The 71889-nt window shown below is 42.9% G+C and overlaps 1 protein-coding gene and 1 long non-coding RNA gene across 3 annotated transcripts; one reads left to right on the forward strand and one right to left on the reverse strand.

Annotated features, from left to right (window-relative positions):
- Positions 1-28471: 28471 nt before the first annotated feature.
- LOC137455401 (uncharacterized) lies at positions 28472-30486 on the reverse strand. 2 transcript variants are annotated; one of them, XR_010990818.1, is made up of 2 exons: positions 30204-30486; positions 28472-30085 (listed from the first exon to the last, which is right to left on the reverse strand). It is a non-coding gene; the product is annotated as an uncharacterized lncRNA (long non-coding RNA). The 2 variants fall into 2 exon arrangements; XR_010990817.1 differs by having other exon boundaries at positions 28472-30091.
- A 1978-nt stretch (positions 30487-32464) lies between these two features.
- CXCL12 (C-X-C motif chemokine ligand 12) lies at positions 32465-49774 on the forward strand. The gene is made up of 5 exons (XM_068166162.1): positions 32465-32716; positions 36882-36999; positions 40187-40273; positions 43909-44006; positions 45760-49774. Exons 1-5 carry the CDS (start codon positions 32656-32658, stop codon positions 45789-45791), a joined length of 396 nt encoding a protein of 131 aa, XP_068022263.1. The 5' UTR covers positions 32465-32655; the 3' UTR covers positions 45792-49774.
- Positions 49775-71889: the final 22115 nt, after the last annotated feature.

Here is a 71889-nt window from a genome sequence, read left to right on the forward strand (position 1 = left end):
AAGGGTGTGTGGGAAGAACCAAGCAGGCTGTGTCTCTTTCACCTAATAAGATAATGCTAGGCAGTGCTGAGCTCTTCTACCAATGACACAGGCTGAAAATGAGCAACCAGCTTGATCCAGCATGCACATACATGTAACATTTGTATCCCATATCAGTCTCTCTTGAACTGAACATATGCTACAGAGGGGCTTTTGAATGTACACTCCACACCTGTGCGGTGTAACACCATCATCACTTTCCTCATTTGTGCAGGCTGTGAGTGAGCAAGTTGGCCCTGCTTTGTATCAAATGTAAGTGGCTGCTCCAGTACTCAGGAATCCCCACAGTCATCTGTATTGCTGGTAGGGAGCAGAAAGCAGGGCTTGTTGATAAGTTTCTGGTTCACCACTAACTTCTTACAAAGCTCTAGAAGGCTCAACCTAAGGCATTTCATTGAAACTAAGCCAAATTTGATCTCTGTGCCTTGAGCTGAGGGAGTGGCACTGCGTATCATTATTTCTCTTGGGCATCACTGATTTTCCTGTCTCCAGGGGAAAGAAGGTCCTTGGGCATGTTTCAGAACTGGGGCTGGGTGAAAATGAGCTGGCTGGAATTTTTCACAGAGCAGGATCTAAAACTTTTGTCTGAATTCTCCTTACATTTTTTCATGTGAGTCCTGGGGAATACCACCATTCCTAAATCAGAAAAAACACAAGCAGTAGCTTGCTAGTAACAGACAAAGATGAAGAGGTTTTGGTTTCAGATGAAAAGAGCTTGTAATTAGGTACTTACACTCACATTTCAGCTGAAAAAAAATGGAGCAACTCCAGCTTAGCAGTGATTCCTTTGAATCCTTTGATTCAGAGTCACAGTGAGTACTAGCAGGCCTGCTGAAATTTGTCACCAAATCTGTCTAAAGAGCTACTCTTGTGGCAGTCAACATAGAGTGCTATTCAGCATACCAGAACCATAGGATAAAAGCAGATGGATGGCAGAATGTTATCTTTCTCTTTGCTCCTTTTTAGAAGCAAAATGTTACTGGTTTGGCTCTGTTGTTAGTTTATCAGGCATTTGCTTTATACTTTCTTTTGAAATGCCCAGCTATGTGCAAAGGCAAGAGCACAGCTGCAGTGCTTTGGAGTGCATAGGTTTCGTGAAACCTATTTGCAGATGGTAAAGATGTAAGCAGTGATAGTGAAGTCTGTTCCCCTGACTCCTCCATGCTGAGGTGCTCACCAGCACAGGCACCATCTTATCACAAGCCTGGCAATGACCACCATTTACAGCCCACTAGGCTGCTGAATACTAAAGTCTTCTCTTAGAAAAATTATCCTTTCCATCCCCCCTCACCCACATTCCTAAACATGATCTTATTTTGATTCTTGTGGTCCCTTAAGCATCTGGATCTGGCTCATGACTCAGAAGGCTATTTTTCTGCCATGTCCTCTCCAATAGAGTTGTTTAGCACAATTTTAGCCATTTGTGGCTGTGAGCCCAATTGGAAACACATGTGCTGGTTATAGGCAGGTGGAGAGATTCTTTTGTTAAATAAGCTTCAAATTCCATTGTGTTCCCTGTAACCAGTGGTCCAGGCTCGTATCTCAGTAACACCAGGCAAACCCCATTAGTGAAGGAATAACCCTGGATTTGCATTGCTTATGAAACTCCTGAGTTTGTTTGGGTTTTTTGGGGGAGGGAGTTGTGTTTTTCCTAAGACAGTTTGCACGTGGCACTGATTTTTCTAAAAAACACAAGCCTTTTCAAGCCTGGAGGGGGTAAAGAGAAACTTTCTGGAGCTGGCAGGGCTGCACAGCCAAGACTGAGGTGCTAGCATCAAACAGGAAAAGCAAAAGGATCCTTTCCCACCAGCATGTTGTCCTCCTTCCCCCAACTAGCCCATTTCCCTTCTGTTCTACACCCAGGCACTAATTTGATTTCTGAATCAAGGGATTGCTGTTTTGCACTAGGCTGGGAGCTGCTGTTCACCCCCTGTGGGCCCCATGAGTAATTAGAGTAACACCTTGTGTAGTGAATTAAACAACAAATGTCTGTAGCTTCAGCCCACCCCAGATATAACTGAGGTTCATTATCACCTCAGGAGCCCTGACCATAAGTATTGAGGGGTCAGCCTTCTTGCAAAGGAGAGTCATTCTCAGAGAGAGTGTGTGTCTTCAGAGGATGGCACAGAAGGAAAAGGGAGTCTTTAAAGAAAGTTAAATACAAGGGGAGGCTTAGGTTTATTTGCTCCTCAGAAGGCTGGAGGAGCACATAAATGGGCCCCCTGCTATGCAGCTATCTTAGTTGTCTCTTTCTTGTGGACTGAAGATCTAAGTTGTAATTCCTCAGTCACATTTATTCTCTGGATTTCACTGTGAGTTTGACACCTTGAATTAATTTCCCAATTTGGCAGGCAGTGCCATAGTGAAAACCCCAAAGGTATAGGAACAAAACCTCAGAGGTGTTTACATTCTTCAGATGTGCTGATTTTAGCAGGCAGCAAGTACTTGATAGCCAAATCAGCAAATATATTTGCCCATTTCCTTCCTAGGTTTCTCTCAAGGGCTGGACCTTTAACAAATACGTATGCTCTCCAGCATGAAAACAACCATCTTCCCCATGCTCCACATTCTGTCCAAACTGTAAAGGCTACAGAACCAACCCACATCACTTTTCTAGTGTGTTGCATGCAATACAAGGACAAGTTTGCCTCAAAAATACTTTTCTATGCAAGATTTGGGTTGTAAAGAGATGAAAACTTCCCAGGTCAGGGTGGGGGGGAATGGTCTGCTTCCTGCAGAAATCTCCAATTATATTTGTTGAAACAGAATGTCTGAAAACTGAAGTATTTTAGCCAAAATATCCTAGCTAAAAGACAGAACACTTTGAAATGCTCTCATGGGAGTCATTTGCTTCATGTCCTATGCAATTCTGTAGTTGAGGTTAAGCATGCAAACATGTTTGTAACTGTAAGAAGAGAAGATACAGTATCACAGTATCACCAAGGTTGGAAGAGACCTCAAAGATCCTTCATCTAATGGGTCATCTAGCCCATCTCACTGCCCTAAGGCAAGATTAATTAATTGCATCTGTCCTCTTCCTCACATATATTTATCAATCTGTTTCTGCAAAGTTGTACAACAAAAGTTTTACAATTCTGCAGGCCATCCATTCCAGTAGTTTTTAATTATGGCTATTGGAAATTTTTGTGTAAGTTTTTTTGGTGTTTTGTTTGTTTGTTTGTTTGTTTGTTTTTATTATTATTTTGAAGATTTGTGGCCTACAGGCTTTTCTTCCAAAGGTTAAATAGTAGCCCTAAAATTATTCCTCCATGCAAGGGCCAGGGGGACTTGTTTGGTTTGGTTTGGTTTTTGGTTAGGGAGGCAGGGGGAGGTGTTATGTTTTGGGTTTTTTTACAGTCCTCTGATTATTATCACTGTTTTTAGAGAAATGTGGTGAAGCCCTGGAATGGGTTGTCCAGGGAGGTGGTTGAGGCCCCATCCCTGGAGGTGTTTAAGACCAGGCTGGATGAGGCTCTGGCCAGCCTGATCTAGTGTGAGTTGTCCCTGCCCGTGGCAGGGGGGTTGGAACTAGATGATCCTTGTGGTCCCTTCCAACCCTGACTGATTCTATGATTCTATGAAATCTCCCAAAATTTTCTGTATCTTTACTCCCCTGCCTGAAACTGCAATCCATACTCCAGTTAAGACCCTACCAGTATTGAACAGACTTGAAAGACGTTCTTGTGAAGTCTTTCATAGGGCACTTCTCTCTATTTCAAGTTGGCTTTTCTCACAGCAGGTTGGGAGTGTTGGCTGAGTTTCAGATTTTTATCCACTGCAATCCCCAGACCACTTTCTGCAGACCTGTAGTTTTCTTGGTCATTCACCATCTCTTCATTTTGGGGCAGCTGGTTGCTTATGCCTAAGCTTAATATTCGCCCTTTGTCAATATAGATTTGTTGAATTTTCTTTCTGATAATGGTTTCAATTGGTCAAGTTTTGGTGTTTTGATTGGTGTTTTGTTTTGTTTGGCTTTTTGTTTTGGTTTGGGTTTTTTAATGAAACAAACAACCCCATAAATATAACATCCAGCCTTTATTCCCTCTGCTTTGGTATCATATTCAGGGTTTATAAGGGTAATCCCTATTCTATTGCAAGAATCATTAACAGAAATGATGAGTAGTGCCAGAGTCAGAACAGATGCTTGAGTAATCCCTCCCAGTATATCTTTCTAGGGTGAGTCAAAGCAGTTGATAACTATTCTATGCATTTTTTAGTTTTGGGGGATCATTTTGGCATAGAGTCTTGAGAAGTTTCATTTAGACTGTGTTTCCCTCACTGTTTATGAAAATATCACATGGGATGGTATCATAAACCTTACTGAACTCAAGATATATGTAATCTATTACGTCTTGCTTCACTCTCAAGGCCTGAGAACAAGAGGAGAGAACATCACACATCACAAGAGATCTAGCCCAAAATAAGATCGTTCCATGGGGACAAAGGGAGTGTGAAGTACATGAAATATATCTCCCAGGAGGTCCCACAGGGCTTTATGAGAGAGCTGTTGTGGTTTCCAGCCAAATATTTTCCAGTTTTGAAATGTTAACACTTTTTAAAAGTGCATATGACTGAAAAGTTAGTTAGCACTCTCTGGTACTCTTGGTCCTTGGTGTCTGCTAAAGTGAAGCACATCCTGATGCAGAAGCCTACAACTGAGAGATCAGCTGCTTTGTGACGGGAAGTGACAGGTGTTTTTGGCTATGAAACTGCTAATGTGCATACACTCTGGTCATTTCTGGCTGTACCTGGGGCCCAATATTCTGATCTTGTGGTAGACTATCATGTTGAAAATTCTCTGTAAGTCACTCATATCCTTATTTGATGAATCCAAGTAATTCTCAAAGTACGTTGACCCATCATTGAAACAAAACCAGCATATGCTGTTGGGAGCCAATTCTGCCCAACCATCAGTTAGATGGATCTTCAGAAGTAACAGCAAATATTCCAGACATCAGATGTGCTTCTGTTATTCTTGTTCAATGTCAAGATTGTGTGGCATCTTTGGGACAGCCTCAGTCCCTTGGTCCTGAGGAGGTACAAAATCTTAGAAAATTTAGTTTTCCATATTCAGGGCAATGATCCTCTCAGTTTGAATGCTGTGTTTCTAGTTTAAAAGAATAAGTAGTGAAGAACAAATTTAGATGGTACCTATCTGTGTTACAGCACATTATTTCCCATCTTCAATCTACTAGCCTTAAATAGAGGGGACACAGATACAAAGGCCAGAAAAGGAAGATTATCTTAGCTCCCCATGAAGTAATTTCTTGTCTCCTTTAGACAGGAGAAGCAATGGGTTAAAGGATAGGTAGGACTGATATGAGAGCTTTCATGCATGAAGTCCTGCATTTAGCTAGTGGCCTTTCAAAGTGGTTCCTTGTAATATATGGAGATGTAGAAATACAGTGCTCAAAGACAAAGTCTTTCTGTTTTGACTGTGTGGGGATAAAAGCAGTGGTTGGAAAGGGGTGGTATTGTCTGCATCTTCGAAAAATGGGCGAGTGTTCACTGCAAGCTGAAGCCTGGAATTTCTTATTTTTCAAATAAACCTGCAAGGGAAATGACTTGCATTGAGAGCACAAGTGAAGGGGATGCTTCCATGTGAGTTTATTTTGCTTAGTGGGTAAGATCAGAAGAGGCCTAAACAGGGCTCTTTATTTTCAGCAACACTGAGTATCTGCTTTGAAGTCAGATCCAAAGAAAGCATACTCCCTTCTCATCCTAATTAAAAAGCAATAAAGGCTATTTTAATTTTTTAAATATTGAAGGTAGGATATATGCCAAGAAATCCTTTTTCTTCACAGAGGGGTAGATGTCAAATATTGTGAGGCCATATCCTCATGTGGTGTCATCCAGCACCACTCCATTGAAGTCAGTTCAAGTACTTCTGAATTGTGCTGCCTAAGGTCCTGGCTCCTCGCCTGGCAGCGTCATTCAGAGTTGCAGCTCTGCAGAGGTCATGTACAAACATGATATTTAGAGATAATGGCCCAAACTCATTACAGCAGCTTTTACCCCCAAAATTATATGGTGATCTCCTTTTTCATATTGAAGGCTTCAGCAGCACAAGAGCAGAGTTCTGTGTAGACCAGGAATTACTTAGGTAAGAAGAAGGCAGGCAGGTCACTCTAACCTTTTTAGTGCCTGGCACAATAGTGAAAAGGAAGAAAGATTCCATCTCTGGCTAAAATAGAGCTGTTTGTGGAGGATTTGGGGGGGGGGGGGGGGGGGGGGGGAGAAAGAAATAAAAAAGGCAGCTTCCCACACTAGTATCTCAAATAAATTAGCTCCTGATTTCCTGATTTACAGGTATATTATTAGAGACTCGGTTAAAAACAATGGATCCAGTTTACTGCTGTGTTGAAGTCAATTGCTTCTTTCTGTTGTGGAGTGTATCTGGTCATATGTGGGTTGCTTTCTCTTCTTTATATAATAGTATGTACCGTATGTACCAGTAAGGGTATAAAGGAAGGATTTCCCTAAATACAGTGGAGAAGTCAATGGACATAAGAGAAGAGGGAAGGGAAAGAGTGATAGGAACAATTTACCCTATTGTCATTGAAGAGAAACTTTGCTTAGCTGTTTGTTTTTTTTTTCTTTTCTGTGACTTCATAATTAACCACAGATGGATATATAGGACAGGCTCTGAGCTAGGAATGGGTCTCAAAGCAAGTGAACCACTTTTCCACTCTTTCTTGCTTTGTATCTCCTGCCCTCTCCTTCTGGAGGAGTAATAGAGCTGCCCACAGTGGGAGTGATAAAGCTGTTAGCTCAGGGATAAGTCAGTAGGGTGGAACAGCACAGAGAAGCAGCCAGAACTCTTTGTTGTTCTTAAAGAGGTCTGTAAATGCTCCTCCCACTTATCACCATCTTTATCTGTGACGATCTCATTGGAATCAATGGAAGGGTACTGGGTTAAAGCCAGTATGGGAGGAGAGGCCAAACAAAAGGGTACTACCCCAGTTTTAAATTAGCTCCTAATAAGCAACAAGATCCAGTCTGAACCGTAATCTAAACTCTGACATGGATTTGAACGTATTCTAAGCCCCTACAGGATTTTCACCAGAGAAGTTGTATCATAATTGCCTGCTGTTTCAGGTGCTCTGAAGTCACTGAAGAATGAAATGCTGCAATAAATATACTTGATTTTGTATCACATGTTGAAAACTCAATGCATACTTAAAGCTTGCCAGGTTCTAGGATCTCAATCAAATTCTGCTCTTCTGGTTAGAGCCAGAAGCTATGCCAGCAAAATACAATGGTTTTCAATGACCTTTTCTGCCTGAGGCAGTAGGTTCAAGGAGTATAAAGGCAATAATACTCACAGAAAAATTCAGATCAAAAGGCACCTCTGGTGTTCATCTACTTTATCTGCTCAAAGACCCAACTTCAACATTAGGATCAGGTTGCTCAGAGTCTCATCCAGGGAAGTTGTGAAAATCTCAAGGAATGGATATTCCATGTCACCCCAGTTCTTTCAGCTATTGATCAGCCTAAAGTTTGTGAAGTTCACCCATCACTTGTCACATGAGGAAGTCTGTCAGATTGTTGTCTTCTTTGACTTGTTTTACCTTATGTTCTTCTGATAATACAATGTCGAGGAAACCTAAAAAAGACATCTATGTGATTTTTAAGCTACCAATGACATCTGCACTGATAGCATCACTATCTTGCATATCTCTATTCTGTCTGGATGGGGATGAACTCTGGTGTTGCCCTGAGATAAGCAAGGAGAGTATCAGATCCATAAACTGCATGGGAGACCAGGAAGTTCTTTGGTCCAGGCATTCCTCTTCCCCCCAGGCTACTTCTTTCTGGAGGAAGCCATTGATCTTTGGCAGACAGACACAGTTGGGCATTCAGTCAATCTATCAGTGACAGCCTACATAAAACAGTAGTAAACAGCCTCCAGCAATCTTGGGGAAGGGGGTTTTGGCTGGAGAAGCACAGATTCAGCATTCATTCAAGCTAACTTTTGAGGAATTTTTTTTATTACAGGAAATAACAATGATAATAATAATCTGGGGAATCTCTGTCACAAAAGAGCTTTTGGATAATCTCAAAACAAAGACATCCAGGCAGGAAGTCCCACATGGTTTTGTTCCTTTAACAAGATGTTACAGGTTCCAGAAATGTCTTTTTATTTTATTCTGAATGAAATTTATGGTGAACTACACAGTAGTAGACAAATACTATTCAACTTTGCATAAATTTGAATGAGCACTTCCAGAAGAGCCTGGATTTCAGAGAAGCCAGAAGATGATAGACAACAAAGGGATCTCTCTCACATCACCACTGGAAGGTGAGTCTAGCTTTTCTACTGTATATGTATTTTTAGCATATTTTCTCTTCTATTTTTATGTATTTGAAAGAGAGGATATTATTCCTCTGAGTAATACCAGCAAATTGCTCCTGACATCCATGCTGTTTTGTTAATTTCCTTCCTCTATCCCTTCATATCTGTCCTTCTGGCACCTTGGTGAATTTATCTGTCCTTCATGGTACCTGCATACAGTCGTTCAATATTTGTAAATAACTGCAGTATCTCCACACCTTCCCTACATCACTTTGTTAAGCTAAGCAGCTCCAACCTCAACAGAACACTACTACACGTCAACACTACAGATTTACGAAAGCCAGTCCTAAAGGACTAATACAATGAGTGGCTTTACTAGTTAAAATGTATTGCTTCTTCCACTTCTTAGTTGCTTTTATTGAAGTCCAGGTCCATCCTTCAGAGGGAAACATTAGTCAGGCACACTGAGCTGTTTGTGGGTATACATTGTCCTCTACTTCCACTACTTTGAACAAACTGCATGCGGAGAGACAGCCATGCATTTAGGGACCTGTGTCTAGTTCTGTGTTGATAGCATGAGGTTATGTTTTGTGCCTCCAGATGATATATAACATGGCTCTTACCCAAGGGAAGTGTTGTGGTACAGTGTCTTTAAACCACCTTTGTGCCTTCCCCAGCCTCAAGCTGCTCTGGAAGCTGCAGATAACCATGATACAGCTGAGGCTTGAGTTAAAGCAGCCTGGCTGAGCATGTCATCTAGACAAATGTAGATGAGAATTATAGACAGAATTTGCACACCAGAGTCACCATCACTGGAGGTGTTTAAGAGGAGACTGGATGAGGCACTTGGTGCCATGGTTTAGTTGACTAGATGGTATTGGGTGGTAGGTTGGACTTGATGATCTCAAAGGTCTTTTCCAACCTGGTTCATGCCATTCCATTCCATTCCATTCCATTCCATTCCATTCCATTCCATTCCATTCCATTCCATTCCATGCCACTCTATGCCAGTCATCCCCAACCTGAAGCCCTCTACAGCAGATCCTGGGAAGCAGTGGGTGCTCTGGGAATGCTCTTACCTCTAGGAACTTTGTTGGTCCAGTCATATTGCTATGATCCTCTGTAGACTGTAGAAGTTAGCACAAGGAAGAAAGATCTCACTCAGATTTATTTCTGGACTGAGTAGATACTGGAAAGCATCAATACAGAACCCACTGTATTGCAACCTGGCTAAATCTAGTATTATTGAACATGATCTGCCCTCTTCACCAATAGCACTTTTGCTGCCTTATTCCACTGAACTCTCCTCAGCTCTTTTACTTAGGAGAAAAGGCCATAAAAAAGGAGAGACAGAGTGGGCTAAGGACCCCAAAGGAATTATCAATGCACAGCACTCATCTCTAACATCATCAGACTCATCTGGGAGCTCTCTGCTGCAGGAGCAAAGAACTTTGGGGCTTAGTTTGGTTGTATAAGCAAAAACATAATAGAGTTGTGTGTCTGGCAGGACTTTCCGGCCTAGAAAGTGGCTGTATTCTTGTGAGTAGCTGACAGAACTGTAATGCAGCCCATATGGCATAAGATGAGGGAAGGTGTAAGAATTTGAGCATGCTATATGCACTCTACCAGCTTTTCTTTCAGCAGAAAGGAGCAGGGGACCAGCCTGATGAAAGCTGAGGTGTTCCTAGGGTTCCTGCAACCTAGCTCATTTAATTCATGATAGAGACATTGCTTGGTGAATTTTTGGGTAGAAGGACCCTCATAATTTTGCTGGTCTGTGGAATGGACTAGTCAGAGGAAAAAAAACTGTGGACAGTTTCAGATGGTGATGCTGTTAAACATTCATTTTATACCTTTGAAGTTTGTATCTAACTAATACAGTGACAATCTGGTCTGTGTATAGAGACACACATTTATGTACTGATCATCTCTGCTTATGTGCCTGATGACTCTTCCCTCAAAGTTCAGTCAATTGCCTGTGTTCTAACATCAGAAAGAAAATGGTTATCACGTTCTCATTGCGTGTTTGCAGGGGAGAAGTTGGTTACATTACACAGACCTATGGGATCAGACTCCTTGGAATATGAGATGTGTGTGGGTGAACTTGGTCAATGAGGCAGCCAAGAAGACAATTTAGTAGCCCACCCCTGAAGAACATAATGGGACTCTAGAGGATGGCACTGGGGAGGGGCATACAAACACTCAGAGAAGTTATTAACTTTTTTTTTTTTCCCTATATTGGCGCTAGAACTTTAAGGTTCATATCAATTATCCTTCAGCAACAAGTATTTTACTAAGGAAAACCAATTACATGCATAGTGGGAGCTCTCCCAGCTTTGAACTGAAGTAGCAAGGGTGTTGAAATTTTAATGACTTTGTTTTCATGCAGGGTTTCTCAGGTGTTGAGTTAAACAACTACTAATAAAGAACAAACAAAACCAGACACAAAATACAAATACATGCCAAAACCTAATCCTGTCCTAATTTCACCATGAGTCTAAAGTTCAACGTGTTCTGATATACCACCCCCAGTTCTGTCTGAAACACCCACGACATTTTTAAATGGAAAGAGGGCAACATTTTCAAAGGTAGTAGAATAGAGATACATTTTATCTAAGTAAGTAACAGTCAAACCCTTGCACAATCTGGTTGCCTTAATCTTCAATTGACATTGAGGGAGAAGGATAGGTCCAAGAGGCAACCTAAATCAGGTGAAATTGGATAGAGCATTGGCAACCTATAACAGCTGCCACCAGGCAGATGCAAGCAGCTCAGGAAAACATGCTTCTATTGGATGTTTCATTTTTAGACATCTACGTTTTTACTGGTTGAATCTCAGCCTAAGTGGGTTGTAGGTCTTTCATTTGCCAACAGTTAATTTACATTAGAGTTTTGACTCTGTTTTCAGCATAGTTTAGGAAATGTTAATGACCCACCTTACTTCAGTACCTCTCAGCTTATAGGTCTGTAGCAGTTGCAAAAGTATGCATTAGATCTTACAGTGTCTAGTGGAGTACTTCAGCACCTAGGCTGGTGCTCTCTGCTTGCATGATCTTTGAAGTTCTTAGCCAGAATTTTCCACTTTCATGATAGGTTCTTGGGTGTTGGATCACAGAAGTGCCAAGTGAAAGAGCAGATGTTTTAACAGGGTAATGCAGAAATAGCTTGTGGAAATCAGTACTGAATTCACACAGTTACATGGGATTCAGACAGAGCCTTTTCCATTTCCATTTCCTCTCTAATTCCAAATGATGATTCATATACATATGAGGCTAGGGCTGATGATGTTACTTGTCAAACAATTCTCCATACTCTCTCCAGCCACTGTGTGCTCCATGTCCTTATGCTTTGCCATACCCAAAGAATATGGGGCCATTAAATCTAACTATGCATCTCTGGGAAATAATCTATACCTTGAGGCTTTTGAAGAAGGGAAAATTCCACTGTTGCACCTGGTCAAATGGCTACACATGAAGGAAATGACCCCTTGACCCTTCTGGGAGCTCTAAACATAAAACTTGTTTAACCCTGTCTTACCTGAACAGCTATAAACAGTGTAACTGCTCACAAATCTCTGCAGCTCATTAAAAAAACAAGACAGTATTTGACTGACCTTCAGCAGCACGGGTTCTTCTGGGTGGCATGAGAAAGAGCTTCAGAAATTAAAACTGACTTAATCCTGAAAGTTCTATAGGGTTAAGAGCCTCCTAGTTTGTCTATGAGTGCAGACTTCAGTGATAGATTATTCAGGTCCATCCTGGAAGTCACTGGGTGAATGCAATGTAAACATTGCAAAACTAGCACTACTACAGCCATGCCGGTTGCCATGAAGACAGGGCTTTCTTATTACTTTATCCTATATGACAAAGCCTTATTCTCAGGATATTTTGCCTTTATGTGACTGAAGGCAGCAGACCAAATGATTATTCCATTCTGAATAATTTCAGCAATAGTTTATGGCAGGAGATTATTGTAAAGACTTTGTCTGAGGAAAGTATTGTCTCTGTCTGTTGAACAGTTTTTACAAGTATATATCAATAAAAGGTCAATGGGGGAGTTCAGATTTGTGTCACACCTTTCTCCAGGCCCCTGACAGTGCATGATGTGGGAGAGGGTCCATCCAAATACTTCTGTTATTACTTCCACGATGACTCCTTTGTACCACCTCTGAATTTGACCTCAGTTATCTGCAAAGTTAAGGATAAGAGTGCTATCATTCATAGCTTGGTGTACTTCATTACCTGGGGGACCCAGAGAAACAAAGAGTAAAAAGAAAAAATAAATTAAGAGAAGCATGCAAAAAGATTCCAGTCAGAGACAAGTTTGCAAACTGAAATGGTGCTTGGTTTTAGCCTAGATATATACTTATTTGCCTGTTTTACAGGCAAACTGTAGGGGCTGTAGATAGGTGATGAGAAAAGCACAAGAAGTTTATCTTACACTTCTATGTCAGTCTTTGAATTTGGCCTACAGGAGAAATAGGAAATTTGATCACTGATTACTAGAAAGAAAAAAAAAAAAATTAAAGAAAAAAAATCCAACATATTCTTCCACCCAACCAAAACATATACCTCAGAATAAACATGAGTGATGAGGTATGAAAGGGCAGCAGTCAGGAAAGAAGCTGTGAAGCTGTGTCAGCCCGTCACAACCCATTCGTAAGGCTGGGCACTCTCACATCAGGGTTACAGGTCTGCAGTTTCCCATGAGACACCCCACATTCTCAGGCTGCAGAGGAAGAGCCCGCTGCTCCAGCAGCGTCAGTCCTGCCTGCTAGACGATGGCACTGTCACTGTTTCTATTCTTTCTATTTCAGGGCACTCTTTATCTGCTGAGATGGCTTGTGCAGGCACAGGGGAACTTGAACCGAAGGCAAAACTTCCTTTCCAGGGGAGCCTTTTGTAGAATACATTTTAAAAGAAAGCAGCATCCATATTTACTGGACAGGGCTGTCCCCCTTCAACCTGCACTGACACTGGTTGCCATATCTGAGAGGAGCACTGGAGAACTGACGGGGAGAAAGTGGCTTTTATTGAATGTGGCAGTGCTTTCCACAGTAAGAGACGTACACTATTAGGCAGCAGAGATTAGGATTTGGTAACAGTGTTAAGAACCTATATTGTGCACAGCCCTCATTTGTACAACATTTCTAAGCCTAGTGTTGCAGAATTTCAAGGGTTTATGAGGTGCTTCCCCAGAATTAATTCCTCACTTGGTGGGAGGGAAGAAGTTTGAACTCTGTCTCCTGTTTGCTCTTATTCTACACCTCTTCCCTTTGATATGCAGTTTCAGTTTAGAGGTGAGAGAGTATCTTTCTCATGATAATAAAAAAATAGGCCAAAAAGAGAGAAAAAGAGAAATACAAAAACTGTAATTTTCTGCATAAGTAAGCCCAAAGCATCTCAGCTCTCATGCTCTCCTCTCTTAGTGAAAGGAAAATAAAGCAGGAGAAACCTCCTGGGAGTCATTATTGAGGCCTTTGGGTACTTAAAGAACGGCTGTAGGGAAGATGGGAACAACCTATTTAGCAAGGCCTGTTGTAATAGGACAAGGGGGGAGTGGCTTTAAAGTGAAAGAAAAAAAAAAAGTAGATTCAGACTACATATAAGGAAGAAATTTTTTAAGCTGAGAGTGGTGAGACATTGGCTCAGGTTGCCCAAAATGGTGGGAGATGCCCCATCTCTAGAAACTTTGCATGTCAGGTTGAACAGGGCTCTGAGCAACCTGATCTACTTAAAAATATCCCTGCCCATGATAGGAAAGTTGGATTAGATGACTGTTAAAAGTCCATTCTAACCTAAATCATTCTATGATTCTATGAGTATTACATCCCTCAAGCCCATGCCAGGTTTTGCTGTCATAAAAGCAAAATTTAAAAAGCAACCCCTCAGATTTTTCATGAGGAGACATTAGCTATAACAAATAGCAAGACTTTTTCACAGCTCCAGATCCAGTATCATCGTCTTTTGCTAACCAGGGATCTTTCTCAGCCTGGAACACAGACACAGCAGCTGGCTGGACTATCACTGTGAGTAAATACATTTGGAAATGACTGTCCTATCCCAATGCCTGACGCATACATCAAAGTGTGCTACAAGCACAGCTGGAGTTTGTCTCCCTGCCTACTGCCAGTAAAGCTCCAGATTCTTCCCCTAAGTCTCTTCATCTATATATTCTCAGCCCATCCTCCACCCTCCAAAAACATGCTAAATGGCTTATTATTAATGATCTTTTAGCTTAATAACCACTATTACCGAAAGCCTGAAAAGAGATCATTCCACAGGCCAATGGTCTGTCCACCAATTTTTCTCAGTGTCAGATGAGCATTCAAAGTATCTTTATTACTATTTCAGTTAAATTTAGTTCTCAGGCGAATAAGAGGCCCTGACTAGAGCTGAGGGATAGTGCTGGCAAGCAAAATGAGAAAGGACAAGGCATTTCAATCCCAAACTTCATATTTAGCAAGTGATATCACTATGGGCTGCTGGCTGTGTTAGGATTGGTCCAGCAGCCAGGCCTGGAGAGGAATAGGATAGGCAAGCATCGAGGGATTCTGTTCTGGACCAGGCATAGAAATTCTCAGGTCTCCTATAAAAAAATGTTAAAGTTACATTGCAGATGACTTCCTGTAATCATTGCGACACAATTTGTGTACCAGGCCCTGGAGAATCTTTTTATTCAACAAGCTTCCCTTGGTGGATTTCCAATAATACAGCTGGGAGGCAAACTAGGTCCGTCTCATTTGTAATGAGGATTATTCCAGTCTCTGTTAATTCTTGTTTCCTGTGTTAATGATTTCTTTCTGACAAAGTGCTCTGAGAATTTTTTCTTGCAGCATAGAGAGCTAAAAAAACCATCTCCCATTGCCTTGTATCTGATGCCCATTTTTGCTGAGCCACAGTGAAGATGGAAACAGAGGGGTTTTGTCATTCTGAATTTCCTGGACAGTGTGGGGTGTTTTTTTTTTGTTGTTGTTGTTTTGTTTTACTTTTCTCCATATGGTTCTTGGATACCTTTTACCCATTTGGAATTAAAGTCGCCTTGTTTCCTATACTACTGATCCTGCTGCTTGCAGCTGGAACTCTGCAACAAAAAGCACTTATGGAATTACATAGTGGAGCCAGGAATCTTTAACTGCCTCCAGAAGCATCTTCACCCACTCAGCAGCATTAGACAAATACTTGAACTATGGAAGCTGATGCAAACTATAGATTGATCTTAGATGCCCATACAGACATCCCTAACAATATTTTTTGACTGGATTCAAGCTAGTGAAAATGATTCTCTGTCCTCAGACAGCTCCTGCTTGCATCAGTCATGGAGAATTACGGTGCAGGCCAGCCCTGTAGTAGATCAGCATTTCTTAGGAAGTGAAAGGGGGAAGATCTATTTTGACACTTGTTAGTGACCAGATCTATTCTGGCCCAAATTAGGTTGTCTTACAACATGATCAGAGTCATTAAGAGATGTATTCATAAGATTTGTATCCTCTAACCATTGCTGGCACCTATGCAAAAGCACCAGGGCTTCCAGGTCAAGGCTGCCTTCAGAGCACTCTGTGAGTAAATAAAGAGATGTCAGTGCTGGATGTGCTGTAGTAACTATGCTGTGGGTTGCTCAGAAGCATTGTAAAGTTCATATTTCACAATCATTAGCCTCAGCAGTGCCCATCTGTTAAGCACTGGTAACAACTGAAGTACTTCAGAGCAGATGTTCTCCCTGAACATGTGCCCACAAAGGGTTTGCAGATTTCCTGAATCACAACTGTTTATCCCATATAACTCTGTCAATAATTGCCTAAGGTCAGCTCAGAATAAATGCACTATCTTCTGGATTTGCAGTGGTATGAGCAGTGCAGAATTGCACCCGATATGCAGTTCTCTCTACCCCAGTTTTCAAACACTGGTACAAATCAAGAGGGGGAGTCAGTGGAGTGTAAAACAGATGGAAGCAAGATCAAAATAAATCCTTCCACTTTTTCCTTGTAACACTTCAGATCACAGATGGGAGAGCTGGGATGCAGACAAAATATGACAGGAGGTTACTTGAACATCTGGAGTCCAAACAAATGATTCTTTATACAGAATAACATTTAACAAAGAACACCTAGGAAACGTGAAAACTGGACCCAGTTCTGGTCCCATGGAACTTGCTGCCAACACTCTTGTTCACATCAGCAGTCTTGCTCTGATGACATTACAAATGTCGTGTCTGAGTTACATCTGATGGCAAAGGGAATTGTAAAAGCTTTCCTTGAATCTTTCTGGTAGAACTGGCTTTGCCAAAAAAAGCTTTGCAAGGGTATTTCAGGCAAGACATGAATGTCCAGTATTTGGATTCTTTCTTCAAAACCAGAAATATCTATGAGGTGTCCGGCTCCTTATGAGAGCTGCTAAGAATCAGCCATTTATTCTGCTTTGTACCATTAAAAGTGTCCCATCTGATTTAGTTTTTGACATAGCTGTTGAAATGGCATGGTAATTTAAGGTAACACTGTTGTCCAAGCATTTGTCATTGAACCGCTTTCAGTGAGAAGAGATTATCTCACAACTATCCATGAAACGCATTTAGACGAGCAATTTTCATGTCTCTCAGTGCAACATCAAGCTGCTGTTCAGAGGTGGCATAAACTTGGCTTTGCACTAGAGCTGATGAAGAGCTGGTTTAGCAGTATAATGAAGGGGAATGCCACAGAATCAAGCCTGCTGATTCTGCAAGTGGCGCTGCTGTACTTATACAGATAAGGACATCTCCATGGGACCTCAAAACCAGCTTCTTTGGGAACCCGATCTTTTCAGCTTAAGTGGGAAAAGATAAAACTAGGTGGAGAACAGTAGTTCATATACATTTTTAGGAAAGGATGTGATAGTAAAGAAGGTCTCTAGATTGCAGAGGAGAAATTTGGAATTTTTGATAGATTATTAGAGTGGACAAACTCTGCATATCTTAGTGTGTGTTTATGGTTTACATAATGAAGGACAAATAGACAGCCCAGCCTCTACCCAGCTGCAAATCTGTGTGTGATTAAGGAAGGGAGATGTGCTCCCTTCACTACCATTAAGTGAGGTTCTCCTTTATATCACTGTCATGGACCAGGACTTGATTTAAACCACGTGCTATAGTTTGTAACCTCAAATAAATCAAAGCTTTGTGCCTTTCTAAGGTATTGCCTGTCATTGCAGGGCATTTAACAAACTGCCTGTGTGGGAATTGCTCATTTAATCTAAAGCAGAAATACAGCCATCTTGGGGTGAGAAGGCAGAAGCAAGACTAACACTGGAGACAAGACCAATATGTGGAAAATACTGAAGTGGCCTAGACCCTCTATTGCAGGTGGCGTTTTGCATGCGTGTAGTGGAGGAAAATGATCTGCACCAGAGGTCAGATATGCAGTGCAGGTATACACAGCCAAAGAACATCAGCTGAGCTCATTCCTTCTGCATGGTGCAGAGCTTCCCATAGGTTTATGCCACTGTGTGGCACCTTTCTGACCCAGCTTGAGACTGGAACCTAATCAGAAGAATGACCTCAGCTATGATGCTAGTCACATTGCTCTTTTGGCTGCTCTGTGTGTGTTAGTGAAATTACGTTGATCTTGTAGGCCTCTCAGGCTTGGGCAGTTGTTTGATCTTTTGTTGGGATTGTCTGAGTGGTTATATACTTAAAATTCACCATTCTTCACATTTTGTGCAGACTTTTAAATGAGGAAATTAGATGAGATACAGATTTCAGGTCACTCTGGATGAACAATATTTTAAGCTGGGCTATTCAAGTCCTGAGAGGGGCAGGGATTTTTTTGGTCTACTGCCTCCTCTCCAATGTAAAATCCTCAGCTGTGACCCAAGGGGAGTAGCCATTTTATGTTTAGATGTAGCCCAGGGGAGATGTGTGCCTGCACCTCAGATAGTTCTTTGGTTATTAATTCATATTTGGATAGAGTTGCATCTGTATTTTGCATTTCAGCTGCAGGCTGCTTAAAGCAACCAAACTTAAATGTGCCAAAGACAAAGAGGGTGTCGCTAGAACAGACACATCATGTACAGTATGTGCCTGTTGTTAAATGCTGTTAATGGCCTTGGCTGGGCAGCCTGCTGTTCCCTGGTCGGTTTCTGCTACGATTCCAGCCTTTGTTCCTCTTCTGCAATGGAAACATTTCTCCCTTATTTATTTTTGTGTGAGAAAACATGTTTCCATCCTGAGCCTCTAGATACCACTTGGGTGCCCTCCTGACCTCCCCTCGTGGGCCCAGCCCATGTAAATGACCAGACTAAGGAATGTGGATAAAGGAAGTGCCATAAAGTAGAAATATTGCTGGCTCATAAATTCCCTCCACTACAGCAAGTTTTCAAAATAAACAGAGCTATAGTCACATAGGACAGCCTAACTCAGTGGTGCAAAATTCATCACCAAGTCTTGCAAAGGAGAACAGCCTGACATCAAAACGAATCTCCTCAAACAGTCTCATCTGCCTCAAAGCCCTGGCACTAGACCTGCATTGTGTTTCCATATGGACCTCATCTGAATTTGTTCTCCAGTTTATTCTTCCTTCACAGCTTGTACAGAACTGAAGCTAGAGTGGGAATGTGAACTAGTTTTTGTTCACGTCACTGGGATTTGGTGGCCATCACATCCTCTGGGTGGCTTCTGTAAAAATATCCAAGTGTTTGGTAGTCCAACAATGAGTCCTGCCAGCTGCTGGATACCAGACTTGCTTAGTCAGGTTCAAATGTCTTGATGCTGCATCTACACAGCTGCAGCTCACTCTTGCTTTTGCTGTGGTGACATTTCCATCTCCACTTATAAGGGCTCAAGACCCATTATTTATGAAAACAGACATCAGATAATTCCCAGGTGCTTGAAGAAGAGGCAGGCTTATGCACTGCACATGCTCTCAGCTTATGAGTGCAGTATTCTGCTGCCAGCCATTCATGAGAAGAGAAATAGGACCACCTCCTGGAACTGGGAGGTTTTTTGCTGAGAAAGGAGCCTTTTTTTGAATACTGCATGTGCCAGCTCTGATAGGTAATGAGCGAATGGCCATCTAACAATTTCCCAAACTCCCATGAGATGTGAATAAGTGAGACTGAGTTGAGGCTCTTCTAAAGAAAATTTTAACTCTGTAACACAGGTAAATGTATCTCAACTTCAGACACAGACACGACTCCCCATTCAGAAGCCTGTCTTAACAACTAAGAGCAATGGTGTCAAGAGCAGTGGCAAGCAGACACCAATTGTTATTTTTCAACACTGTTTTGGATTGACATTAATCATTTGCAGAAATTGAAATAAAATAATATTGATGAGCTCATACAACTTGTTGAAAAACACTCCATTTTGACACTAAACATACTACCTTTCCACTGAGACCAAATATTTTCCTGCTCTTCTCTCCTGACTGGTTTGCTTATCTAAAAATAATGTGGTTTATTTACTCAGTGAAAAATTGAATGTTTCCAAGGGCACTGAGCCCTTTTTCCTTTTCATCGAGGGCTCAGATGTCCACTGAAAAAGCTTTGATGAGAAATTTTCAATCAGATCCAATGAAAAAGGAGAAGAGATGGGGGAGGAAACTGACTTTTTTTTTTTTTTTTGCTGAAGCACACAACAGAGTTCCTTAACATCACTGTGGGAATTAAGAAGAAAGTTTCTGACTTTGATCTGAAGGGCATCCTATAGTTTCTCTGAATTCTGCCAGCTGCTCCTATTCTGCTCTTCCACTCAGACAAAACCCTGCATTATGATTGAGTCTGAAACCAACATAAACAATCTTGTGCCCTTTTACCCCTGCAGTTAGAAGATGGAGTATCAGTGCAGCTGAGAATTTACTCAATACATCTAAATGAAGTGTAACCTTTCAGAGTTAGATGGCACAAGCTAGATAACCCTGTTCAAATGGAAACAGATGAAGGATGACACTGAAAACTGCATGATGGGGACATAGCTGATAGACCTGCTTGTGGCTTCTATGTTAACTGCACTGGACATACAAACACTAAATCTGAAAAACCTCCCAAAAAATATTAGCTAAGAGAGGGAGCTAAGATTAGCTAAGTGAGGGAGAAGAGATTCATTATGCAAAGGACAGTATCAGGCAAGTACAACTTATGGATAGATGGATGAAGAATAAATTGAGGCAGGATGTAATCAAGCAGCCAGGCTTTGGAAGAGTCTGCCAGCAGACTGTAGAAAAGCAGTATGGAATAAGATTATTTGTGTGATAACAAGGTCTGGGCTCAGCTCAGAAGATCCTTCCCTATGCTGTGTAATCTCAGAGTACACAAACCTTGACGTTTTCAATCTCCACAGCTTTATAACTCTTATAAATTAAATATTTTCTAAGAAAACATGAGGGGAGCTAGTAGTGTCTGAAGGTCACACAGGGATGCTGAAGGAACTCTCTGATGGGGCAGAGACACTTCCACAGAGCAGACAGCATGGCAGATATTTTTGAGCCCTCCTTCCTGAATACAAGGCCATTGGTCATGAAGGACTTTATGAGATGCCTTGTGATACATCTTGTAAAGGTGCAGGTTCTACATTCCCAAGGACAATGCTAGCATTCACACATCTCTAATGGGCTGTGTAGGACTCACTGTTCTACTATGTGCTTCCAATGGAGGGGAGCACCTGGGAAAGGCAGGTTATGGATGAGAAAAAGGAAAGGCAGAACAGAGACAGAGTAAGATAGTGGAGAGTAAAGAAGGGAGGAGTCAAGGAGAAGTAGAAAGTTGAAGGAACAAAATTTTTTATAAACATGGAAATCAAGCAAGTATAAATGTGTGAGGCAGGCAAAGGAGTAGAAAGGAGGATGGGAGGGTGATAGAGATAAGGAATGAGAGAGACTAGACAGAAGGATCAGCTGCTGAGCATGCCATAAGCAATGTCTGGGCTTGTAAGCAGGGGAAATTAAGGAAGTTGACATCTTGGAGTCAGGTTTCAGTGCAAGTACCAGGTAGTTCCTGTCTGTCCTCTGCCTCATAGTATGTCCTACTTTGCTGCTCTGGGCTATTTTCCCTGATGAGCATGAGCCTCCCCCTCTCTCTTCCAGCCTCGCAGTCCTAGTAGAGTAAATGTTTGGGAAATTCCTGTTGGTCTTGCTTTGTAGCATCTGGACTTAGGCCTGAATAAAGCCCTTCAGGCTGGGAGGTTTTGGAAGGAAGCCCCACACTCACTGGGCCCTTTGCCAGTGAGTTAATCCTTTCTGTACTGACCCTTCTAGAAGCAGCAGTCCCAGGCCACCAAGGATCTGATAGCCTTGAACTCTTCATGCCTGGAACTGTGCTTGCTGCTTTTCAGTGTTGATCTCTTCCCAGCAATTTCCTCCTGAGGCCCTAGGCAGCATAGCAGGGGCAATACAGATCAGCCATATCATTCCTCTTTTTCTCAACCAGTGCTCCAGTGCAACTGCCATTATGTCAGTCACAACAGAAGATGCTGTGCCATCCACTTCAGCTGCTTTTGTTTATGTTGCTGCTGCCTTGCATGCATGCATGCCAGAAACTCTATGCTTCCCTACAGACATCCCCAGATGCTTTCCCAGGGCCATTAGCTTTAAGCCATTGCAGCATCCCTTACCCACTTGCCTGGAAATAAAATCAATTTTGGCTTAGGCAGAGCTGAAGGTATAGAGAAGTTAAATGGTCCTTGCTGAGCTGCATTTGTGTGTATATGTTCATGGGGGTTTAAGGCAGCACAGACATGTCCAGGGCAATTGAGCGCAATGTGCAAGAGCATGCATGTGTTGTATGGATGTTGGTCCTGTGTCCCATGGGGAGCTTGAGGTCAGTTCCGTGACTTGGAGTAGGTAAATGGAAGACAGAGAATATTAATTATCTCTGGCAACATCTGCAAGTCTCTCAGGTTTCACAAGGAGTCGTTGTAGCTGTGGGTCACTGTAGCTATGGCAGTAAACTGCACCACTTGAGAGCCCAGGTTCAGTCTTGTCTTTAACACAGACTTTTTGTGTAATCCTAAATTCCATAAATAGCTCTTAGTTCCATAGTGCTCTTTCAGCAGCTGTTTTCTGAAGGCCAGAACACTCACACTAGGCACTGAGGTCATCTGGAATTGGCAACACTTGGCATCTTCAGTAAGCAAGGTTTGACCTCTCAGACACTGCTTCATGTTGAATAAGAATAATAAAACCAGGTGAAGATCCTTTGGGTGGGATTTGGACACTTAGATAAAGGCTTCTAGTGCTGTTTGAACAGCTTAGTATTCAGCATGCCAGCCAGGTGATGATAAGAAGCTTATAGATCCATGTATTTCTGAGATGGCAACTTCAGGCCAGGCAGGTACCCCACAGACCTACAATGACCAGATGTCTGCATTCAGGGAAGTGACTTCACTTTCTTAAGGTCTATGCGGTGCTAAGACATCCCCATAAAGAACTCTACACCAATGTTTACATAAAGGTATATTTTATACCAGGGAAGCCAATCCATACGATTTTTTTCTTATTCTGCGTTGCAGACAACCCCCAGGCAGGTTTGCTCTCACTGGCACTTATTAGGAGTGCAGAGAAGCATCTGTCACCTGGCTTTTTCTTCCGCTAGGCCCAAGGGTTTTTATGACCTTTATACAACTTATTCTTGCTCCTGCATCCCAGCTGCAGGCAGTCCACCTGGTCAGGGTGTTTGCTTGGGAGGAAAAAGCTACCTTCTGTGGGAGATCTGAAAGGCTTTTGTTTCCACATCAGATCTCCTGTTTGAGAGTGCATGCAACACCTCCAAGAAATGTAAAAAGGAAAACTACAGCCCCACAGAACCAGTGAGGCTGTAAATCCAGAGAAAATCTTCCTGTGACATTTACGAGCCAGCGCATCAGATACTGGCCTCTAGTGCAGAGAGGGCTTGGTCCAGTGCATTCCTTCCCTCCTTCCCAGTTGCAGGAGCAGGGAATGTTTGCTGGGATGGTGTTCTTTAAAAGGAGATTGGGAAAAAACAACAGTTTTGAAAGTTTGCCTTAGATGGGCACACTGCAGAAATTAATTTTGTTCTTCCTCACCAGAAAAACTAGGTAGCTGCAGTCTGCCAGCTGGACATAGGGAGAAACTCCATTATAACCTCCTGCAGGTAGCATTCTAGGACCAATCCTGCAAACCTAAATCCTCCCCTTGCTCTGAATTCATTGTCTTTCTGGTGCATGCTGTCCTGGCAACTCTACTACTTTGTTTTTTCCCCTTGAGGTTATTGATAAGTATCTTAATGCCCAGGGATACCACTGTCAGTTACTGCTGGAAAAGGGAGATTCAATACTGCTCTTGTTTCCAGATGTTCTTGACTTTATCTCCAAGGTAGACATTTACTATTCCATAAATTCCATCGGCAGTTTTTCAGATATTACAGGACCTGGAAAAAGCTCTTTATAACCAGGTGGGGTGTGGGGAACAAAGATGTGTTTCGTTTGTCAGGGAGAGTGGTGCAATTATTATTTCATTTTTTAATAGAGTACATATTCTATAGTTCCTCATTTCTACTGAAGTTTTTGATTTCCTGCCACAATCAAATGATGTGAGAACTACTTGGAACTGCTGAAATCAGTGGGAAGTTAGGAGCTCCACATTGTTGTTGGACCTGGGCCCAGACTTCTGGCCATGTGCCGAGAGGGCATGCTGCAGGAAATCTCAGCTGTGCTTGCCCTCCACCCTTGAGCATCTGCTCTTGACCATGGCTGGAGAGAAGATTCTGGGTTATGCAGGCCTTTGATCTGAAATAATGCAGCCTTTGTACCACTATCATCCATCTTCATGTGGGTTCTTTGTAAAAGTTGTAGTGCCTGTTAGCTGATTGTGTTCTGTTGGTCGCTTCTCCCTGTTATGACTGTAATACACCAAGATTGAGTCTGACACCAGTCCTGTCCCCAAACACCACCAAGGGAGCTGCACCAGGGCAGGGTGAGATCTAACACACTGGAAGGATTTGTGTTGGGCACTTCACTGCACATGTAGAATTTCCAGCTGTGAAGCTCTAACAAATGTTGACACCTCTGTGTTGTGTTTGCTCTGCAGAGTGGAAGTGGGGCCAAGGATCAGGCCCTCAGCCTGGAATATTCTGTCAGAGCTTCATGTACACACTGAAAAAAGTTGTAAGTCAACTGTGCTACAGATGTTAGGGAATTGATTGGATGCATGTGTGAAGGGGGTTACTAAGCCAAATTTAAATACCTACTTTATTCGCTTGTGGGAGGCTGATGTTCTTAAAGCTCAACTTAAAGTTATGTGTAACAAAACAAGATGACTCTCACGTATGTCAGAAGAGAAAAGGTGCAGGCTTTACATACATATAAGTATTTTGAGCTAGATCTCGTTCCTGGAAATGTAAGCAGTCATTGTAAATGAGGTGAAATGACAAATTTTCTTCTAAATTGCCTTATTGTTTAGATCTCTGTGGTTTTTTGCTGGGCCTCAAGGAACAAGTTCCTGCAGAGATAATGTTGCAAATAAACTAATTTTTCTGAATAACTCCTAACTGAGATTGCACAACCTTCTCATATGCTTTTGTCAAATATTTACCATTTGCACAATTGTGTTCCAGTTTCATTGATTAAAACCATGGCTGAACTTGACAGGAAATTCAGTCTGGATGAGTCCCTTACCTGTGCACTCCTTGCCAGGTTGAAAATAGCATACCAAACGGCCTTTGGTCAGCTAACAAAGCTACAAATGCTGAAAAACACAAGCTCACCTGCACATCAGTAAATATCAGCCTCTATTTGTGAACTAAGATACAAGAGCAACCTTTTCATGCTCATGATATAGGGCAGTGAAATAATGTGCTATGTGAGTCAAACAGGAAATAGAAAAAATCTCCAGAGGAGTATTGCGAAGTAGTAAATGAATATAAGTAGAATTTTTACACTCCAGAAGGGAGGAGTTAAAAATAGAGACATAGGAAAATAAGATTTCTGGTGGTAAGATGTATATTAGACTATAGAAAGGCCTCCTGAGGGAAGAAATAGAAGCTGAATCTCTAAAATCTTTTAAGCAGAGATTGAACACAATGGCAATAAATCTTCAATCAGAAAACAACCCTGCACTGTGAGACAAAGAGGCTAGATGGCTTTACTGTACCTCTCTAGGTCTTGTAAGCGAGTAATTGAAGCTTGATATGGGTGGTTTAAGTTTTATATACACCTTGGGATCCATTAGATTGAAAGGCACTGTGGGAGTACCAATTGGTCTTATTTCCCCTGTGTTTCAGTATGTCTGGTGATAATCTCCTGAAATACACACTCACACCCAAATTCTGAAGCAAAAGTTACTAAGTGTAGCTATGGCCACAAGACCAGAGCTACTCAAAAGAGGAGAAATAAGGAGCTGATATTTCTGCTAATTTATGGGGAGAGTGGCATCTCACAGGTGTGTACTTCAGGGACTCCTTTCTGGGTAACCTATTTTCCTCTAAATGAGCAAAGTTTTAGGAGCTGGCTTTGAAAACCTTGTTTTACACAACCAGCTGGTTGTAAGACCCAGTATGGCCCTGAGTAAAACACAGCTTCATCAAGTCAGCCAATGATAGGATTTGGCATGCCTCAGTATCCCACATCGCACTTAGGTCTGGTCCCATAAGATACATGTCCTTGTTGTGTGAGTGACAAGTATGTTAATGATGTTAATGACTGTTTACTGCAAACTAAATATTTTTACCATCTGGCAACTTCAGATGATGAATGTCAGAACAGTTCCAGCAAATGAAAAGTTTCCATCACCATAAACAAGATGTTTGCTGGATCTCACTTCAATGTGAGAGTAATACAGCTGCCTGTAGAACAGAGAGCAAATCTGTAAATACAAACTAGATTTAGTTTACATTATCTGTCTCAACAGCCCTCTGTGTATTTAATGTACATGCTGCCTATACACTAATGCCCAGCTCTTGCTACAAAGCATGCTCTGCTTTCCCTTCCACCTGATGCTACTTCCCGTGTCCCGTCCCCCCCCCCCCCCCCCCCCCCCCCTTTTTATCTTATGTATTACTTTGGACTTTTACATGATGTAACTGTGTGGTTACTCTTTGCTAACACGGGTTGGTTTTGGTTTGGTTTGTTATGTTTTTCTCGAAACAACACTAAAATAATGGATTCCTTAAATTACAAAAACACATTGAAGAAAATAAATCTAATTTTCAGACACTTCCTCAATGGTCACAGAAAGAGAAGATAAAACCCAAACCAAACAAACCACAAAATAAAACAACCCCCGCAAGACTTTTCAAAATCAAAAGCGTACTACAGAGTGAGGGAAGGTTTGTATTGACTTCCATCCCGCGCCCAGGCTGCCGCCACTAGAGGGCACCCCAATACACCGAACCAGCTGCGGCGCCCAGCCTCGCCGCCAGCCCAGGAAGCTGCGCGCTGGTGTACCGCGGGTAGCGGCGGCGATGATAATACCGGCCTGGCTTTTGTGGCTCTGAGGGTGCACCTACGCTAGGGTTTTACCTGGAATCTGGGATGTGGTTTTGGAGTGGGCTTCTTGAACCGATATCTCTGTTTACTCTGCAGTGCAGAGCTTCCTCTGAATGTGTGAATTAGATCTCTTTGGGATGAAACAGTTACAAAATGAACTCCAGAAGGGTATGTACTTCAGTTGCTAAATAGCAATTCAGTCCCTAAGACAAGACTACAGCTAGACTAAAGAAAAAACTCTTAAGATCAGACATATTGACTGTTTTCCTCTATAGATCTGTTCTTATTGTACCACACAAGTTGCTAATACAAACAAAACCATGAGGACCCTAAACTTTGCTGAAGGAGAAGGCAGATGGAAAGTATATTTCAGAGCCTGAAAATCCCCAAAGTGTATAGGTATTTGGGTTCATGCCTATCTTAAATAAAAAGCAATTAATAATAACACAAATTAATGCCAAGAGAGACATAACTTATATTTGATCAGTCAAAAGACTGCCTGAAAGAAATGAGATGGGTGCTGTAGGGACCTCTGACCATTGTAACCTGGCCATTAGGCAAGATCCTTTCCCTGCAGACACAAATCTGTTCACTTCTGGTGCTCTGGTCTTCTGTGTATCAGTTTCTCATGGAGAAAGTATAAAGGCAGTGCTGAGACTGGCCCTGGCCAAGCCTCTCAGGTGCCTCCTCTTGCTGGGAATAGTGAACCTTTATTGTTGAGGTTTAAGTTTCTCGAACTGGCCTGCAATCTCAATGAACCTGAACACTCCAAGCAAAACCCTAGCAAAGCCACACAGTTTTAAACACTCTTGGAATAAAATCTCCTCCACAGCATCAGCTTGATGCTCAGGGGGAGAGGCAGAACACGTCAAACTTGGCTCTGCTTTTCCCCAAGCTTTCGGGAAACAGAAGAACATAGCCAAGAGCTATGTTCATAACAAAACTTAAACCCAAGCAAAATTTATCACGTTTTGAGTTTCTTCATGAAAGGTTAGACCAACTTAGGATGTGCTCTTCTGGGATAAGAGAAGAGATGGATTCAACCCTCAAGGGCCAATTTCACATCCACTGAAATCACATGCAAAACTCCCAGGGAAGCAAGCTTACTTTAAAACACTGCTAGAAAAGCAGCTACTACAGTTCTCTGTCACTCTAGTTAACCATCTATAAACAGTTACTCACTTGACCTCTATTTGATCTCTCCTTCTGCCCTCCAAGGAATCTTTGCAGGCCAACACACATTATGGATATCTCTGTGTACATGAACATGAGGTTATTTTACTACAATGAGGACAGACCTCTTGCAATTCTATCTGAAAGCTGGTTGTTTGGGGAAATTATTTTTTTCCTTCTGCAGAGCAGACAAATCCAACAAGTCACTTCTCTTTGTTTATACTGCTTTGTTGCAAATGCTTAATAATGAAAGTCCTGTTCACTACAAATGTAAAGGACACACTTGGAACCTTGACATAGTAATGAGGAAGGAAAATAGCCTTAACTCTTGAAATGAGAAGGTCAAAGACGAGAGTCAAGAAAGATCTTCACACCACTCTAGGGGTGCTGCTTGGATGCAAAGCCTTTAAGATGATTAACAGTATTGGGGGAAAAAAAAAAGTAGGAATGTCACAAGAATAAAACTACTATTAAAAAAACAATAATTCATAGAAAAACAGGAATAACATTAATGGAGGTAAATCCAAGGACATAAAATTAGTCACTAAAGAAACCCACTATATGGATGCCTTTATTTAATTATTTTTAATATGATAAATGAAATAATTTCAGAATTAAGTTACAAAATAACATTAAAATACTGGAACCCTCAAAATCTGCATGTACTCATAACTCAGCACTCTAATAATACCATGCAATAGTTAATGTTGTTTTGAACATTTTTGCTTCTTTCATTTCCTTCTTATCACAGCATTCTGCTACGTGAAAATAAGCAAGTTTAGGCATACTTTAAAAAAGATATCTTGGAAAAAAAACACCACCAACAAAAACCCAGCTTCATCTAGAGACAGAGATACTAAACTGCTGTAGTCATTATTGTGTGGGATAATGGACGATATTACCAGGCACATATAAGGTTGATTTGGTATTTTAATAGTGCAGTCCCACAACTAATACATACAGATTTCAAAATGCAATTATCCCTAACTCTAGATTCCTGAATTTCCTGGCACCGGCATGCTTGGTTTGTAATGTATTTTACCTAAAATTGCTGAGATGCTCTGTGACTCTAAACTCCACTTAATACATATTCCACTTAAAACATATTCTGCATGAACACTGTGGCTGTCCAAAAATTGATGTGTTTAGTTACAGATAATAAGTCCAGGAAATATTAAGGATGATCACAGCCAAATAGTATTAGTGAGAACAAGACAAAAACAGGAGCATTATTTTCCCAACCTGAGGACATTTAACTTTATTCTTAACTCACACACACACACATAAAAAAATCTTAATAATAATGAATTGCATTGTACTGCCCAGAAAATACATAACCTGTAGGGATTTAAAGCAACTTCAGATAATCGTAATGATTTCATTGCTAGATTATGCCAGTCTAAAATTCTAAGCAACTGAAACGTTGCCATCTACTTGTTTAAGAGGAAATGTAATTTGATACCAACACTAAATTTTTTGGAATATTGCATTATTATAAAAGGCTGTCTCAAGCTGTGTTGAAATCAAGAATAAGTCTATTTAAGGTTTCTGAATTCTTCTTTTTTTTTTTGGTTAGGATTCAGATAAAGTATTAAATTTACTGGCTGTTAAGGAGTTCTGGCTGCAGATGGCTTGAGGGAGGTGGGATTCAGACAACCAGCACAATGAGAGGTGCAAACTGGATCTTTTGAGTATTCAATCACAGATCAATTCTACGGGAGTTAACATTACATTGAAAAGAACTTTTCAAGGAATGTTTTCAAGTGACTTGCCAAGTCATTTGACTTCTTTATAAAATGCACAATTCGTTGAGATTTCCCTGAGTTCACAATTCTTGATTCAGGGAGGGCAAGCCATAAAACCTTCGCTGTTTGTTGTTTTGTTTTTTTTTTTGGGTTTTTTTTTCTTTGTTGTGTTTTGGTCTTTTGTCGCTGTTTAAACCTCAAACTCAGAACTGTTGTAATGCAGGCAGAAATTTGGTTTTGACAGTATATTCGCAGTTCGTAGAGATTGCTCGATGTTCAGATGAGCCTGGTCATCTTTTGGAGATCTCTTCTTCGTCTCAGTAGCAGGAGCATGCCATTGAAACGGTGAGGACAACCCCACGGTACCAGGCTCCGTGTGCATCAGGTCTTCCGTCCCTCTCTCGCCCCCTTTCAGAGCTCGGATTTGCTATGACTCAAAAAAAAAGAAGAAAGTAAAAAAAAAAAAAAATAACAAGCAAACAAACACCCACACACAAACAAACAAAAAAGCCCACCCACAGCCTCGTCTGCTTGAGAATACCCACCATGGGAGACTCTGGGCACGGAGCGGGCTGAGCTGCTCCTCTAAAACTGCCCTGGAGAAATATTGCGAAGCTTGCTTCTGATGGCTGCATAGCAGAGAGCACCGGTGTGTATGTGTAGGTGTGTGCAGGTGTGTGCACGCGTGTGGCGCACGGAGCTCGTCTCCAGGGCGAAGCTCCCCGGGGACTTTACCCGGCACCGGGATATAGCGGCGGCTGCGTCCAGGCGCCGGCAGGGTCCCGGGACGCACATACAATCCCCACCCGGCCAGAGTGCCCCTCTCGGGCTAGCCCCGCTCGAGGGAGGCAGCTCTACACCCCCGCGCCGCTGCCGAGATGCTGAAGAGCCTGCCCCGCCCTCGTTGCTGGGGCAGTCACGGGCAGGATGGAGGGGTGCTGCTGAGGCGTCCTGGGTACTCGTACTCCCTTCTCCCATGAGACTTGGTCTCCCACAGAGGTGGCTGTGGCAGCGGGCAAGGGCAGCTGAGGCTCACTGGGAGCTGAGCCAGCCTCCCGTCATAAGGATGAGGAAATGTGAGCCCTATTTAGAGCTGGCAGCACTCAGTTACCCAAAGGTGTAGGGAAAGCCCTGAAGCTCTACCCAAGCATAACCTAGAATCCATCTAGTTTTTCCCTTTAGTTACAATATGTGTACAATATCAGAGGATGACGAGGGGGAGACTGCCACTCAGATTTAACTCTGATTTCCTTCCACATCCACCCGGTCTCTTTGATTAGACCCTTAGACTGATTTTCTCTGGGCCTGTAGCAATAGCAAAGACTCTGCTCTGTGGATGTATGTCCCCGTGTGCCAGCTGCAGCACTTGAAGGGACATTGGCACTCCTAGCAATGTTTGCAATAGGATTACAGTTCCTTCTCCAAACCTTGCAGGTAAGCAGGGACAAAGAAATACAAATAACTAGATTTGTGGGAGCTGAGTGTGAGAATCAGCCTCTCTGACATGTCAGGGAGCCAGCCAATTCTTGCTAGTCAGTGCAAGCATTTCACTCAGCGTTAGAAACAATCTCCTCTAAGTGAAAAAGCCACACGTTAGTTAGCACAGGTATAGTGTTTGCCCCCCTGTTTCCAACCCCAAGAGCTATAGCTGGGAGAGTTTGAAGTTGTCCAGGATAAAAGCCAGCTGTGCTGTCTTTGGTAGGCATCATGGACCTGTCCTCTAAACACCTCCAGACCAGGATTAGCTTCACCCACTCACCCCCCTCTGCCCCAGTCTTACCGAGGGCGCCTGTTTTAAATGAAGCTAAGGGGTCCAAATTCAATCAAAGCCTCGATATTTATTTAAAGTATTGAATGGCAACAAACAGGGCCCCATGGGCTTGGACTGCAGACAGCGAGGACATGCTTAAGTCAATTACACTTGACAATGCTTTAACAGCTCATGGTAAGTGGTACCGCTTAGACCCCCCGGCTCTGCAGCACTATCGGGGCTTTCAGCCGAGGTGCCAAGGAGCCCAGCGTCGTCTGCAATACAAAGGAGGCGAAATGTGGCAGCAAATGTACAGCTGGGTTCAACTAATACGGGGAAAAGTGATGTTTCGACCAAGCATGCAGAGGCAAACAAAAAAACCCACCCACACCACAAAAACCTTAAAGCCCCTTTCTCTCCTTTCCCCCCACCCTCCCCCCCCCCAAAAAAAAAAAAACAAAAAACAACCAAACACACGCAAAAAACCCCAACCAAACAACAATAAAAACCAGCACCACCAAAAAAAAAAAACAACAAAAAACAACAACCCACACAAAAAAACCCAAACGACACACCAAAACTCCAACACAAAACCGAACCCCAAGATAAAGCTTCTGGGGGGATGCTTTGTATGAGGCGCTGGATCTGATGCTCAGGGCTCCGGTGTAAATTTAGATTCGCGCCCACAGGAGTGAGGGAGATTTCGCTTCCCTTCTCGGTGTGAGCGGTGAGCCCCTACAGGATGCTCACCCATAGCTGTCCCAGGGCTAAGCAGCTCTGGTTCAAAAGAAGTGGGGTCAGGGTGCACAGAAGGGACCAAGGCTGGCGTAGTTTGGTGAGGAAACCTTCTCCCCCCGGCCAGGGCTGGACGGAGTGGCCGACAGCTCGGCTGCCCGCTGCAACTCCCAGGGGGGAAGCGCACCGCCGCTGCCGTCCCAAGAGGGGCTCGGGTCTCGGGGCTGCTGGAGCAAGCGCTTTGCCTGGGGCAAGACTACCGGGTTGACGGGGCGGAGAGAGGAGCCCTCGCTCTTTTGGTTCCTTTCCAAGCATTTTTAAGAGAGGAAGGATGTAATAACATGCCACGGGCAATAAATCATAGCCTAGCTACTCCCCCTGGCTCCCCTCCCCCCAGCCCGGCGGTCCCGGCCCCTCTATAGAGGGAGGGGAGGAGGGGACTCCCGCAGAGCGCCGCAGCTGCCGGGACTAGCAGTCCTTCGCCTGCTCCGCGCCCCGTCAGACGCCCCAGCATGGACCTCCGAGCCCTGGCTCTGCTTGCTTTCGCCCTGGCGATCATCTCCCTCTCGGAGGGTAAGTAAGCGAGCTGCCGGGATCCGCTTCTCTCCGCTTACTCCGCTTCTGCCTGCGGGCGCTGGGGAACCCAGCTGGAAGCCACGGCTCTTGGAACTCTTCACTCTTCACCACTTTCCCGCAGCTCACCCGCTCTCTCGGCCCTGGCTCCCGCCGCAGCTCAGACGTGCGCGTCTGGCAAGCTCCAAGCGGGTGTGCGCGGGGAGCAGGCAGGCTCTCCCCTCCCTTGCTCGCTCGCTTTCTTAAAAGGAACGCTGGTCAAAGCAATCCTCTTTGCCAAACTTATCCCGGGTTGAAATCGGCTGTGGCGAAAACTTGCAACAGCGCTCGGTCTGTAGGAGGTGATTGGGTTGCAAAATACGCATATCGATTTACCTTTTTCTTTAAAAAAAAAAAAAAAAAAAAAAAAAAAAAAAAAAGGCAAAAAGCAAATTCCAACTAAAAATTACAAGAAATGAGGAACAGTGAGGAACAGGCGGTTGCACGGTTTCTTTTCGGATCCTCTGTCGTGACCTGCCTTCCCTCGATCAGGGCAGAGCTGAGACACAGTGGTCACTTGGCTGGAATTCACCGCATCCCCAGCGAGGGTATACGGAGAGGTTTCGGGGGGTGCGCGGAGAGCTGCGCTGACGAGAGCTCTGGAGGGACTGGGGCTGGCAGCCTGCGAGTGCTGCTGAGGTAGTATTTGTCTCGAAGGCAGCGACATCGCGGCTGTTTCTCCTGCACTGCGCTGCTCGCTGGTCGTCCCTAGATTCGGGTCGCGGCGGCAGCCGGGCGATTGCTCGCCAGCTGTTCGCTGTGGGAGCTGCCGAGTGTGGGCACCCCCGGAGACCGTGGACTAATGGCTGCACCATCCGCCCCGTATCTGTGGACAGTGGGGAGTCCAGGCCCACGGGGCTCCGCGGCAGCAAAGGCGGCGCGGGTCAGCCGCAGTCACCACCCGCGGCCGGGCGAGAAAGGTCTGCCTGCAGTTTGTGGGCATCGCCCGGCTCTCCCCCTGAGGCTAGCCTCTCGCCTGGCAGAGACTTGACACCTTTTGTTCCCCCCCATCGAAAGTTTGCTGGCTCAGTAACTAGAGAGCCCTTTCAAACCTCAGCTCTCGTCTTAGTCTCCCATTTCGACGACCGAAACTTGGTTGCTCCCCACCCAGGGTGCCCTCCGGTGCCGCCTTTGTTTAGCGCGAGGGAGTTAATCGCTCCCGATAACTTTGCTGATGCTTTTCTATTGCACTGTCCCAGCAGCGACTCCGACCCGGTGAAACGTACAAAAAAACATCACGAAGCAAGCGCTGCCCAGAATACCCTCAAGAGGTAGACTGGGCTGGTGGGTTCTGCCCCCGGGCACTCATCTGCAACGCAGGCTGGGAAGTGAGCACTGCAGATAACTGAGGGCACACCTGAAAGTCGGCAGGGACAGCCCCAGTCCCTTGCCCCCCACCCCTACGAGCAGCTCTAGGGTTCGTTCTCTCTGCTTGGCTCCCCTCTGGACGCTCTTAGTTTGCAGCAAATGGTACCAGGTACCTTTATGACAGGGTAAGCGTGCCTGGGACCTGGCTGCCTGAGTGGGGAAATTACTTAAAAGTGTTGGAGAAAAACTAACGTAAGGAGAGAGACTCCACCTGCTTGCAATGAGAAAAGTGAAAATTTTTTGCCTGCTTCTTCGTGTGTAATGTAGTGAGCTCAGTGTTGATCCAGATGACGCCTTGCAGGGTGCTGGAGGCCAGGTGAGCTTTGAATCCTCCCTAGCCAACGTGGTAAGGCTGATCTGCCTCTCATAGCCTCACTTCCCAGGGAAATGAAGCTGTTCTAGTCCTAAACCACTTTGCAGCTCTCTTCTGACTCTGACAAATACAATCTTGGATGAACAGGAATAAAACGAAGTTTTTGTCAAATGTTTTATCTGTTCGTGTCCATCCTGCCCACCTGCATACAGCTTCCCTTTCCATCCAAGTGCCTGTAAGTGATGTTGAGAGCTGACTCCGTTGGTGCCTATGCTGCCGCTCTGTGGTGTTTGGTGCCTGTTGCTGGTCATGAGGCAAGTGGCACAGAAATGTGCAGCGAGGGGAGCTGTCTTTCCACCTTGCACTGGGGTGACAGCACAACACCGAATTATGGGAATTCCCCAACTCCTTGCTGTGCTGAATGCCTTTTCTTGGGCAGGAAATTACTCTGGAACTTATAGACATATTAGTCATGGTTAAAATTTCTCTGTCTCTGATTTCAAATGCTACGGATAGGACTAAATTCTCAAATCATACATCTGAATGGTTCATCTCCTGCATGTTGCATAGGGTAAAACTTGCTTAAATTTCCTTGGTACAAGCTTGCAGAGGCTCTTCCACTGCAGCTGTTCTGAGTGGTTTTGTATTGACTGCACTCAATTTCAGCCACTCTTTCAAGTACAAACTCGCTGATATGTAGCAATTAGGCACAGATTTGCAGTGAGAAATCCTAGTGTCTTTCTCACTCCCTTCCACAATAGCACTAGTCAGTCTAGTGCGTGTTTGTGAGGGTCACCCTGCAGCCCTCATTCCTCCTCTCCCTACAGATGGGAGCTTGTCCTCCCACTTACTAACTCATAGATGATATAATTGTTTGGACTGACATAAAACTGACAGAAAAGGTTTTCCAATTTTGTTAACTTACAGTCTAGATCCTGGTGTGAATCTGGAGGGATTCTACTCTCACTGATAAATTCCTCTGTCTTTGCCCATCTGCCTGTGGAATCTGATTCTGGCTCATCACTTGCCAGAGGCACTTGGGGAAAAAATGTTTTTCCCTCCTGAGGACGGTAAATTTACTGTGCTATCTGTGGTTATGTGTGCTAGAGACAGGCTGTGGTAAATATGCAATATATGCAGATCAGCTGCACTCAGAAAAGCTGTCTCTTTTCTCACCTTCCTAGACAGCAGTTTAGGGATTTCAAGCCTTTCCCTGCTCTTTAGCTCTCCATCTGCCTTTGAGGGAACAGGGTTTGGATGCTACTAGTACTCCTGTGTGGCTAAATAAACAGGGTGGCAAATTGCCATGTAGGATCTTGAGCCCTGTTAGATATAGATCCGATCATCTACAACATGAACCTAATCTTATGGGTTAGGTGTATGAATGTAATTCCTCCCAGAGGCTGGAAACTGCTCCACTGGGAAACTTTTAAACTTAGGCAGCTCTTTCTAGGCTTCCATGTAAGGCTTCAGTGTTTGTAGTTTAGTGTGCATGGAGCTTTGAAGCTTACACACAGAATGAGGAACATATTTATGTGCACTTATTTGCCAGTAATTAAGTTCTGTCACAGAGAAATCAGGTAGCAGGACTGCATCAGAGGCTGGCAAGTGCTCGCCTGTTTTTCTGAGTTCTGCATGCATATATATGGCTGCTTTTTAGCCTTGGGGGCTAAACTTAATTCTGTCCCTAGTGATGCCAGTGACAAAACTGGTGGTCCCTGTTTAGTGTATGGAGAGTGGACTGCCTGATAACTGTCTCCTCAGTTGCCGTTACTTTGCCTGAGGCTAGGAGCTCAAAAGACACCAATTCTCTCCTGTGAAACCGCTGTGATCTCGCATCTCCGAGTCCACCTCCTTATGCGAGTGTCTTGGCTGGGAGCGAAGGCTGGCTGTAGTGGGGAAAGGTCAGCCTCTGGGCCCTGGGAAATCCTAAAAGACTCAGAGCTTTTCTGTAGCCAGTAAGTCCCCCGTGAAAAGCCTGCACCTGAGCCGAGCTGTTTTGATCTGAACTCTTTGGAATTCATCGCTTTCTTCTGGCTACCTTCTAATTTAGCCTCGGGTCAAAATCATTTGACAAGAACAACACTGAGGACAAGTGCCCCTCTTTTGGCCTTTATCTTGTCTAATTACCAGGAGCATCCCTGCACAATGGAGCGGCTCCTTATTCTAATCTCTTGTTCTTATCTCCATTTTCTCTCCTTCTTCTTTTGTCTTCTAAAATCCCGCGCACTATTATTGAAAGGCTGGGTACTGGAGTAAAAGGATTGTGCTGTGAGCTGTGGGCAAATACTCTCCCAAAGCTACAGCTTTTCTCCTGCCTTTTTTTTTTTTTTTTTTTTTTTCCACCTGCATGTGTGGAGGAAGTTTCTGTCAGGTCTGTGTATCTGTGCGGCTGACCGGGAGCACGAGAGAGTAATATGTCCTTTCTCTCCCTGTGTCCCTCAGAGAAACCCGTCAGCCTGACTTACCGATGTCCCTGTCGATTCTACGAGAGCAACGTGGCAAGAGCCAACATTAAGCACCTCAAAATCCTCTCCACACCCAACTGCTCACTTCAGATTGTGTAAGTTTTTGCTCTTTTCAGCTGGGTGCAAATCTCAGATGTCAAAAAGAGGAGCTGCACAGCTGGCTCCTGCTTTGGCGGCTGAAGTTTGGTCTGTCCCATGCCATGACTTCCAATTCATCTCTTCACCTCATGTGTCAGATACACATGGACCCTGCTTTACTCCACATAAAGGAGCTCAGCTGGATGTTTCCCAGCTGTATTCTACCTCTGTGATCTCCTTGTGATTATGCAATCCCATGTCCTGTTCCCCTATGTGTATGTGAGCAGAAATGTCAGACAACCTTGTCCATTGCCTTGGATGTGGAGCTTCACACCTTGGGGAAAATACTGTACATTGGTTTGAGTCTTCTAATGCTCCACTTCTCCATAAGAGAGGAACTAAACAAGCAAAAGGAATTCCTGGATTTCCTGTAGCCTCCACAGGAGGTGCAGACCCTAAACATGTGCTGGCCTGATATAGGGACACATTTACCAGGCTATGACTGATGCTGGTAAATCACAGAGGAGAGAAATGATGGGTTTTTAATGGAGAATAACATTTTCATGGAAAATGGGGTTGTAGATGTGTATGTGTGTGTGTGCTTAGGAAGGTCTTTTTATTTGGTTCATTTGTTTGTGGTGGAGCCCCTCTTTCCTCTTCCCAAATTCAAAATCTTCAGAAGAAAAAAAACCAGCATTCATCTTTTCATTGTGAAGGAGTCTTACTACTGCTGACCTCAGTAAGAGTATCTCAGTGAATAGACTGGGTTTCTCTGCAGTGGTCCCATCACTAGTTCTGTCTTTGATCTGTGTTGAGCCTTCCAGTTGTAACTCAAATGCTGCAGAAATCCATTCGTTGTCATCCAAAATATGTCTACGCTCAGCTGATGTGGTTTCATGAAATTTATCAGGAACATTGAAGAGCATGCATCCATTCCTGAACATTTTATTTTTTCCCTTTCTATTTTTTAAACCACTCTGGGTAGATTATCCACATTTTCTCATCTGTGCTTCTGAGTTAGGATTTGGTGGAGGACAGTGAGAACCATGTAAGTCCCAGATGAGAAATAATTTCCTTTCACAAAATGGCAAAACCAGCTGCGATTAACTGATCTCTACCTATGGACAAATTTGAAGGCAAGCATCCAAAATGCAGTAGTGTATGGACTTGTGCTCTGGGACTGTCAATGGATATCATAATGGTTCCAGTACTAAAGCTTTGTAAAGGATTTGAAAATTTTCTGGAGTAGTTTCAAGAAAATGACAGGCATTTATGACAGGACAGAGTATACATTTGTCTCTTAATTAATACATGATCTTAACTATTAGGCATGAAATGCAGAAACACAAACAATTCATATTCTTGCTCATTTACGACCTGTGTGTTGTGTGCAATGGGATTCAATGGCATACAGAACACACTGTCTTTTTGTTAACTTTATGAAGTAAGGTATTTAAAAGCTGCCTCCAAATACCCCTGAAACATTGTGAGTTTGAACAAGGTCTTCATCAAAACAGAAGCTGAAATGGAATCAAAAGATAGCATATAAAATTCTCATCTTGATAATTTTAAGCACACTGAATTTAGTAGGCACGCATTGCCCAGGGAAAGTAAAAGTACATTAAAAAGCTACTAGAAACACAAAATCTCAGTGCATCATATAGTTTTAAGGAAAGAGTTTGTGGGTTTGTGTGTGTGATTTGGAGTTTTGTTTGTTTGTTTTCTGCACATACATTCCCCTTTATTAATCAGGGGGGAACTGTACCTGAAAAAAATATCTTAAGAGCAGGCTTTTGGTTTTGCTCCTGTTGGAAGCCATCTCTCCAAATCCAGACATCTCCTCTGTCAATGTCTACTTCTATGAATCCCACTCTAAATTCTCTGCTTTTCAATGAAGGGCAATAGGCATTTTTAGCATGCAATTAATTACATCCTAAACTAGACACCTAAACCAGTTCAGATTAACTTGCCGTATAATTGCCCAGGTCTCTCACATGATTGTACAAGGAGGCAGGGGCTGATAGGCTCAGACATAAATGTCTAAAAAATTAAATGTCTTAGTAGGTGAGAGGAATTGCACAGCACATGGCTGGGGGCTGGTTTTGTGTGCTTTTGATTCCATACCCTTCAAAACCAGCTCAAGAGTTCCAGGCATTGCTAACATCAGCAAATCCATTCTTACTTTCTGTTGGTATTGCTTCACTGGAAACACTCCAGTTTGGCACTGCTGTAAGGGAAATAAGAATTAGGCCTCTTTGTCTCTTGATTGGTGCAGGGCTTGCAAGACAGCATCTTTCATGTGTTTATCTTACACTGTGTTGCATAAATTCAGAACACGGAGCCTTTTTGACCTGTTATTTCTAACGCCATAGTTTTATATTCTGCAGATTTAATTTTATAAAATGGGGAACATTTTGGCTTCCATCCAGCAAAATGCTTAAACAAGTACTGAACTTACGCTGATGGGCATTCGTACTGCTTCTGTATGAAAGATGCAGATAGCCCAAATGCCAAACTCACAGGGAATTCAAAGTAGCTAAACAGTCTGGTGAGGAAAGTGAAGCTTGGATACCTAGGAGAAGCCCCTCAGGAGGTTTCTGCTTTTGTTTCCAAGCACTGGGTGAACACAGGAGTGAAAACTTGCCTCTGGCTCTGCAGTACTTCCAGTTGCCTTCCTGGTTGCAATCTGTTCAGTCTTATACAAACCAAAAAGCTGACAAGTGACCAGACTCTTTCAAGAATATCCAAGAGGCATGGTTTGGTGTCTGTCCTCAAAACATGTGAAACTTCAATTTTGGGTTGAATCAGAAAGCTATTAATTAATTCCTTGCAAAAGGACCTATATCATATCAGTATTTCCAAATGAAATTTAAATAGTGTCAGCACAGAACTTGTAACAGCCCAGATGTACATCGAAAAACAAGTTCGGTATCTGCCCCACTCCCAAGTTCACACCTTCACCCAGTACAGATCACAAGAATCATCCTCAGAGGAGACAGATAGCACCAGTGCTTAAAAATCATATGTTAGTGCTTCAGAACCATTTATAATAGGTGGCTCAAGGATGGCAAAGATAACCCATCCTCTTCATGGGTTAATTGAGAGCAGTACTGAGACACAAAAATAAGACCCCCAAGGTGAGTTGTGGGTGTGGGCTGAGGAATGTTGCACACTGGACTCACTCTGACTTTTCTCTTTTGGCAGTGCAAGGCTCAAGAGCAACAGCAAGCAAGTGTGCATTGATCCCAAGTTAAAGTGGATCCAGGAATATCTGGAGAAAGCTTTAAACAAGTAAGGCAAGAGACAAATGGACTTAACAGCTAACAACCTGAGTTATTAAAGGGTAGAACATTAAGGGCTGGCTTTTACCATGTGGACAAAGTACTCGTGGAATCAGATATTGTTCTGAAGATGGGTTTGGAGTTGACCTAGTCTGTAATAAAATAACAGCTTCTAGTATATCCTAAATGTTAAATTAAGAGTTTTGCCAGGGTTTGAGGCAAAATGTATCCTCATCAATCTGTTCTGGGGTCCCCAGCTCATCTTTTTTAAAAAAGCTGTTCTCCCAAGGAAAATGCTTCCTTTATGCTCCCTCTTTCCCAAGTCAAACTACAATTACTTCAGAGTCTATATTGTTCCAGTTTCTTTGGAGCCCCTTCTCCATGTTACTACATCGAGGGTCTGTTTGCACAGGCAGCTGTGGCCTAGGGGGTCTTGGCACTAAATTGTTTCTCTGCTGGCCAGTGAGGAGTGCTATTAATGTCAGCCAAGACGAGATGCACTGCCATGAATCAGGCTCTCTGACAGACAAGGCCAAGGGAAAAACTGTCAGTCCTGGCAAATTCAGACTTTTAAAATCTATTTTTATTCCCCTTGAAAGTGGGTGATCATGACTACTCTGAGGTGGACCCCGTGTATCTCAGTTCAATTTTAGTAAGCTAAATTTCTGCTGAGTTTCAGGGGAGGCCTCCAGCCTTTCTAGGATGGAAGGTAAGACAAGTGATGGTATAAAGAATTTTCTTGGTTGTCCAGAGGCCTGGGCTGTGGTTGATCCAACAGCAACACTTTGGCCAGCAAGTCTACCTGTGCACTCAGTATCCCTCCCATCCTTGCCACCACATTCCCACTCAGTAACTGTAACCGTGCTGAACACAAAGGCAGGGCTGGAATCCAGTCATTTACACAGCAATGCATTCTTGGAGAAACGTAGGAAAGCACTTGACCCCAGGGCAGATGTGAGGCAGTTCAGGTAGCTGAATGCCCTCTGCTGTTTTGTTTCTTTTTTAACATCTGCCATACAAGAGTTGGAGTTTAAAAAAACATCACAAACAAAACTTTGCTCCCCAGTGTTTTTATAAGAAGGATGGGGGGAAATATTATCAGAAGCAGGGAGATTCTTCCATGTGGCCCTTTTGGGACCACACTGGGGTCGAGAGTGAGAAGAAAGGTGAGAAGGAAGCCAGCTCACAAACTGACTCTGATTCCAGCCCTGACAGCTTTTTCCATCTCATCTGATGCTCAGTGCCTTCTTTGCTGCCAGCACTCAGCCCTCTTGTCCTTTGGGCAAATTCTCTGTTGAGGTAATCCAGGCTAATGCTACCAGGATAACGTTGGTTTTAGGCACAAATCAACCTAAGAGCAGAGTGTGGCCCATGCTGACTATTCCAGGGGCTTGAGCCTTTTTTTCCAACCTGGGAAAACCTCACTCCCCTGCCTAAGTTTCTGCTTGTTACCATCCTCAATGAAGCCTTTGGTGCTGTTCATAAGACCTGAAACTTAGGAGGCACATAATCACATTTTCCCAACCCTACAAATTTCTTATTTGCTCAGATCCTGCCTGCCTGACTTAGGGGAACAACTCAGCTGGAACATGTTTTGCTTTCACTTTCACTAGTGAAGATCTGTGGCTAGCTGTACTGAAACTAGTGAGGCTATGCCTGATCTCCAGCCAGATTCTGGGTGTTGTTTACCTAGTACTAATCCAGAAGTAATTCTACCGATTTGGTGGATTTCTTCATAGTTTACATTGAATAATGGAAGATAATTTGGTCCCAGTAATATGACATAAGATGACAGCATGTATCTCCAGCACCTAATCCTGTAATCACGGTACGGTTTTCATTTTCCATCTAGTAATGCTAGCACCAGTGGCATTTTCATGCTCCACAGACAGTGAGGGTTCTGTCTGTAGCATTTTCACCAGGCATGTTTTTGATATATTTTAGTGCACAGCTTTGACTTCTTCAATGAAATGTACTTTGGAATATATTTATAGTACATCAAACGATTCATATATTTGAATTGGAGCCATATGAATGTTGGTAGTTTAAAACACCAATATCCCTCAAAACTACTAACAGCTTGTAAAATAAATCTATATAGATCTATAAATGTTAATGTAGCTATCCATTTCAATCAGCCATATATTATATTTTTTCACTTGTACTGAAATTGTATGAAATGTGACATTACCCTATATGCACTAGCAATAAAATGGCTAATTGTTTCATGTTATGAAAACCCAATTGTACATGGGAATTTATTTTTCTGGAATAAAATCAATACATTTTGTAGAAAGGACTCTTGTAATTGCTTAAGTAAAATCCAAGCTGTCAAGACGTCTTAATCTACATCAGTGCTTCAATACAAGAGTATCTTCTGTATTATAGTCTTCAGCTAAAGGCAAGGAAAAGTTCATAGAATATTGTAGTACAAAACAGTTGATTGTGAAACCAGAGATGGTTTTTAGTATGGAATTATTTTGCTCACTAATTCTGCTTAGCCTTTATTATTGCTTTATATTCATCACATCTCCATGTAATATACACACTTATGAGACATCAGTAAAGTACATTCAGGCTGTCAGGAACTCAGATTCCTTAACTGGCTTTAAAAATCATGGTGCAGCTGCTGTGACCAACATCATTCAACATTCATCCATTTAATAGACAACGGGCAAGTCAACCTTTCTTGAAAGAGCTAACAAATCCTTTATCATTTCCAGGCAATCTCAGTCATCATTTACAGCACACTGACTGCCTTTCCCTTCCTCCTTCATGCAGGGATGTGCAAAATCAGGCTCTTGCAGTATTATCAGAGCCCAAAATATGCAGGGACCAGTTTGTCTGCTTTTGCATTAATATAGTCCCATCTCAGAACGTCCCTCAGTCTGACATGCTGGAGTCAGTAGCTACTTCAGCTACTTCTTTCACAGATGAGAGCTGATGGATCTGGAGAAGATGAGAAAGTCAAATAGGAAATACCTTTCCCCTGAGACCACTGAATGAAAGAAAACTCCCAACTTCTAGGGGCTGGATGTGATAGGAGCCAAGACCTGCATAGTATTTGTATGCCCAAGTCTGGCAGCTCTGGGGCTGAAGGTAATGTCTGACCTCATCTGTAAATGGCTGAAGTGCAAGACACCCAAACAACTACCTCCTGGTACTCCACCAAGGGTGTGCTTGTTCAGTGTCCCATGAGATGGGGACAACACAGGCAACTATCTTTAAAGCTTTGTTTTTAAGTTGCAAAGTGCCCACAAATCCCATAGAGTAGCCACCAGTTCCTGTTGATGTCAGTGGGAATACTGGGTGGCATCCAGCCCCTCTTTGCTTTCATTGTACCTCAGGGAGTACTAGTGTAGATGGTGAGGCTCCTGGCTGACATGTTCTGTCAGGCATTTGGGAAGAATTCAATGTTTGGGGGAAAAGAGTTGTTCTGGCCTCAGAATTTGCAAATGTCCTGTCAACAGGGCATTTTGATTTGCCTAGTGTTCCTCTGGGGCAGAGGGGATGTGAAAGGGGATGTTATCATAGTTTGCCATCATTCTGCCAGTGAGATGTGGAAGGACCATAGGATGAAAGTGAATAAGGCCTTTGTATATGGATAATTTATGGCAGTCTTTTTGTATTTTTCTCTTAATTTAGACCACGTCATCGCACTCATAAAAAAAAGCAACAGAAGAAACGGGGCCCACTCTGCCCTTCCCGTGCAACACCACTAAAGTCTCCAGGGAGGAAGAATGGTAGGAGGCATTAGTTTTTGAGCTGGGATACCTCAGGTTCAAGTCCCTGCTCTTCCACTGACCATCCCTATGTGACCTTGGGCAAATTTATTAGCCTATCCAGACCTCCATTTTCCCCTATATTTATTGAGGATTGCATCTGTAGTCTCCCTGCAAGGGAATATTGTATAGAAAAAACTCATAAAACAGGGAAAAAGTTCAGCCACAACAAAGGCAGGGAATTTTCCCCATTATTTAGATGGGAAAATGAACATCCAAAGAGACCCAACTAACCCTGAAACAAAACCAAAGTCAAAGGCAGTGTAAATATTTGAAAGCTCTATCAATTTTAGATGGCCATATTGCTCCAATACCAAACTGTTGCTGGTGTGTTTTCATGACAAATGCAGCACTGGATGGTGGCAGCATGATTTGGTGCCTTGGTGACTAGTTGACACCTCTCCTATAGGAGATGCTAGACAAGTCCTAGAGAACAGTGTTCCATGTGCCAATGCTCTGGATGTCCCAGCTGGTTTTTTTTTTTCCCACCAGACTGCTGTTAGCTTGCCTTTTTGCACCAAAAGAAGTAGGATTTACAGATATTGGAAGAAAATATCTTCAAAGAGGATAATTTTTCTCATGGTTCAGTCATCCTCTTTGTGCCTGGTTGAGTTTTCCAAGGCTACCTTCACTGAGAGTATCCACAATTGTCTCTGGCTGTGGTCACACAATCTTTGCTGTCCATGGGTCATTGGAAACAATGTGTTTGTTCTCATTTTGTAGGCTAGACAGCCTGGGATATCAGGGATACTTTTTTTCATACCTGGTGTTTACCTTATAACACTTGTAACAGCCTTAGTGACCTCATCTAGACTGCAGCAGGCTGAATGGCCTGGAGCAGGAGTAGGGGTCACTTCACACAAAACCTGGAGGCCACCAGGCTTCCTGTTCTGAGTGAAAACTGCACATAATACACTTTCACTTTGCTGTGATGCCTAACCCACCAGTCCCTCAAGTACCATGCTCATACTGAGCATGGGAAACTTAATCTATCTGCCTCCTACCTTGAGCTCCCCACTGCCGCACTTAATGCCTCAGGCATTTATTGTGCAGCCTGTGGCTACTCACCCTCCTTGTCACCTCACCTTCACTGGGTGGTCACCATGGGCTGTGACATGCTACCTGGCTGCTCACAGCAGGTGAGGTCCCAGAGAAGGGAGGCCATCCTGGCTGGATATCACACTCAGGAGCCTCTGCTCTCGAGCTACCCCATGGTGGGAGTTGAACACCAACAATAGCAGAGCATGGACTGTCTGTCCTCTGTGCTCCTCCACTCTCACAGAGACGTGTGGAAATGCAGTCCATGATTTCCAGCAGAACTATGGGGTAGGGTCACGTAGGAGAGGCATTCCCAGTGCCATTTGCTCCACTACTGGGGCTGCTCACAAATGATTAATCCCTCTTTGCTCTGGCTTTCAAGTCCAGAATAAGCTTCTTAGCCAGCCTTCCTCCTATATTAGCTTTGAACACCTTACTAACTGTGATGAGCACAACCTGCTCAAAATAACTTCTATTGCTGGGTTTGCCCTGGTGGGCCCCAGTAGCTCCTTGTGGAGAACTTTCCCCAAAATGTTTGACACGTGCTGGAGGCACTGCAAAAGAAATGTCTTCAGGTTAGTCCAGACACAGATTTGCTGTTTGACTAGGCCTGATATTAAAGCTTTTGCAACTGAAATAAACCTTAATAGTGTTTCACTCTGTTCTTCATCAACAGGAGGTTCAAGATGTAAGAGGCAAGCATTGTAAGCCGTCTACAGGATTTCTTACTGTAGGACCCAGAAAGCAGATAACCAGTATTAGGGAATGAACACATTTCACTGCTATCATGCAGCACAAAAGCAACGCTTCATGCATTTCCAAAAGGGTTTTATGTCTGGGGCTTATGTGTGGGTTGGTGATTCTTTTTGCACAAATTGGCTTGCTTTCACAGTGCTAATTTTTATATAGTAGGATGTAACTTTTTGAGAAAAATATGTTTCTATACAGGTTGGTTTATTCCTTAGCACTGAGGGCAGATATGAGTTTAAATTAACCTCATGTTATTATATAATATTTTATTTCCTTTGCTATGTAGAAGTCTTGCTTTATTTAACTTTATGTTGGTTCATGCAAGTCTCCTGGAGTTTTAAACCTAGAAGTACATGAACTGTACAGTGCAATGATGTTGTAGTGGAGGAATTCTTTGCCTCCAGAAGTCTTCGAGACCAAGAACATAGGAAGGCTAAAAAGCATCAGACCTTGATAAAGGTGGACAGCATTTCAATTGGTGGCATTTATAGGTATTTTGGGTGAGGGGTTAAACTAAAGCCTACATGATTAAAGCCCTTCTCTGAGCAGCTGGTCAATGCACATCTGGTATTGCAAGGTGCTGCTATTTGCTTTGTAGTAGTTGTGCATGTTAGGAGCCACAATACTGATCTGATGTTACCTGGCATTTCCTATGTTTCTGTGGTTTTGGTGACAAATTTTAGCACAAAAAGAAATGGGTTGTTACAGGTTTAACCACGTGATCATGTTGCAAGTTGCTTGGAGGTGCCACGCACCTGGTGTCTCATCCCACCCATCCGCAGGAGTTGGTTTCAGCTCTCCTGGCTAGCTTTGCACTGAAGTAGGCATGATGTGTTCCCACGACTCTTCAAGACGATGCCATAGCCTCAGCTACTGAACAAACACACGTACCTGAGGGAAGTAAGTCTTTGGTTGCTCCAGAGGCTTAGAAGAGGATGTCTGACCATATCTTTGGCAAAAAGAGGTGGCTGGAGCAAGAGAGAGTCTGTCCAGTTTGTGGAAGGAGTGGTGTTTCTCAAATGTGCATGTGAAGGCCAACGCTCAGTGTTCACCAGTGGTCGTGGCCCTGTTTGCTGGTGAGCAGGACAGCCTCTGGAACTTCAATTGCAAAGTAGTCTTGAGGACAGGTACAACTTCTTGCACTGATCTCCTCTCTAAGCCAGAAATGTCTTTCTCTCATTTCTCAATTTTTTTGATATATAGTGTATGGAAAGACACCTGCAGTACTGGGGTAATCATAGTATGCTGTGCACTGGGATCCAGTGGGGGAAGCACATCTGTGCAGAACAATGCTTGTGTTTGTATGTGTCTCTGTGTGCAGTGTAAACAAAAAAAGTCAGAAGATTGTATTCCTTTTGGAATGGATTGCTTCAAAAGAAATCTTCCCTCTTTCCTGTAGCCTGTGTTGGGAACACTGAGAGAAGTGTTTCACTAAGTACCCATACTTTTTGCAGCAGGCACCTTTAGTGCCAGAGGCACTTGGGCTACTACCTTATTTTCATATGGATTCAGGTAAAAAGTAATTTTCCTTTCTGTGAAATAGTGCTGTTACAGGAAGTGTTTCAGCTAGGACCACATCACCTCATTTCATTTAAAGTAACTGCTGTGCCTAAAATGTATATGTGTGATTTTTACATTCCTTCTATTGTTATCATTACCAGCATGGTGCTGCAAGTATATTGTGTCTCTGTTTTGAAAGGTTTGGTACCACTGTAACTGATGAGAATTGGAGTGTTGATTTAATATGAGTAGGATCAGATCCTCTGTTTTAAGCATAAAGACAGAAACAACTTTTAGGAGAAAATTGGAATTCCTTGTATCTTCCCTGGACTGTACATTATATATAGGGTCCATCTCCTGTTCCCACACAAGCACCTACAATTGCTAGTGGTTTGCCAGAGATGTGAGCGTCAAAGCCGAGAATTACTTTGGGGAAAGTGTGAAGGAATCTTGGTTCTGACAGACAAAGCCTGTCCACCTCACACAGGCTTCCCAGCACAGAGACTTCCCATCAAAGGACAGCTTGAGGTCTGACCAATCCCCAGTGGAATAAACGTTGAATCAAATAATCCTTGGATTTTGATTCAATGGCATACTCTGCTAATGATGGTAGGGGCCATGGAGGTTATGTTTCTAGGGGAAACATTGGCTTTCCAGAGAAAAGATGGCATGGGTAAATTTGACTGTACAGGCCTTGCCAGCACCCTGCTCCAGTCCTTGTTACAGGGAGTGCATCTGGGGTCAGCACCAGCAGGGAATCCCACATTACAGCCTAGGCGAGCAGACTACTTTGACTGAAACATTGAGGTGGGGCAGTGCTGGAGCACCCTGATCAAACCTTGGGGGCCCAGCTCTGTGACAGTATAGCCAGGAAGGGGAGGTACTGCAGGAGATGGTGTCATCTGTCAACCTTCACTTTTGAGGACAAACTAGTGAAGTGTTGCAGGGGAATGCCATGCTGAAGGAAGAGCATTTACTTCTGGGAGAAATGAAGGAGTAGCAGCATGGAAGAAAGGGACTCCCTTCAAGGCTAGGGAATATTTACAGCTAGGTGGTGGTTGTCTGGTGCCTTGTGAGCTGCTGTCCTCTGGCATTTCTTGAGACTTGCACTGTGACCTGGGCCCTGACGCTTGCACTGGTGACAAGTCACTACTCATATAGCTGAGACCACTCAGGGTGTGGGGCTACTCTCATGGGCCAGCACCATGTCCTTCCCCTGCCTGGGCAAGGTTGAGCAAAGTGTGGATTCAGGGATGGCAGAGACCTGACCAGGGGCAACTGGAGACTTAGGTGAGAACCCAGTAAAAGCTTTATCATGCTTTAGACCAAAATTAAACTTTGAGCTGGAAGCTTTGCTCTTTGCCTGACATTATTTACACGATGCATCAGGAAGAGCAGCCTTGCCCTTTGCACTACAGAAATCACTCACTCAGCTGCCTAAGGCTCCCTGTGCTATCCTGTGCATCACACACCGCTCAAGAGCACTTGATTTCTCTTTCTGCCTTTAACTGTTGACCAAAGACTGAATCGGGGAAAGGATGTGTGGGGAGATAGGAGTGATATAGGAACCACATGTGGAGGGAAAAGAGTAACAGTGAACTGGTGCTGGAAAAGCAGCTTCTGTAAATGAGAAATCATCATGTATGGTATTTTCAAAGTGCAGCTGTTAAATCCTAAGGTTGGATTATTATTTTTTTAAAGAATAGATGGTATTTATTGCTGTGCCAATCTTTTTTTTAATTTATACTAGTTTTATACTTGTACGTATGAATATCTTATCTGAATTCTGTCTGAGGAAGGATGAAGGGTGACTTTCTGATATGTTTTAACTGAGGTGTTTGATCAGAGATAACTGTTCATTTTGCAATGAAGGCTATATGCAAAGTTTAACACACACATTCCATTGAAAATGCAGTTCCTGTGGAAGCTTTGGTTGCAGCTTTCCCTTTGTTAGCATCTAGAGGTTCATTCTTTTCTCTGGCAAATTATTTTGAGTGATTTATATCAAACAGGTTTCTGAGAACTCATCATGTAAAATCTGACTTTTTTTTCCCTTACTTTATTAATATCCTACCAAGACAAGCCTTGTCTGCAAACATAAAACTCTGATGGCCACAGAGAAGAAAATGTATATCATGATGAAAGGGCTGCATGAACCTCCCATTTTTCACTCCTTAAGAACTCAGTGTTGTCAGAATGTGGTAAATACTGTACTTTATATTTTTGTTAAACAAAAAGGAATATCTTCCCAAATAATGTGAAAAGAGTTTTGCATTTGTATTCCTGTAAGGCAGCTTTTATGGAGGAGTTACATTATGCTTTTGAAACTACTCCTTTGATAGAATATTTTGAAAACAGACACTTTCATATTGTTGTAATTTCTCCCTTAACTATGTATGCATTTAAAAATTTCTTAATAAAAATGGCTATCTAAATGAAAATATTGCTTGTTTCTGATTTGTTTTCCTCACACACAAACAGCTAAGAGCTTCACATCAGAAAAAGCATTCAGATGTAGTTCATGTATCCGGTTTCAAGGATGCTTTCATGGAGCACCGAAGGCTCAGACTCTCTGCAGGGAACCTGAGGCAAAGTACTCACGCTTTGGTAGAGAACAACTGCCTAGCAGATTGAAATATGCCATCTTCTAAAAGTAAAGACTTAACCATTTTATCCCTAAAGAGAAACCCAGACTTTTTCTTTTTTCCCCCCCCACCCTCTTCTCAGCAGAGAAGCAGGTTGACTTCAGTGAAATTGAAAATCTTGAGCTGTATTTGCTCCAGCAATGGATACCATCATCATCTGTACCGTGGAAGTGACTGGGGTTACTCTGAAGGATCTGATTTTGACAAAAGAGACTGCTGTGACCAACAGCCTTCTTGGGCTGATTTTCTGAGGACACAGCATGTTCAGTCTTCAATCTGAAGGTGGGGAATGGTTTTAGAGTCTTGTACAAATGGCCTGACATCCTGGAGTTGTAAACCTAACTTGGATGCTGTTGTAGGGAATTTGCTCTGTGTTTGAGGGATATGAGCTGAAAAGTGGCTTTTGTCAGTGCCTTTCCTGCTCCAAGTCCCCATAGCAGAGGAAAAGTGTTTCCTCAGGTCCCCCTACTTCCTCCATAGCTGTCCTGCTCTAACATGCCAGTCCTCCACTCATCTACTGCACAGCACAGGAGAATCCCAGTAACATGTACAGCTCCAACTGGAGCAAAAATTATGGATACAGTAAAACAGTGCCTGAGCCTTACTGAGCTTCATATTCAGTAAATATTTCTTGGCACAAGGAAAAGCACGTGCAAAAAAAATGGAGAAAGGAAACTCAGATACTTGATGATCCCTTTGCAAGTCCAGCAATGATGTAGTAAGAGATGAAAAACTGAGCAGGTAATTGTGAGTGCAGATGGTCAGTAAGAGATTCCCAGGCCACTGGAAACTGCATTATCTACAACATTACACATTAAGATTAAGAAAAGCTCCAATGTTCTGTGGAGCACTTTGCTGTGCCTTTCATCAGGTCTTGTCTCTTAAATGAGAGAGTTTTGGTTCTTACTTCCTCAGCAAAGCATCCTGGCAATGTTATCTGTGAACTGCCTAGGAATTAGAGGTGACCCCACCTTATTAGTCCATCTGTCTCTCTTCATAGGCACCTTTCCAATATTAGCAAGCTGAAGGAAATCAGCTATGTTCATGGTCTCAGCCATCCTCACACTGACTGTGGGCTGAATTTATTAGGCCCTGGTGTAGTATAGGTCAGAAGACAGCATGGGAAATGCCCCTGCTTCTTGGGACCAGCTAAGGATGTTGCTGCTGAGGATGTTACCTAGGAGCTACTATGATGCTACACAAGAAGTGTCAGTCCTAGCTTCTAGTGAACTTCTCCCTGTTTTATAAAGCTACTTGCTCTCAAGTCATCCCAAGAGTCCCCTAGACAAAATGAATATGTAGTTTTGAAACCAGGAAAGGCAAAATAATAAGAAAAAAAAATCATCAAGAAAAAATAAAACCCATGGTCTAGAAGCTGAAGCCAGAGAAATTCAAACTGAAACCAGATTTCTAAGTGTGGAACTGATTAGCCTCTGGAACACATTTCCCAAGAGAAGGGGGTGGGGTGGGGGGAAGCCCTGATCCTTCCTATGTCTTCAGAGTGGAGCTGAATGTTGTGGTGTTAGCCACATACAGCTTGCTGGACTCTCAGGGGACCCAGTGAAGTTCTCTGTTAACAATAGGGTCAGATGAGATGAGCTAATGATCCCTCTGGCCTCAGAAATCCATATGCAGAAAGTGCTGGTTCCAACAGAACATTCCTCAGCCTGCCCATGATTAATAACACCAGTACATCATCAGCCATCCCAGCTCTGCTTGGACTGAGGCTGAGAATGGCTCCTGCTGTTACACAGGAGACAGATTTGGGGTAAAAGACCTCTATTTCTGGTTGCAGAGGTTGCCCTCCAGCTGGAGAGGCAGAGGCATAGCAATGAGAGAAGGCTGCAGCACTGTCACTGGTCCATGGACTCTGAGAGGGGCATCTGCTCACATAGGTCCCCTCTCAAAGGAGTGCTCACACTGGTGATCTCTGAATTTCTTCCTTTGTCTGTTCTTGCCCCTGACACTTATTTGACCTTTATTCTCTCCTCTTGCTTTGAGGACCTCCTTTTTCCTCTCAACCCCAATTCCACAGCTGAAGTGAGAGATCTTGATGATTTAATACTGTCTGGCACACTCTGCCAGTCATCACCACCTTTCTTGCTTCCTCATCCTTGTTGGTGCTCTGTGGCTAAGGTCAGCCATCCATTTCTACTTTCTGGAAGAGATGATAGGACAATTCCTTTCTGTTCTTTGCAAGCAGTGTATCAGAGCAGGATCTAGAGTCCTTTTGGTGAGGAGCTGGTGGCTGCTGCTGCATAGCTGCTTGGTTTATATACTTTTGGACTCATTCCTACCTGTGAAGTTTGATCTGTCTTCCCCTGTCTGCCACAGCACTATGCTTTGACACATCTCCGTGTCCTCAGTTTGCTTGCCGTTCTATGGGTCCCTTTACAGTCAGCCATTACCCATGAAAGCTACCAAGGTAAAACAATGACTTGATATTTCTTCCTTCCCACTGCCACTAAACAAAGAGATGAATCCTGACATGTTGACTTTGTGAGCTGGCAGAGCTAAGAAGATGCTTTAGGCTTTCAGCAAACCCAAGCCAGACTACCATGGCTTGAATGGAGGGAGGACTCTAACAGAGTCTGATGAGAGGTAGAAGAACACAACCTAAGAACAGCAGCAGGACAGAGGTTTAAAATGCTTCTGTAGCTGACTGAAACCTTCAAAATGTGTTCAATTCTTCCACCCCAAAGATCTGCAATCAGTTCCAGCTGCCTAGCATGCCACGTGATTTATTGCAGTGCCTGGAAGAAGACTTTGGCTGTGGTGAAACATGTTTGTACGTTGCCTGTAAAAACAGCAAATCTGAAGAAAGGACTCTCTGGATGTGGTTCAGAGTGTGTAACAAAACCCAGATTGCCAAGCCCTTCCATACACAGTACCACAGCAATACATAAAACCAGTCAAAGTTTAATATCTAGCACACACTATCTGTTTGCCTCTAAGCACCAGAGAAATAATTAAAATACTTCAGACTACACTGTACAATTTCTGCACAAAAGGAGAACTACTTACATGAGCAAATGCCAAGCCCTGTTGCACAGCCTGGACCATATTTTCTAAATTGGAGTCTTCCCACAGGGCAGAGAGCTATTAAAAAAAGTTCTGCACAAAATAATTGGGAAAATGAGAGAAAATATTTCTCCCTTTCAAAATATAAATACTGTGACTGCAAACAGGAATCCAAACCCTGTATGCCAGATCTACAGCCACAAAAGCAGCTGGATGACTACCATCAAGCTCAGTGCCCCTGTTCGAAATTTAGATCCTTGTAGTAACTTTCAGTGCTCTCTTCAGCCTGGTTGTTCCTGTGTTTATCTTGCCTGCATTGTTTCCTGCTAACCAATTTATCCCAGCTCTGTTACTGAGGGATTGGTACCCCTCTGTTCCCCTCAGGACCTCCAGAGCAGACATCTGTTCTTACCAGGAAAGGGAGAAGGTCCCAGAGGCATTTCCAGAATGTATATATTGCACAAGCCTGCACTCCTCTATTCTGCCATCCCATCTCCCAGTCTGATTTTCTCTTTGTCCATCATTACTATAACTGGGACAAGGCCCCACTGTACAGGAGTTGCACAAACACAGAATGATAAAGACAATCCCTACCTGATAGATTTCATGGTCGAAGATCTGCTGTGCTGGGTACATATATGTTTCAAGCAATACAAGTCTCTATCTCTTCACTGGGTGTTGGAGTGGCAGCACACCAGACAAAAGATGGCTTGCCAAGCAAGTAAAGAAGTACAGATCATCTAATTTCTCATTCACCTCTGTCACCCTATGCAAGTTTTGGTTAACAGGAAGCATTTAAGTTCCTTGGAGAAGTGGAGCAATGTAAAAAGATAATGGAGAAGTGAGGAGAAGCAAGGCTTCCTGGTCACGAGAGAGAATGCCTGGAGACAGATGCTCTGTGGGTAGAAGGAGAGCAAGTCTGAGCTGTGTAGCTTGCTCTACACAGTTCCCACGTGGCTTTCTCCCATGTGAGTCTTAGCAGCACTCACCCTGTGTGTCAGTGCTTTGGGCACCCAGCCATCCTGGCTCCTCCTTCCTCTCCCTTCCTTTTCCCTCCCTCCATCCTCACTTTAACTACTTTAAGATTTCTCTTCCTGCTGCCATATTATTTGTTGCTGACTTTGGACATTCTTTATTGCCTTTCATCAGGCTTCCCAGTGCTCACACATTCTGTGTTGGTTTGGCCAGCTCTGCCTTTTGTCTGTGCAAAAGTAAAAGCTGTATCTGTTGCCCAGAGACCATGGTGACTTCAAGGCTTTTCCAGTGCCAGCACCTAATTGCAAACAAATGGAATTCCCCAGCTACATCCACAGCAATACTGTATCTTGGGTGGGAAGGCCTGATTCTGCTCTCCCTGTGCTGCAGGACTGGTGAAGTCCTCCTGATTTACAGCAGTGTATCTCAGGGTGCCATCTGGCCTTCAGCAGTCTAGCTGCCTAAGAGAAGGCATAAAAGCCACATAATGCTCATGACATGAATATCCCAAATGTCTGTTTTGCCTTAATGTCAAGGAAGAAAGGGTGGTTGATTACAATGAGCAATCTGGACACTTTTCAGAAAATCCTCCCATAGCACAGAAGCAAATGGCACATAATTTCCACTGCATTTCTATCTCATTGTTCCATGACAAGGAGTGCCAGAGAGATGCATACAGAGTAGGGCACCAGGCTGAAATTGTGTTGGCTCAAATGCTGTACACAGATACTCCTCTGCCCAGCATCCAGAGATGCTTGAAAGTTAGATTTTCATGCAGGAGAAAGAGGGAGACATTTCCAATACTTTGACATCTGTTTTTGTTCCAAAGTAGGACAGAAAAAGTCTGTGTATCATGTTTTCTAATGGAATGGACTCATTGGAAAAGTTTCATTCAGGAAATGACAAAATCATTTGTTCTGCTCAGATTGACAGAGTTGGATCTGCCTCCATATCATACTGACACATAGGAGTTATAGTTCCAGCAATCCACCCCATCCTGGGTTTCCCAGGATAGACTATCTCTTATGCTGCACTGCTCTTGTAGTGCATCTATGAGTTATTGGAACATGTCAGAAAAAGGGTTTTCATGGGGTTTATAATTTCTCCAGGGCACCTAGCTCATAAAAGATGCTGAGAGCATGTGGGAGAGTCCAGAAGCTTGGACAGGGACTGAGCAAGTTGATTTAATCAGAAATCTTTCCTTGGCGATTTTTACCCCCAGCAGATGTACACAAATTTCTTCAAACTTCCCCCCCCCCCCCCAAAAATCTTAATTTTCATGACAACTATTTTTAACTACAGAAATACTCTGGAAGAAAATTCTCGAGCACCTCTACATTTTCTGACAAATTATCACATAACTGCTATTCATTATTTTATCTGCCAGTCTTGATTTAATTTGCCTGCTCTGAGGAATCATTCACAGATATTGATTGTCAAGCTTTTGCTTCCTCTGTTGCTCTGGAGCACTCCCTTCCCATTGGAGAGCTTCCCAAACTTCATGTGAAGCGCACTGTTTGTATGAAGAAACCACTCCTGGAGCCTCTCCCAACCCCTTCGTCTCTGCACCATGGCACCTGCATGTGATATTTGGGAGGTGAGCACATACTTGTCCCAAACAGCAATCCCACTGTCCCATGTGAGGGCATACACCAGAAAGAGGAGTGGGAGGATTGTTCTTGCCTGATCTCTAGCAAACACATCTGGATTTAAAAAAAAAAAAATTGGTTTTCAAATTGTTTTTATTGGAATGCAAACATTCAGTGGGAACACAGCCATGCTGGTTAAACTTTGATGGGAAAGCCCAAATGCTCCGAGGTGACTTCTTGTTCTCTCTCAATTCTGCTCAGTTGTTTCATTTTCATAATACTGAAACCTGTAGTTATGATAAGGTAAAATATCTTGTTTTGACTTCATTATTTCAAATATGATCTAATAACATAACACAGCAGAGCAACATCAAAAGTAGATGTTTTTGTGTTTTAAAAATTCAATATATTCCCAAATCAAACAATTTCTGTGGAAATAATCTTCCTGCTAGAAGTTATGATATTCTAACTTCCCCTGAGCCAATTAGTAATGGAAACAAATGGCAAACTATCAGCAGTTTTCAGGCAAAAGAGATTTCTTTTGACCACTTCTAACAGCCTCTCAAGAACATGGTTTGGGACAAAGGAACTCAAGAGGAACAGAAGGCCAGTTTTTCCATCCAGTCGTACTGAAGCACTGAGGGTGAGTCCCTGCAGTGCTGCTAGGATCTGTCCTTAGCAGCAGGGAGCCTTCATGGTTCAAAGGTGAATGTATGAGACTGCCCAAAAAGAATACTTTACCAACATCAGTGCCTGAAAACCATGAAGAGCAGTATGCACAGCAGTCAACCCAGATGAGTCTTTCATGTACATTTCCCTTTGGGGGCTGTTCTGCGATGGATTTGAGTTAGGCTTAAGATACGGATCTATAAATGTGGTATTTTTGGTCATGCTGCCTGTTTTGTATTAAATCTCTGCAGTTTCTTGCTTGCTTGTTTTCCTTCCCCCCATCCTTCCCTTTTCCTTTTTTTTTAGCTGCTTTGCAGTGTGCATAGGGGAGTCAGGAGAGAAAGGACAAAGTGTCATGTTCTCCTACCAACACATCATTTAGGGTCTCATTGGTGGGTGAACTGAAAAAGTGGAGGGATGTTAATCAAAGGCAAAAGACAAAATCTCAGATTCCAAGTCTTATGCATGTTACAAATAAGGAAGTATATCTACAGGCAAAAAATAATTTGAGATGGTTTCTGGTTTCCTGTGAATCTGTGGAAGGATCCCATTTTCAGATGTGTGCAGTACAACATCCATGACCTCTAGTCCTTCTTGGTCTGTAAAGTCAGGACCCAGGCCACCAGACAAGCAAGTACTGCTCAAGATGGTCATGCCATTTCCTGCTAGCTGCTTTCTTGTTTTGTTTGGTTTGGTTTGGGTTTTTTCCCCCCCATCTCTGCCACAAAATTTAATCAGCAACCAAAGGTGAAGGAACAGTTTTTAATGCAATTTTAGTCCAAAGTGAGAAAAGAATTATCTTTTCTGTCTCGTGATTCAGATATATCTGTGAAATGGCTCTGAAAGCAATATAACTGTATAAAAAATGGATTGAATTCTTGACTTTTTAACATACAGAGTTTGTCTGTAGCCAGGTGCGGGTTGGTCTCTTCTCCCAGGCAGCCAGCACCAGAACAAGAGGACACAGTCTCAACCTGCACCAGGGGAGGTTTATGCTGGGTGTTAGGAAGAAGTTCTTCACAGAGAGAGTGGTTGCCCATTGGAATGGGCTGCCCAGGGAGGTGGCGGAGTCACCGTCACTGGAGGTGTTTAGGAAGAGACTGGATGGGGCGCTTGGTGCTATGGTTTAGTTGATTAGATGGTGTTGGGTGATGGGTTGGACTCGATGATCTCAAAGGTCTTTTCCAACCTGGTTAATTCTATTCTATTCTATTCTATTCTATTCTATTCTATTCTATTCTATTCTATTCTATTCTGTTCTGTTCTGTTCTGTTCTGTTCTGTTCTGTTCTGTTCTGTTCTGTTCTGTTCTATTCCTCATCATACACATCAGGTTCTGTAAAAGAACAATTAGATCCAAATGACTGCAAGTAATTTTGTCCATCTAGAAAAAAAAAAGCTTAAAAAAGAAAGTCTTAAATAGTTTCAGGTATGTAGATTTAACAGCATGAAGAACAAATCTGTGGACTTATTTTGGATGTGTACTGTGTAGCCGTACTAGAACTTGGCTAAGTATCCTCCCCGTGGACTTTTCATCACTTTATTTTACTTGTTACTAAGGACCTGTGAATCCTAACTCTTTGAAATTTGTCTTCAGATGAATTAAATTAGATTATTGGTAGCTTTCATTCTTCAGTCCCAGTTGCTCAGACTTTGGCAAATGGCCTTCTACAGAGGAGCAACCTTTGGAACTCATAGAGCAAAACACAGAGAAGGCTAAGACAAAGCCATGCTAAAACACTATGATGAGTAACAAATTACTTTTCCCAAACAGAGAGATGTTCCTGGTGGCCATCAATAAAATAAGTGCTGCTGTGCTCCACCACAGTTCAGTGTTCAGTGCTGAATCTTTCTCAGTAGATTTTACAGCAAAATATACCAATGCATGGAAGATCGTGAGGGGCCAGGTTGTAGCTTTTGGTGTTGGTTGTTGTGGTTTGTTTGTTGGGTTTTTTTTTGGGGGGTTGTTGTTGCTGTGGTTGGGATGGGGGGTTTTTTGTTTGTTTTTTTTTCTGTTTGTGCTTTTTTTTTTGTTTGCTTGGGTTTTTTTGTTTGTTTGTTTTTTATAAGGCAAAGTTTTGATATAGAAAAAAAAAGGAATTCCTAGGCAGGTGCTGATAGATTGCAATTAAGGAAGACTCACTTCTGAGGGGATGTGATTTGCTTAGGTTGATAGCACAAGCTATCTGGGAAGCACAAGATGCATCTTCAGCAAAATGGTGAGTCAGTTGCTAAATGTCTCTCTGCTTTGCCCTGTCAGTTCTAATTAATCTCACAAGAGTTTCTAGAGAAGATGGGATCTCCTTTTGTAATATATTATCCAAAATTTTATGAGGAAATCACTTTAAAGAACTATTTAAGGAAGCCATTTAGGAAAATTCCTGTAAAAATGAAGCACTATGTGACCCCTTCAGTCACTGTCACTTCTCAGTGCTTGGTTGGTCTTCTGATAAAACTTACTTGTATTGTCGCTGGCTCACAAATGCTGCCATGCTAGAAAGGGCCCAGGTGGCAAATGAAAGGCACAGGATTGGGTCCTAGGAACAAAAGTGGAGATCCTTCCTTCTCTTTGTTTTCACAAGCGCAAATATCCCTTCAGGGAGCTTGAACTAAGCACTGCAAAGTAAAGAACCCAGCAACCCAAGGAAAATAGCATTTTAGATATGCAAGCTAAAATGTGTGGAATTCCTAGAGTTTGAACTCTCATGAAAGGAACAAAGACCGGTGAAGAAGAAGCCTCTACTGCAATGAGAAGAGGCCTGTGAATTGTAGACTATAAAACTCTTGTTACAGCATCTGCAGGGACCAACTGTTGCAAAACTTGCAACTAACTTCCAGGTGCTGGTGATTGTACTTGGTTAGGTCCAAGTTCCATTACAGATTTCAGTGCAGGTCTAGGTGCCTCTGTTTCTTGCTGCAGGCATATCTCTCTAAGCACTCAGCCTAGGATGAGGGACACTCAAAACTCCCCTTCCATCTCCCTCCTTGCGTAGCTACAACCCACACAGCAGTGAAAATGTGACAGCTCTGGTGAATGCAGGATGGGGTGGCAGTTGGCCAATGCTACACCATGAGTGGGAGATAACTAGGAAGAAATGCCAGAGCGAGGAGGTGAGGAGGTTGTAGGTAGCACATGAGCTGAATACACCTGGTTTTCCATTTTTCTTTTTGGTTTTCAAGTCACCTTATAGCTTCAGTTCAGATTGTTCTTGATTCAGCCAATGGAATAAATGAATGATACGAACATTAAGGGAAAAAAATAATCAAGAAGCAGGGCTGAGTTTATTGCTCTGAATTTTGCCTGTGTGTGTAAATTTAAGAAAGGACACTGCATGCTTCAGCACTAGCTGCTCACTCAGTTGTAAAGAAACATAAATCCATAACTATGCTGAACATTTTTCCTAAGTAAAATGTGTGTGAGTGGTATGTGTATCACTACATACATAAAGGTGTGCATGCATACATGTATTTGCAGGTATATATAGTCAAATATATATATAATTAATTTTACATGTGTCTAAAAGACAACAACCTAACAGGCCAATAAAATGCCTGGACTGTAACCCTGGGTGCTCCAGCTAGAAGGCACATATAAATTCATTAAATTTGCTATTAAGATTGACATCTAAATCAACCTTTACCTAATGCTATCCATAATACTAATCAAGAAATGGCACCACAGAGAAATTAGAGATAATTTTGTCCTTGTAAGTGACACATAAGCTGTATATTATGTTGTCCAGTAGGAGCATAGAGGAGACTACAAAAGCCCAGGCAGAGCTGTGCTATGGGACTGCTGAAAAATAGCCTTTTTTCTCATTGGAAAATGGAGTTTTGTGATGATCAAATCCTTCTGAGGAAACAGATTGACTTTGGCAGCAACTTCCCACTGGGAAAAGTGAAGTGAAAAGGCTTGCTTGGAATTGACTGTTGTGTCTCATCCATACCAGTCATTCAGTGCCTCAAATAGTTTTCTTTCTTGAGAGACATCACAGCTTCCTCTGTCCTTCCTCCACCACTACAATTGCTCTGAAGGCCCTTCATCTCCCTGACATTGTCCTTTTATTTTGGACTGTAGAATGCCTTTCTGAGAAAGGAGGCGAGAAGGAGAGTCAGTTATAGCACATGACGTGTACTTGCAAACCTGCTCTTGCATAGATGCTGCCAAGCAGGCTGTGATACGATGTGTAACAGCCAGGGCTCCACTGCCTCACACCCAGCCACTGTCTGTGATTTCTACTCCTCTGGGGTGACTATGTGTTGGCAACAGCTTCTCCACATCTGTCTGTCAGTGCTGCAGTGTGACAGTTGCCTTTTTTTAAAATGAACATTACCAAAGCACAGAGGGACTGAAATTAGCCACATGCTGGGCTAAATCCAGTCAATGTTTTCACGTGAAAAACATGAGGCAAGCTTCAAAAGTACTTCAGCATTTCAGTTTGCCATTTTAAAATTAAAAGACTTTGATTTTGCCTTTTAAAGGAATTTTCCCTCTCCAAAAGTTAGATAATTTGAGACAAAACTAGTGGTTCTGATAATCTCTTTTTTCTTGTTCTTTTTTTTTTTTTTTTTATTTTTACTATTCCACTGAAGAAGTTCAGCTCAGTTCAGTTAATTACCTCATTCCTTCCCTAAGTTTCCTAACTCAACTACTTTCCAGCTTCTTTCCATTCATACTCAGTCAATATCCTTTTCCTGATGTCACCACTTACTGTTTATCAAGACTGAACAACTGGATCTCTTCATTCCTCCTCTGACAAACACGTCCCTTCACTGTCAAGCTACTTGGTTCCCACTAATGATCGTTTCTAAGGCTCCAGTCTTTTGAGTATCCCTGCTCTAATTTGGACATCAATCATGTGTAACTGCTCACATTAGGGCAGAGCATATCTTCAGGACTGGTCATGTACAAAAGGTCCATATACTTCTAAGTATGGTAATGGCCAGGTCCTCAGTTGCTGTAAACTCGAAGGTTAATAATTTCCTGTGGGTCTGAGGTGTTTCACACTCCTCTAAAGAGATGGTTCATCCGAATTACTGCAAGATACTTTACAGGGAGAGAACTAAGGGTCACCTTGCCTGTGGCTGATGTGTAGTCAGCTTTGCTCTGTTATGTCTATCACTTTTATTAGACTTGCTTTCCTTACAGGCAAACCTTGTGCAAACCTCCAATTTGGGTAATCTGCTCTTCATCACCCTGTGTTTTTCAATCCACATATTTACACGACTGGGACTATGTGAGAAATAAGATCCACATCTCTCCACATCTGCACTCCCACTACGGAAAATATTTCACTGATGGGCTGTCAGGAATCATTACAAACCTGAGGAGCCAATACCTTCATAGGAATGCCTTCAACTCATCTCCAGGTCTAGAGATGATGTATGATCTGTATTAGATTCCCTGCCTTCCCCAGCTCTCAGAAACAGCTCCTCTATGAAAAGGAAGGTGCTTATTGCTGCAGAAGTCTAAACACATCTGCACTCAAGGAGCAGAGAGTGATAAAGCCCTGAACCTCCTCTGACTGTGAGGTGCTCCATAGACTGTGCAACCTAAAGCACTCAAATAAAGGTATGTGACCAGTACTCCCAGTTAGGAAAGGAATAGACACTGATGAGATAATGTTAACAGTAAGTTACAAATGGCATCTCACTTGCAGTGTGGTCCTGTGGGCTGGAAAGGACCATGCTCATCCTCCTGCCAGCAGCTGCACTCCACCCGCTGAGTTCATACAGCAAGTTGTGATATCGTCATCTGTCAGTGCCGACAAGTGTCCAGCACTCATTCACTCCAGAGCTTTGATATACTTTAGGATGCATCCCAGGACCTTTCTGCAGGCCTCTTACCCTCTGGTTGAAATAGAGAGGACAGCATGTCCTCACCTTACAAAACATATACTGCTTCTGTCAAGGCCCAGCCAGTTAATCAAGGCACAAAAACTCTGTGGGTGTCTTTCATATGCACAAAAATAGTTTTTACATGTTTGTGTTTGTTTTTCATGTTCATTTTGATGAGTAAATCCCTTCTCAACATCTTTTTTTTTCCTATTAATTGTGTTTAAAATGAGGGAGATGGAAAAGAATAAAAAAACACTGAGAGAAGACAGACTGTTTCCCTGATTGGTTAGAATGGACTAGAACAGAAGCCTTATTTAGAATAGACTAGACTAGACTAGACTAGAATAGAATAGAATAGAACAAACCAGGTTGGAAGAGATCTTTGAGATCATCATGTCCAACCCATCATCCAACACCCTATAATCAACTAAACCATGGCACTAAGCACCCCATCAAGTCTCCTCCTAAACACCTTCAGTGATCCTTAACGGAAAGTTTCAAAGCAACTAGTATTTTTAATAGAATTTAGATAATTAATATTTTGGGAAAAGGATAAAAAAAATCAATAGAAATGTTATTAAAAAAACCCCATGTTCATAACAGTGCTTTATCAGAAAATGAGCTTCAGACTCCTTCAGGGATCCTTGCCACTGGTAGCCCAGGGCTGCAGTGGCTCTGGGTTCTTGCCAGTGTTGGTGGCCTCAGCAGCTCTCTGGCAGGCAGTGCTGTGGGACAGCTCCAGCTGGGTGGCTGCACGTGTCCCCTCTGCAATGAGGGTATCCAGGCAAGAGCTCTTCCCCACCGAGCCCAGCCTGAGCCCCTGCAGCCAGCAGCACACCTCCTCCCAGACCCACGCCTCCTCCTTCTCACCACTCACCACTTCAAGAGGTGAAAGAAAATTAGAAAAGGCCTTAGGAGTGACCTGAGAGGGGTTTGGATATGGTGACCCTCAGTTTCCTATCAGCACATGAAATCCAAGCCCTCTTTTCTCTGTCTTTACTGCCCATTTAAAAGTGTTTCCCTGTTTTATGTCAGCTCACGGATGACACAATGTCACATTCAGAATTAACGAGGCCAGTGAGGCCGGGAGAATGTCATTAGACTAAATGCAAATGCAGTGCTCAGAACTGGCCCAGACCTTTGCCCTGACGCTGAATTAATTCAAGGCTAAATCTTGGATGCAAATAGCCCAGGGCATGACCCAGTTCTGGTTCAGACTAAATCCAGACCTCAAGCTTGAGAAAACTTTGTTATTTTTTCACTTTGAATTTTCATGCACTACTTAGTTTCTGTCTGTATGCCAGATATGAAAGAAGAAATTTAGAAATACTGCAAAGGAGGTCATTCTTCAGCTCCCACTAGTCAGACAAGGGGAAGTGGCTAAAAAGTCTATATGTGTTTGAAAGTTTTCCAGCATTCATTTGCAGACTCCCCAAATATGAACCAAATCCCAGTGATCATCCAGGCTGCTAGGTCTTTCATGCAAATTGATCTCAGCAAGGTTTACTCCACCACAAAAAAAAGAGACACCCTATCTTTTCTGTCTCTGTGATGTTTCCCAAGGCTGAAACAAAAAGGAATTGTAATAAATATCCTCAGAGAACCTGTGCACATGGTTTTTATGTAGCTTATTGCCTCTGAAATGAACTCAGAATGGTCATAGCCTCCAGCCAATTCACAGCTTCTTACTGGATAGGTGGGCAGAAGCCAGATTTTGGAATTTACACATCATTTACCTTTTTTCTTGCTTTTTTCTCTTCTTCTTCTTCTTCTTCTGCATTCAGTGGAGCAAAACCCAAAATAAACAAGCAGAAGAAAAGAAATACTGAAAACCAAGGATGAAATGGAAAGTCAGTCCAATGCAGTTTTTCTAGAATGAAAATTTCAGAAAACGAATTTTGGCCAAAGCTTTGGCATTCAAAAATGTCAGTATTGAAAAAGGAAAATAACTTCTGTGCATCTTCTGTGACTTCTTATTTGCCATAAAATTATGAGGGTTAAGTTTACTTTATTTATCCTAGTTGCCAATTTTGTTTCATGTTTTTCTTTCCCTCTTTCCAAGCAGGTTGAGTGCTTTCTGTGTTGAAATTCTTGTCTTCACCTTCCCAGTATAATTTCTTGTCTTCCTCACACAGAGATTTCCCTTGCTGGCTCAGGGATGAACAAATATTCCCAGAGCATCCACAGTTACTACTGACCTCAGCATCTTCACTGAAACTAAACTGCAAAATTCAGGTTAAAAGGAGGTTCAGATTTCAGCTATACTGTTTGGAAGCTCAGCTGACTTCCAAGCATACAAAATGAAGGAGGTGGCATAAGGCTCTCAGCTGCTGGATACTGGGGTGAAATAGTTCTGCCTAGCATTGCCCTCTGTGAAGAAATTCTGCCCAGAGATCTGTTAAGTGACTAACTTGCTACCCAAGAAAGCAGATTCTCTCTGAAAGCTCTGCATAAAGCATGCATCTGTACATATCTTTCTTTTTCTTGGGCCTGCCTTTATTCTTAATGGCTTGTTGCCAGGCCAAGGTTTGCTAGTGAAATCCACATGGGAGTCGTTTTGAAAGCCTAAAAATCAATCATGACTTCAAGTTTTCCCCCCCTTTTCTGTAGGAATAACACTCCTCCATCACCCTCCCTCTCCCCACTTTGCATTGCTCTGCAAAGTTATCAATAAAAATTCCACAGCCAACACATAATTGCATTTCTATAAAAGCTTTTGAAACGGAGCTGCACTGAGTTGCAAGAGGCAAACAATTAGCTTGAGAGAGGAGTCAGCACTTCCACCTTTACATATGTTTTCATTGCTTGCTTCTTTCAAAGCATTCATTTTCTCATTTTACTTTGGTTGTGGAAGGATCAGGTGAAAACAAACCCCAGTTTCTTTAGCAACCAGCTCTGGTGGTTGGCCAATATTCATTGGAGTGCCAGCAAAATAATGTGCTGGGAATTGCTACCAGCAGCTGCTTTCCTACTGGTGCTTAATGGGAAAGGTTTTGGGGTAAGAGAAGCATACACAACAGGCTGTAGCTTAATTTCAAGGCTTCTCTGTTTGAGGATACACCTTTGGATAATCCAGTGTCAGAAGTGAGATGGACCACAGGAGCTGGGATGTACAAATAGCTTGGGTTTTAACCCCAGTAGTAACACTGGTTTGGACGACGGTGGCTTCCTTCCGATGGTGGCTTCCTTCCGATGGTGTGAAGAGCGCCCACAGAGCACTCCATCCTCTTTCTGCAACTATAGACATTTCCACAGCATAGGACAGATATCCAAACAGTTCAAGCCAACCAGCCAGCAAAATCAGATCAAGCAGCAATAAATACCAGTCCTTTACACTTTGTGTTCTCCTTTCCTCCACTCCATCTTTTCAAGCCTTTGTACTAGGAAGAGAGAGAAAGATAGACTCTTCCCTGAGGCAGGTAAGTGATGGAGATGGAGATAATGGAGGTGGCACTTCAGCTGCTCTCTCCTTCCTCACCTCTTCTCCCACACTGGTCCCTTTTGACTGAGCTGTGCTTAGCCTAAGGGCAGAGGTTCCCACACAGGACGGTTTGTACCACTAAGGTACACAAGCAAGCCAGACCGGTGCTTGGTGTCACTGACAGCACTTGTCAGCATAGCAGCAGGCAGTGTAACCAGACATTAATGTGATCATACTACAGTACCCAGCAAAACAAGACCGTGATCTGGCCCTGTAAGGCTGTGCAATGAGCTTACAGACTTCATGATACACTTGCAAGAGGTCAGAAGCAAAGATGGGAGTTCCTTTGTGCCACTGAGTAAATCACACTCAGCATGCACAGTGATCTCTCCCTCCCCTCCCAGGAGCAATTCTCCCACTGGAAATAGTTCTTGTCCTGCTGGGGTTGGGCTGGACTCCCTTGCAAAGAGCCAGCAATGTCTCCTTTGCAGTTGATTCCACTGCTTCTCTCCAGTGGCCATCAGCTGCTTCCCTCTCCATCATTTGTTCCAATAGTTTTTCTTTATTGATCTGGAAATGAAGGTCTTGTTACTAAGGACATTTCCCACATCCTCCAGACGTTCACTTCTTTCTGCTTGTCAGCTTCCATGATCCCAGATCTTTCTCTTTTTCAGGTTTTGCATGGCAAGCCCATTCTCATCAAGCCTTGACAAGGACTGTGTCTGAGTTTGATTTCCTAGATGGCACCAGAAAGGAGAGGACTGCCCTGGGGCTGCGGGGACATGCAGGCATTTCTGATGAAGCAGGTGGGAGTTATAAATTAGATTCAGGTCGAAATCAAACTTTCAACTCCAAAGAATTCTGAAATGAAGGCTAGAACTGAGCCTGGGCTTGAAGTTCAGTTCAGTTCCTATTGTGAAAAGGAGTCAGAGCTAAGCGTCATGAACATTTTGGAGCTGAGCTGTCTTGAATGCTCAAAAGGAAATGCAAAGTGTATTTCTTCTTTCTGTCTGAGGGCTTGGAGCTGCACCTCAGCAGAACTTGAGATGGAGAGTCTTTTTAGAGCCACTGTCTTAGCCTGGGCCACCCACCTCCATGTCCTTATGCTGGTGGTGGCCAAAAGGAAGACTAGTTCTGTTGTGGGAAATGTAATTGCTTTATGGTTTGCTTCCTGTTTGAGTAAAACCAGCAGACCAAATTACTAAAGCATTTTGAAGGCAAATAATTTAAAGAGAATTGAATTAAGGATATGGAAACAACATTTTTTGAGACAATCTCAACAAAGATTGTAAAAAACACAACCAAACAGCAAACTTGATGAGAGCAGCTTTTTCCATCTTTAATGAATGTTTTGAAACAAAGTAACTTTATTTTACTCCAAAGCTCCAGTGGAGGCAAGTTTTCTTTTTGCTTCATTTCATCTCCCTGGAATACTGGAAAACATCTGTCACGATGGCCAGGTCCCTCATGCTTCCCTGCAAATATTGCTTTCACTTGAAACAATGTTTTCTTCCAGGAAAAGCTTTTCGAGCGAAAACCAGTCTTTTTTTTTGTGAGAATGGACATGGGGCTGTCTGGGAACAAGCCATAACTCAATGCAACATGGCCATTCATGGAGAACTTCTCCAGCCACTTGGTTCCCCTCCAGTACACAGGCTTGTAAATAAAACACAAAGGCCTCCTGCTCCCTGCAGCCCTAGCAGATGGAAACAATCTGTGCTAGTTCTATATCATTTTACACCCTGGAGAAATCAAGCAGGTGGTGACACAGTTACCTTTAACCAGGACTTTAAAGCAGTTTCTGTCCCCATGGTGCCCAAGGGCAGCCTTCCCCTTCAGTCAGCAGAGCTAGAGGAAGGTAACAGAGAACAAGTGTGTGGTACATGTCCTGCAACCCCCTTCTCTTGTTTGGCATGTTGACTCTGTATCCCATCAGCTGCCTGTGCAGGGACCTCTGGCTCTGTGTGCCACCTGAAAGGAGTCTGCTCCCTGCAGCAGGGAGACCTCTGCCCTTAGCATGTGCCTCACCCACCTTTCAAGCCAACAGGGAACAGCCCTGAAAGAGGGTTCACCACCCACAGTAGAAGCTGTAGCCAAGGCCAGATGCAAATGCTGCTTCCAGTCTCTAACCTGATTTCTTTTTTACCTGATTTCAGTGTGTCAGTTCCCAGTCTAGAAATGCTGTTTTTCAATACTGAAAAATTCTCCTTCAATTTAAGATGATTCCATTTTCCTAAGCAAATGATTTTATTTTACTTGTTCATGTATTTCTTGCAGGTCTCCCCAGAGAGCAAGGGTTAAATTACGCAGTGCTTTTCAAGTGAGACCACTCAGCTTTGTCAGGGTGAGTCTGGGCTTCCCACTCCTACTCCATATGTCTGATGAGGTGAGGTCAGCAATGACTTGTACAGATGATGCTATCTGGGACCTGCTCATTCCTTTGCTGAATGATTAGAAAAGATTTCAGAGCTCCTCCATTTCTGCCCCACCTGCAGTCTTTGAAATATTCCATTGGGTCTGGAAGAAAAAGTCAATTATATTTCACAAAAATATCAGTTGGTTGTGTAAACAAAGTTTGCAGTTTCCTCTCTATTGTTTTTCAAGGATATTCATGGAAAGGAAAGGAGAAAATGAGTGGGATGTTTTAAAACCTTTCTAAATAAAAAAAAATTCAGCTTTTGTGTTTCAGTTTAAAACAAACAAAGCTCCAGGGCAGTAAAATAAAAAAAGAAATATAGAGGAGGGATGATTCAAGGGAAAAGCAAACTCACATTCATCTTTGCCCAAAGTCAAAATCATGCAACCACTCCCTCTGCCCATCATTTCTTTCCCAAACACTTTCTTGGCACAGAATGTGTCTACAAACAACTGTGTCACTTTAAGGGAGCACTGTAGTAGGAGACATCTCACACAATTTCTATACATTGTAGAATGCACCTTTGAGCTGGATTGTTCATTTCAGTAGACAGCTGGGGATACACTGGTGCCAAAGTAAGAACTTTGATTTTGAACATAATCTCAACCACATCAGAGGTTGCACATCACATCCATAGGTGAAAATCCACATTTCTGACCAAAAGGGGCCTTAAACCAAGTCAGTCTTGCTACAATAAATGTGTGCCTGTCATAGAGTCCCAGCATCTGAAGCCTCCTCCAAGTGCTTCAAATAATTTCTGAATGGAACAAGGCTATGAAAGGGGAAAGCATACTTTTAGTTTCCAATTTTATCAGTGCCAGGCATTTTACTGCAGTGGCTTCACACTCCTATCTCACATAGTTACAGCAGAAAAGCTGTAGGCCAAAGTGTATTCCTTATGGTGGAAGGAAAGCTGACAGGCAGATAGTACCAGAACAGTGCCAAGAACGAACTGCTTGATTTGCACAATCTGTTGGATTGTTCCTTTCAGCACTGTTGATAGGATTGGGAACAATCCAGTCAATAGGATAAATCTATTGCATGTATCAGTGGGGACCCTATACCAAAAGGAAGCTTTGGAATCAGAAGTGTGATTAGAAGCAGGAAGACAGATTACAGCCTAGGAAAAGATGTCGGGCAAGAAGATACTAAAAACAGTGGGACTCACTTTACAGTAAGATAAAAAAACTAGGGACATTATGGAAGTAGACAGGACTGTCAGGGCTGTATAGAAACCAGATCATCACAGAGCTTCTGTTGCTGTGTGTCCTTACACTGGAATACCCTGGATGTTCACAGATAGTCTGTGAAGTTCAGTAATAACATTTGAATGTAACTAGAAAAGGCTTTTCCTCACATTGCAAACAAATATGAGGCTTGTGATGCCTGGAGATTGAAGTCCAGAGTGAAAAAGGGTGTTCCTCAGAACCAATGGAATATTCACAAGTATATTAATACGGATTAAGAAACAAGAATTTAGGAAAGTTGTAAAATATATTGACAGACAATTATTAATAAAGAAAATTAATAAGAAACTTCTCTGTTGGGCAAATTTCTCTTTTCCTTAGGATCACCTGCTTCTGAATACAACTGGAATAAAGATATTGACCCAGATGTCTCAGGCAATTGACAAGCCTCAGAGTCTTCCCTTCTGAATTTACTCCTACGAGTCAGCTAAGGTTCAAAATGTTAAGTTTTCTGTCTTCTCTCTCTGTATTTCCTCAACAGCTATTGATGATTTCCTTATTAGCACTAAAAAAGCTAGTGTTAGCACACTGGGGTCCTCCAACCAGCATCCAGACTCCCATGAACTGTGGAGTCTGAGTTTTGTAGAAAGATGAAGGAAATTTTAATGTGGATTTTCAGGTTTGGCCAAGACTGGGTTCCTCTCGTGGCATTTTCAGACCAGTCATAAACCTCTGGAGAAAGCTGGGGTTTGAGAGGTTTGCAGCTCTGTTGTGCTCACTGTAGAAGTTGGAATAACTTGGATAAACATTGGTTAATCAGTACAATTCCTCATACTTATCTGCAATAAACCCAGACTGCCTACTCCTTACTATTCCCCCAACACTAGTTTTCACCAGACATAATCACAAACATTCCTGTTTTCTGATAACACAGTGAGAAGCAAAGTTGATTCGGAAAAATGTTCTTGTGTGTGAGAGCACAGGCAGCTGGGGCTGCTGCATGCACCCAGGGGCTGCTGCTTAACGAGGCTCGCCAGAGCCAGCCTGACTCCCAGCCTGACTTCCAGCCCAGCTGGGGAGATAGGGAGCTGAGGAAGCATGACTTCTGAAGAGTGTAGATAGCCTGGGATAATCACTTCTTGTAAGCCACTGAAGTAGGTTTCTTGCATTTCATTTCATGATAGTACTGTGGAGTGTGTGTGTGAGAGAAAGTGACATTTATGAGCGCAATGAAGGAATAGATGGAGGAGTTAGATGCTTCTGAATGGCTGCTAGAGTGTAATGGGTTTTTGGTGAGCCTAGTCTATCCAGCAATTTGAAGTTCATAGAGGGAACAAAATTGTTCAGAACTTTTATTCAACTCAGAAGAAGTTTACAAGGAAAAAATGCATGGGAAATTTTGGAAATATGTCCACATGCCTTGTTCCCTTTCCCCCCAAAAATTAATTTTTATTTGTAATCATTTTGCTTAACAATTATAAATAAGGCATTCTTGGTTTGGTTTGGGTTGAATATGAGGTTTAAGATGGAATATTCCAATTCAGAGAGAGTTGTTAGCCGTTGGAATGTACTGCCCAGGGAGGTGATGGAGTCACCATCCCTGGAGGTGTTCAAGAGGGGATTGGATGTGGCACTTAGTGCCATGGTTTAGTAGTCATGAGGTCTTGAGTGACAGGTTGGACTTGATGATCTTTAAGGTCTTTTCCAACCTGATTGATTCTATGATTCTATGAATTATTTTTTTCTTTTTTTCCTGGTTAGAAATAGTATGTATTTCAGCCTCCCTATATTTTTGGTTTTGATTCTGAACAGAAAATGAAGACATAATTTCACCACTACAATGCATAGCACAACTTTTCTGGACTGCTCTTCATAAGTCAGCTCAGGCTGAGATGAGATTATACCCAACCCCTATCTCAGTCCAGACCTCCCAAGGGAAAACTGCAACCAGGAGGATGATAACCTTCTGAAGGAGATGAATCATATTTCCCCTGGCTGATGGCAAGGAACAGCGTATTTGTCCAGCAGATTATTTCAGAACAAAAATCTGAAATCTAAAAGTTTATGTCTGTGTTCATGCCCAGGTGCTTGGAAGCAAGGAAGGCAGGAAAGTATTTGATCATTGCAGAGTCTGTGACTTTCAAACCCATACTGTTGGACAGGATAGGGAAAGGGAGAGGGCTAGTGGGATTAGCTCTGATACATAGCTTGCTGCTAAAACTCTCACAGCAAATGTGCTGCTATGCTGGGAAAACACTTCAGTCCTCCCACTCCCTGATCTTTGGTGGGCTTTCCCCACACCATCTTTAGAACCTCTGTAGGCATAGCCAGCCATCCCATCCCAGGGCGTGGGACTGCAAATCCATCAGTCTAACCTCCCTTCTTTGCCTCCTGCTTGCTCCCCTTTTTCTACCTCAAACTGCTTTGTGGTGCTGTCAGCCCATCTCTACTTCCCACACTCCTGACTCAGGGGCTGGATTTGATGAGTCCTTGGCTCTTGTAGTCACAAGTTAAAAACCTTGGATTTGCAAACATCAGAGTGAGCATCCTGGGTCACTCCATAGGCTGGCTTGGCTGTGTTAGGCATCCTCTGGGACTTGGGCAGCAGACCTACCTGTTTCCCATCAGATTGTTACCCTTGGATGCTGGAAAAAATGGAGTATAAATCCTGGACTTCAGGAGACAAATTACATCTTCACACACATTAATTTGCATCCATGACTGTAGTTCTCCTAACTTTGCTGAAGATATATATTATTTTTTTTTTGCATGTTACCAATGACACTAATAATTCTG

Source organism: Melanerpes formicivorus, unplaced genomic scaffold, assembly GCF_026170545.1.
Source record: "Melanerpes formicivorus ecotype bairdi unplaced genomic scaffold, bMelFor1.0.p_v2 SCAF_98, whole genome shotgun sequence".
Lineage (NCBI taxonomy): Eukaryota > Metazoa > Chordata > Aves > Piciformes > Picidae > Melanerpes > Melanerpes formicivorus.

What these genes read in the sequence shown, in the direction of transcription:
- CXCL12 (XM_068166162.1), top strand. Translation starts at nt 32,656, where the DNA reads ATGGACCTCCGAGCCCTGGCTCTGCTTGCTTTCGCCCTGGCGATCATC. An exon ending in GATCATCTCCCTCTCGGAGG is followed by an intron (nt 32,717 to 36,881) that starts GTAAGTAAGCGA and finishes TGTGTCCCTCAG; the next exon opens with AGAAACCCGTCAGCCTGACT. An exon ending in AACTGCTCACTTCAGATTGT is followed by an intron (nt 37,000 to 40,186) that starts GTAAGTTTTTGC and finishes CTCTTTTGGCAG; the next exon opens with TGCAAGGCTCAAGAGCAACA.